The sequence below is a fragment of the Triturus cristatus genome, chromosome 7, assembly GCF_964204655.1.
Source record: "Triturus cristatus chromosome 7, aTriCri1.1, whole genome shotgun sequence".
NCBI lineage: Eukaryota > Metazoa > Chordata > Amphibia > Caudata > Salamandridae > Triturus > Triturus cristatus.
The window spans coordinates 1786280685-1786352773 of NC_140590.1; positions in this window are offsets into that span (position 1 = coordinate 1786280685).

Sequence of the window (72089 nt, forward strand, 5' to 3'; positions counted from 1 at the left end):
CCCTGGTTGTAGGGTCTGTCTGACCATGTATCTCTGACTCTGGGTTGATGGGGAGGTCACCTTGTGTGAATCCAACAGCAATGATATGAGTTTGTTAAAATGTGTACAATTACCATAGTTCATTGATATAATTTTTACCGACATCCTCAGTATTGTGCATACAGTTGTCATAGCGTACATTGATATTGTCTTTAGTGATATTGACATTGTTATGCATTAATAGATTATGGCCTACATTGACATTGTTTCTGCTGGTATTGGCATATGTGTGCATAGATTAGGGCATATATTGAAATGTTTTCTACTGATAGCTCAATTGTTATGCGAGCAAATGTTATGGCGCCCATGGACATTGCATTTATTGGTATTGCTGTCGTCGGACCTGCATATATCATGGTGTGTAATTACATCATTTTCACAGATATTTAACAAGATGTTCAAGTGAAGAAGGGGGAATACAAAGACAGCATTTTCTAAAGGCCTCCAAAAACAACTCATAGGGGAAATTGTCTGATTCTCATTTCCAATCTGGCCACCAGAAGAAAAGCTACCCTAACAAAGGTTAACAGAGCAAAACTCCCATGTGCAATTAGTGAAGTGAGTATGGACACTAAAAGGAGGACCACAAGGGTCAATGGATGAGGAGTCCCAGGGGTGGTGAGTATAGTGCTGGGGTAGCATTTTATCACTGTTACTGAGGGTGTTAGTAAGGTTACTCTAGTGTACCTGGTTGACAAGGCGATGGTTCCTAAAACCCATTTGCCGTCAAATACTCTACAGTATAGGCAATGGGTTACCATCAATGGGCATAGTGTTGAGGGTCTGAGGGATACATTTGCCAGCATGACTGTACTAAGAGTCAGCTGGTTTTCCCAGAGCAGGTGATTTCCAACGCATTCCATCAGGTTGTGGTGGCTGACAACAGAGAGGGTCACTATCCAGTGCCCATTTTTCCATTTGAGTTGGGTGTGGTTTCAGGTATTTGGCAGTTGCATTGAGCCCTGGCATGCCTGTGGACTGTTTGCTTGATAATGACCCTGAGCACACTACCTATAGAAGGAAGTGGAACTGACAGCTCATGTGGAGATTTTGGGGCTACCTGAGTGGATCTGTGCCACGACAAGGCCCAGTGAGTCATAGGATGGGAATCAATAGTGCGGAAGCCTGGAAAAATGGCCCAGTCAGCTGCTAAGAAGAGGAAAGGTAGCGGGCATGGGAAACCAGCCCCTAAATGTCTCCCAGTTGTGATGGATAGGTCAACTGCGGTGGTCACCCCGGAGTCAACTGAGGAGAATATTGCTTCTCTTGGGGACATGCAAGAGCTTGTTGGCTGCTATGCCGAAGGAGGACCCATCAAGGAGAAGTTAAGTAGGGCACAGAGGGCATGAAACCCTTGAGGGCATGAAAGAAAAGGCTGAATCACAAGCACCAGGTGATGCCTCAGGTAGTTATCACATTTACTGGGAGGATATCCTCTTTTATAGTGTGCATGGGACAACAAGGGCCCTGGTGCCCCCAGCCAATGCTACAGGGCCTTTCAACTGAAGCTGGCTCACACAATTCCCCTGCAAGGACACCTGGGCCAAGAAAAGACTTTTGAAAGGTGGGTCCTCCGCTTTCATTAGACGCCAATCAAGATTGCCTTAGATGTGTTCTGTAGGACTTGTTTGAACTGCCAGGAGAAGAGGAAGAAAGGGAAGAGGCTTAAATCCCCCTTAATCCCATACCTGTCATTAGCACATCCTTTGAGGGTGGGCATTGACATGGTTGGACTTATGGATTCCCAGACTTCTTAAGGCAACAGGTTTAGCCTGTTTTTGGTGGATCATGCCACTAGGTACCCTGAGGCAATCACTCTGAGGACCACAACTGCACCTGCAGTGACAAAGGCCCTGGTGGGGAATTTTTACCCTAGTTGGTTTCCTCAAGAAAGGTGTGTCTCACAGAGATACCAACTTCATATCTGCTTATAAGCAGTTAATATGGAAGGAGTGTGGGGTACCCTACACGTTCTCCACTCCCTACCAGCCACAAACAAATGGGCTTGTTGAAAGAGTCAACAAGATTTTGAAGGGCATATCCTCTTGTCAAGCCTGTTTGCATACAGTGAGGTGCCACAGAAGGGAGTGGGCTTCAGCCCCTTCGAACATCTGTATGAACACCCAGACAGAGGACCTCTAAGTTTTGTCAAGAAGGGTGGGAGAAAGCTCCCATGAAGATTCCCCAGGATGTAGTGAGCTACATGCAGGCCTTCAAAAGCCAAATGGCTAAGCTGTAGAAGCAAGATTCAGACAACTTAGAACCCATTCAGGCTGTGATGAAAGAGTGGTATGACCAACATTATACGACTGTGGACTTAAATCCTGGGCAGGGAGTGAGGGTTATGCAACCTGTGGAACCCAGGGCCCTCCAGGATCTTTGGACTGGGAGTAATGAGGTGTTTGAGAGAAAACATGAGGCCACCTACGTGGTGGACCTCAAGACCCCTAGGCAACCCCACAGGGTTGCATGTCAATTGCCTCAAACCCCACTTTGATAGGTCTGAGCTCACCATGCTGTTGTTGACAGATAGAGAAGAGGAATAGGAGAGTGAGCCTCTCCCTGACCTCTTGGACTCTAAGGACAAAGATGGGTCTGTGTAGAGAGTAATCCTTCCTCCCCCAGTCCGACTCCTGAACAGCAGAGGAACTGCCAGTAAATGTTGGGACAGTACCTTTCTCTGTTTTCCATCATCAATGGGACTACCCACCTGGGTATCAATGATGTGGATACAGAAGACACCCTCCCTGTAAAGAATATAACGTTCAGGTTGTCTGATAAGGTGAGTGCCCGCATTAAGTAAGACATTTCCAAGATGCTAGAGTTGGCGGTGATAGAACCCTCCAGTAGCCCGGTCCAGTCCTGTAACACTGCTACCAAAAGCTGCAGCACCGGGCACCACTCCTGAACTCAGGTTCTGTGTGGATTATAGAGGGTGCAATTCAATCACAAAGACAGGTACTCTTCCCACCCAAGGTCTGATGAGCCTATTGACAGGATGGGGCTTCCCAGTACTTCAGTTCCTTTGATATTGCATCAGGGTACAGGCCAATCTCCCTAGGAGAATACCTGACAACCCACACTGCCCACTTCGCAGAGAAGTTAGGGACTCAGCCGGGTGAACCCAACCCTTCTGAATATGAATTCCCACAAGGGATATGGGGTAGAGCCTAGAAGAAGGGTATGACTGTACATCATCTTTGGTGCCCTGGGATATTTGTCGAACCTTGAAAACAAGGAGAGGATCATGAGTTGGTCTGCTAGTGTTAGGTGCCCCATAGTATTGTTAGTGTCCCAACTACCCGTGATCAACTATGTCAGTCATGACACCTGTAGAGTACTGACTGATACCTTTATAATATTGCCTACTGCTCATTCAGATTTGTCTCTGGATGGGATGCTGACTAGACAGTGAGTACATGTACATCTAGCTAATTAAATAGAAATCATGTATTTAATACCCAAGTTTTTTGTTCACATAATTCCCTTCACATTCAAGGTAACATAGCACCAGATGACTCTCATATAATACCATCGTTCACATACTATGTAGTTTAGTCATCACACACATATTCTGATACTTCTCTGGATTATTGGCCAAATTTTAGTCACATACGATATCACATAACCATAATGTTCACAATCACTATACAATGAAAAGTCCAAAATCTTAAAGCTAAAATATGTAATCAGTCTCTCCCAATGGGAGTCAAGAGAGCGTTATACTCGGCATGCATATAACAAATGTTTTATACCATCGCTATTCTAAATTTCAGTCTTGCAGTGTGCACGGCTTGCTTTGGGTAATTTGTGATTGATGTCTTATTTTTCTTTCTTGCAGGTATGATTTTTGGGCTGGAAGGCCGAGCAATGCAGGTTCACGCCGTAAAGAATCATTGGAGATGGCAGCTGCAAGGGCGGATTCAAACAGGTGAGTTCAGGCTTTCAGTGCGCTTCTGTGGCATGCAAGGTGTTGCCTCTGGGAGATTCCGAGGGCAAAACAGGTGCTGGATGCTTGGGTGTGATTAAAATATGCAAACCATGCCCAAGGTGGAAACCAAGAGTTGCTACGGTCCTGCAAGATATCAGCAACTCACATGATAGGCCCCAGAATGATGTTACAGCTTGACAAGCATACAGATGTGGGGGCTGGAGACTGAACTGATCTACGACACATGGTGTCTGGTGGCACCATGTTCCGAAAACAAAAGCACAAATGCTCATACCAGCTGGTGAGAAGGGGACATATGAATGGTAGACACAGTTACCAGTGTATTTTGTATGTATATGCAAATCACAAGCATAAACATATATACAGAGGAGCTGGTGCACGAGTTGGAGGACAGGCTATTCAACAGAACTAAAAACATCTAACTAGCTAGCTTGAAACCATGACAAAATGTGATTTGGACAGAGGCATGCCAACCTGCATTTGACTCCCTTCAGCAGGCTATGTGCACAGCTCCTGTGCTCAAGGTCGCTGACTTCTCCCATGAGTTTATCATTTAAACAGATGCCTCAGAACATGGAAAAGGGGCAGCTTTTTCTCAATTTAATGTAGAGGGCCAAGACCAACACGTAGCCTTCATCTCCAGGAAGTCAGTCCACAGGGACCAAAGGTAAAATGCTATAGAACTATAGAAAGAGAAGCTTTTGCTGTGGTCTGAGCACTGAAGAAGTTGAGACCATATATCTTTAGTACTCACTCCCTGATTCAGTCTGACCACAGGCCCTCAGGTGGCTCATGCAAATGAGGGGTGAGAATCAAAAACTGTTGAGGTGGTCCATTTCCCTACAGGGAATGAACTTCAGGGTGGAACACAGACCAGAGGTAGAGCACGCCAATGCTGATTGACTATTCAGTTTTTTTCTGCCTTAGTGATGAATACTCCCTAGAGGTTGGGTAGATCGCCCCACTTTCAACTGGGGTGACACATATTAGACCTGTCATCCTTTGGGTGGTCTTCCCCAAACCTTTTGCTTTTCACCTCCTCTTTTTGCTGGCTGTTTTTGTTGGCCTTAGAACTCTGAGCACTTTACCACTGTTGACCAGTGCCAAAGCGTGTGTGCTTTTCCCATAAACATGGTAACATTGGTGTATACACAGTTGGCATATTTAGTTTAATTGTAAGTCCCTTGTAAGGAGGTATACCATATACCCAGGGCCTGCAAATTAAATGCTACTAGTGGGTCTGTAGCACTGATTGTACCTCCCACACAAGTAGCCTTTCAAACCTATCTCAGGTCTGCCACTGCAGTGCCAGTGAGTGCAGTTTCACTGCCACTTTAACTTGGCATTTAAAACCTTTTGCAAAGCCTTAAACTCCCTTTTTATTACACATACATCACCCATAAGGTAGGCCGTAGGTTGCCCATAGGGCAGGGTGCAGTGTAAATAAAAGTTAGGACATTTATTTATTTATTTATTTGCGGTATTTATAGAGCGCGACACTCATCCCAAGGGATATCACGGCGCTATGAACCAAGAGAGACTACTGAAGGCATATGCTGGAAGGTTACGTTTTGGGGAAAAGATGTGTTTTCAGTTTTTTCCGGAACTGAAAGTAGTTTATGGTGTGTCTTAGGTGGGTAGGTAGATCATTCCACCTTTTGGCCGCCAGGTAGGAAAAAGCGCGGCCGCCTGTTCTGAATTTATAGATTCGTTTGGGTTTGGCCAGGGCTGAATGGCTCGACCGTAGATTCCTGTTGGGGACATAGAACTCGATTTTCCCTTGAAGAATTGTAGGGCCAGTTTTATATAAAGCTCTATGCGCATGGCTAAGCTGTTTAAAGGCAGACCTCTGACGCATCGGAAGCCAGTGGAGTTTCTTTAGGCATTCCGATGCCGAGTCTTGTTTGCCTTTATTACAGAACAGTTTGGCCGCTTGATTTTGCAAGACCTGTAGACGGGAGAATAGTTGTTCATTCATCCCATCGAATAGTGCGTTGCCATAGTCCAAGCGGCTGACCAATAGTGCCTGTGTGACTGAGCGTCTACATTCCAGGGGTATCCAAGGAAATATCCTTGCGAGGAGTTTTAGTATAGCAAAGCCCTTGCCCCAAAGGGAGCGGACATGATCCTTCATGGACAGGGCATCGTCCATAATGATTCCCATATTTCTGGCGTGTTGTTTGGGAATGGGGGCCATTCCCAGTGAAGGTGGCCACCATGTGGCTTCCCACACACGTTTGGCTCCACCAAACAGGAGGATCTCAGATTTGCCGCCGTTTAGTTTTAAACAATGGTTGTGCATCCATTGGGCCATCTCGGAGAGGTAGTCATGTAGTTTTTTTTGGTTAACTCAGGCCCTTCGTTCATAGTCACCATCAGCTGTCTATCATCAGCATAAGAGCAGATGCCAATGCCCCACTTCCTTCCAATGTCAGCCAGAGATGAAATATAGACATTGAAAAGAGTGGGGCTCAGTAAGGCCCCCTGAGGGACCCCACAGCCGATGGGGTTGGGTTTTGAGTGGAACTGGCCCATATGCACTGCCTGGGTACGGTTGCTTAGGAAGGATTGAATCTAATTCAGTGCTGTAGATTGAACTCCTTTACTCAGGAGTATGTTCAGTAGGCAGTCGTGGGATACCGTGTCAAACGCCGCTGACAGGTCAAGCAGTATCAGTGCCACTGCTCCACCTTGATAGGTGGAGGATCTGATGCTGTCCGACACTGCCAGCAACGTTGCCTTGGTGCTATTGTTAGCTCTAAAACCAGTCTGGGAAGGATCCAGAAGAAAATTGTCTTCTAGATACTTAGTCAGTTGTACGTTGACCAATTTCTCCAAGGCTTTGGAGAGGTAAGGGAGCTGGGAGATGGGTCTATAATTCTCTGGGTTGGAGGGGGGTCACGGAGGCGTGTTTCCATGCCTCAGGGAAGATGGCAGTAACTAGCGATTTATTGAAGAGATGGGTGACAAAGGGCAGAGCGTGGGTGTGATTTTAGAGAACACGAAATGGGGACAGGGGTCCGAGGGGGAACCGGATTTGACTGTGTTTAATGCCGCTAAAACCTCTTCTTCAGAGAATGGTTCAAAACTGGTTAGGCGGGGTACATTGCATGGGTCTGATTGGTCTTTGCATCTTTCTGATGAAATAACAGTCTTACAAAGATTGTCTGGGGTACTGAGAGTATTTTGAGGGGTAAAGGTGGAATATATTTTTTTGATTTTATCAGAAAAGAAGGTGCTAATACGCTCACAAGCCTCTGTTGAGGGGGTGAGGGTTTGTGAGGTGCTCGAAGGTTTACTAAGCTCGTTTACTATTCTGAACAGTTCTTTAGCTGAGTTGCTATTCTCCTGAATGTGCTGGGTAAAATAGACCTTCTTTGCATCTTTAATGGCCGAGATATATTGCTTCCGTTTATAGGTATAATTTAGTCTTGCTTGGCTATCTTTCTTCTGTCTCCATAAGTGTTCATGTTTTTGGCAGTCCCTTTTAAGGTTTTTTAGGTGGGGGGTGTACCATTTCTCTGTTGTAGTTTTTTTCCTAGATTCCCACATAGGTGCTAGTTTGTCTAATGTTTGCCGTATTCTGGCATCTAATAGGACGACGTCGTTACAGACAGGGGAATCGTCCAGTTGTGTAGCGTCCACTTCGCGGAAATATTTCTCAAAGTTTGAATCATTGATTAGCCTCCAGGCTCTATTGGAGATAAGAGGGGCTGTTTTAAGCTTCGGAGGTTTGCCAGGAAATTTGAATGAGAAGGATATCATGGAGTGGTCTGACCAGGATAGGGGAAGGATTTCTCTTATATCGGTGGATTCGATATTGGTAAATAGTAGATCTAGGGTATGGCCAGCTAAGTGCGTGGGACCCACTATCCACTGTCTTAGTTGGAGAATTCCCATATCATATTCCAATTGGGAGGATCCTGGGGCATCCGTTTTCTCATAATGGATGTTAAAATCGCCAACAACTATATAGTTTTTGTTTTTTAGACAGAGAGGTAGCAGTTGATTCAATAGTTTGGCGCCGAGACTGGCTTGATGTCCTGGGGGATTATATATAACTGCACCGGCTATGATGGTGAGACCCTCAAAAAGTACTTTGAATGGTAGGGTCTGATGTTCGATATAGGTAGTTATAGGTTCGGTGAGGCATGTTAGAAAATCCCTGAATATCACAGCAACTCCGCCACCTTTTTTGCCCAGTCTATCTTGTGTGATGATTTTGTAGTTGGGGGGAAGGGCGTTTGCTAGGTCTGGAGCACTGGTTTCAGATAACCAGGTTTCGGTGATGAAAACCAGGTCTGGGGTCTTGGATATTAGTAGATCCCAGATATCAAGGGAATGTTTAGGGAGAGATCTTGCGTTGAGATATAGACAATTCAGCGCAAAATGATTAGTATCGGGGATTATTTGGTAATCTGTTAGAGTTTGACTCATGCTGGACCATCTACACGCAAGGCAGGAGATGGGTCCATAGGATAAGCCTGGGCCAGTTTGGATACATGGATGTGGTTTTGTGTTTGTATTGGCTTTGTTAAAGGCCAATAGCTCGCTGCGCGAGTAGCGAATTGGTGTGGGCAGAGTTTGAGTGGGACCAGTAGGGGGTATAGCCCCTAGTCCCGGCCGGTCGTGGACGGGCGCAGACGGGCTCGCCTTTGGCGCGCTGACGGCGCGCCCACTGCGCTCGTCCGCTGCGCTTCCGGTAAATGCACATTAATAATGAAAGGAAGAAGGGCGTGGCCTTAGAAAGTGGGCGTGGCCCGGGGAACGAGCGCGCGATGGCGGCGAAGATTGTTCCCTGCCTGCAACAGCGCTCAAATCCGCTGTGCAGGGGACTTCAAGGCGGTTGAAGGGAAGTGCCCAGGGGTGAGTGAAACGTGAGTTTAAAACAACAGAATACAGCAGTTTTAAAATTACACACAGAGCATACTCTCCCGGCTTCCGCCTCAGGAGTGGTTCAGCGATTCTGGCGCGCTAGTAGTCAGCGCGGCTTTTTGAAGGTTCGGTGGGCGTGGTCTTAGAAAGTGGGCGTGGCCCGGGGATCGAGCGCGCGATGGCGGCGAAGATTGTTCCCTGCCTGCAACAGCGCTCAAATCCGCTGTGCAGGGGACTTCAAGGCGGTTGAAGGGAAGTGCCCAGGGGTGAGTGAAACGTGAGTTTAAAACAACAGAATACAGTAGTTTTTAAATTACACACAGAGCATACTCTCCCGGCTTCCGCCTCAGGAGTGGTTCAGCGATTCTGGCGCGCTAGTAGTCAGCGCGGCTTTTTGAAGGTTCGGTGGGCGTGGCCTTAGAAAGTGGGCGTGGCCCGGGGATCGAGCGCGCGATGGCGGCGAAGATTGTTCCCTGCCTGCAACAGCGCTCAAATCCGCTGTGCAGGGGACTTCAAGGCGGTTGAATGGAAGTGCCCAGGGGTGAGTGAAACGTGAGTTTAAAACAACAGAATACAGCAGTTTTAAAATTACACACAGAGCATACTCTCCCGGCTTCCGTCTCAGGAGTGGTTCAGCGACTTTAAAGTTTTGCATGTCCTGTTAGTGATAAACACCCAAGATCATTTTTAATACTGTGAGGTCTACTCCTCTCATAGGTTAATATTTGGAATTCCTTAACACACTGTTACGCTGTAATTACTCATTAGAAAGGAGTAGCTGTGTCATGTTTCATATCTTTGGAATGGTAATGATAAATCCTCCTTACTGGTAAGATCTGGGGAAGCTGAAGCACGGCCAGGGAATTCGTCTCAGCTGTAATGTCGGGGGGAGTTGTCCTGTAAACCTCTTGGTAAAAGTCACCAAAAATGTGTGCCATGCCAGTATCGTCATGTTCTGTCTCCCCTCCCTCCTTGCTTATACTCGCAATTTACTCCCATTCCCTTGTATCCCGCAACTGTCCCACCAGTTATGAGCCCACCTTATTTCCCTATACATATGCGCTACGGCGCCATTCTCAATAAAGTGAATTTTGCTCTATTGGTATAGATGGCACAAATTTCCCATTTAGGGCACTTATCTGTTGCTTCAGATTTCATGTGGGATTCTTTTTTAAATTTGCATTCTGTGCTACTCAATGCGGCCTCGAGTTCCATCCTTTCCTTTGCTCTCTGTTTATGCAGTGCAGAGATCAATGAGATACACTTGACTCGCACCACACCTTTGAAGGCATCCCAGTTAGTAAGGTATGTGGTGGTAGTTGGGTCATTGAACTGAAAAAACTCCTTGATCACAACCCTCAACTCATCCCTTAACAGCCTGTCCCGGGTCAAAGAAGCTGAAAAAGGATATCTTGTTGGGCCCTGTACCTTTCCCCCCCATTTAAGACTTACAGTGACCGGGCTATGGTCTGACAGTGTGATAGGGAGAATCTTAGCATCCTGGATTATACCCTGCATCCCCTTTGAAACAAAGACATAGTCCAACCTAAAATAAGTCATCTGGTGAATATGTGAAAAATATGTATAATCTTTTGTTTCTGGGTGGAGGGACCTCCAAGCATCCAAAAGACCCAGATCGTGGAATGTATGCTTCAGTGTTTTAGGGAACCTTCCTCCTGTGGATCTGTGGGGGTGGGTACTGTTCTCTGAGGAGTGCCAAGTACAATTAAAATCCCCCATTAGAATTATCATTCCTTCAGCAAAACCCCCCATTGTATCCATCAGTGTGCTCACAAATGCTGTTTGGACTATGTTGGGGGTGTAAGCTGAGAGAAAGGTGACCATTCCCCCCTAAGATTCCCCATACCATCACCACTCATCCTTCTCTGTCTGTCTTCATCCCTTCCGGTTGGAATTTTATGTTGTTGTGAAACATCAGCGCCACCCCATTGTGTTTTGTGCTGGCTGAGGATCTATATACATAGGAGTAGCTTTTGTGCCGTACCCTCAATTCATCTTGTCTTTTTAGGTGCGTCTCCTCGAGAGCAGCTACATCGAATTGATGGTCCAACAAATACTTCCAGATCTTTTGTTGTTTAAGAGAGGAATTCAGGCCCCTCGCATTCCAGGTCCCAATCGATATAATCTTCCTGGCTCACAGACCTCGGCTGCTTGTTTTCCCCCCTGGTGCGTCTCTACTCCCTGCCCCCCTGGTCTATGCTTTGGGCACTGCATCTCCCCATCTCCTTCATGCCTATTCATAGAGCAAATAATATACTCCTTCCCACTGTTGACCCTGCTTCTCCACCAACTTTCCTGCAAAAACTCACCCCAATGGAAACATAGAAAAAGAAACATAGAAAAAAAACCTGGGTAGAGGGACCACCTGGTACCCCGCTTTAGTGTCTCTCCAGGTTGCAAGCATAGTGGCTGGGGACTCATCCTAAGCACGCTTTCCAGCTGTCTCTATAGCAATTACAACGTAGCTTTAGTCATAGTAGGTAATCAGTAATTTTGGATATCACAGGTAAATCATTTTCCTGACGTGAGGTCAATCTGGCTTCGCCTCGTATTTCTTTTGAGGTTCAGGTCTTGACTGAGTTGGTGGAGATACCCATCCGTCAATGCTCTAGACTCTTCGTCCTTAGTCCCATCTGTAGCGGACCCTTATTCGCCTCCTTTTCTTGGGTTAAGGCTTAGTTTGGCGACCTTTTGAGACCGCTTTCTATTGTGGTGCTTTTGTCCATGAAGGCTTTCTCTTGGTCATAGGCCTGGGGTCCCCCTCCTTCTCAGGGACTGAAAAGCCCAAAATCTCCAGGCCCTCCATGAGTTCTGTGATGTGGCACTGTTTGTTCTGAAACTTGAGGCCAACCTGAATAGATAAGTCCAACAGTAACTTACACGTTCAGCCCTCAGTTTTTCTGCGAGAACCCAAAATGAGTGCCTGCATTGTAGGGTCGCCTGTGCCAGGTCCTGGAACAGTGCGCATGTGACACCCTGGAAGAAGATCAAATCTTTTTGCCTTGACTCCTGGAGGATTGCTTCTTTAACCTTAAACGAGTGGAGCTTGACTAGTATTCCCAAGTGTGTCTTCTCTCTCTGGATGCCTCCAGCCCAACCCTGTGTGCTCTTTCTATTTTTATCTTCATTTGTTTTGGCCCGAGTATCTCTGCAAATGGCCCCTCAACAAAAGCTTCATGGTCAGGTCCCTCCGCTCCCTCCTCCAGGTCTCCGATGCGGATATTGTCCCTCCTTGACCTGTTTTCCTGGTCTTCATTCTTTAATATTGCCAACTGGAGCTGTGTATGCAGAATCTGCATCTTGTCATGGGTATCTGTTTCTCTCTTGTCCAAATCTTGCGATTGAATCTCTGTCTCCATCAGTCTTGTCCCAAAGGAGTCCACATCATTTTGAAATGCCGTAATCTTCACTGAAAGGTCAGTCTTCAGCTGTTCCATAAAGGCCTGGAGCTAACCTTTTAATTCTGTGTGCAGTTCCATCTTGAATTCCTTCAGGGATGCCAACAGGACCTCCTTGTTCAGTGCCATGCTGGAGTCTGCGGCCCCTGCTCAGGCACCTGTGTCTTTTCCGTGGGCATAAACAAATTTGACACTTTGGTTGTGGTCTTTTTAGGTGGCACAGATGCGATCTCCAGGCTCCACGGGATGTTTTCTGACCCCGCTGCTTGCCTGGGTTCCTGGACCTGACATCTATGCCTTGTAGCGCTTCCTCACTGGAGAGCTTATTGTGCACCTCTGGGTTTTTCAGGCATGACAGAGTGGAGGCTCAACGAGACAAGTGTCCCTGGTGGCCGTCATCTTAGGGACAAGCAAAAGTTAAGTATCTGGATTCTCCTCACATCAGGTCCCCATGCTGATTCCTCTATGGTCTTTGGGGACTCCTGCATATGACCTCCCCATCAACTGGTGCCTCTCGGGCTGCTTCAGGTGAGATCTATCCGCTGGGGCGCTTCATCTGCCATCTTAGAGTCAGGCAGCGCGGAGGGGGAACTTCGGTTCCCCAGTTGCAGCCCCCTTCATAATGCTGCGCTTCACTGGTCTTGGGGGGAATCAGGGAGTGCCCCCCTGCCAATTTGCCATGCACACACCCCCTTCGGGTCGTCCCAGTATTCTGCCTCCAGGGGCTGCCACGTGCCCGTGGTGTCCAACTCAACACAATTATAGTGAGAGCCGGTAGGTCCTTCTGCTGTCAGCCTGCTTTTTCTTGTTACGGCCGGTTCTCTTCACCCTCACATGTAGCACCCAGCACCGCTTGTCCATCGGCACTTAGTTGCGGTGGTCGCAGGGGATCAACTCCATTTTGGCAGCTCCTGACGCTCTGACAAATTTAGAATTTTCCTTACTGTCCTGTGGGCAAGCCGATTCTGCCGCGAACCCCCGGCTCACCAAGTCGGACGGTGCCTGCTCCTGTGTTTGTCAGCTACGTTGGAGCTTAATAAGCACTCCCGACAGCAGGGTGGCAGCAGAGCCAGCTCGGATCACATCTGACTAGCCATCTTGCTTAGCCACACCCCCAGAGATCCTGAATACCTTTTTAACAGTTGTCTTTTGCACTGAGCACATGGAGGAGCTGCTATGGCAGATAGTAAACAGCCATGGATGACACAGTGAGGTCCTGCACACACCTAATCATAGATTCATACCAACTGGGTGCCTGGGGAAAGGAGCCTCAAAACCCATGACACCCGAGAAAATCTACAATTTGTGGGATGTAAGTGTCTTACCATGTGGTTTTCATCCCCTTGGCCAATCCCTGTTGCCCCAGCTCCCAGGTCCATTCCTCCGCTTCTGTGTGCAGGCCCCATGCCCGTTGTTTTGGGTTAAAGGTGAAATAGTGGTACAACCAAGGTGTGACTCCAAGAAGAGAAGTGGTGTAACTGTGCACAGTGCGTCAATAGTTGTGGTGGTTGGCAAGAATTTGAGTGGCTCCGTGCACCCAATTGCTGTCACAGCAGCACTTGGAAAGCAGCATAGTAAAGTAATGTGGATGGGTGCTGAAACTCACTTCTTATTACAGGCTTGGCAACAATGGATATAATTCTGTTGTGCAATTTTCATAGTTTTTTATAATGCTCCCACTTAAATGAATAACTGGCTCATGTATTGAAGGCGCCACTTCAATATAGAGGCAATTGTTGTAGACACTGCCTTACTTTATGTCAAATAATAGGGTGACATGATTCCTTATTAGCAGATTTAATTCCAGCAGCGGAACAGCGGAATTAATGAGTAATTCTGATTTCCACCACTAGGGAAAATCCCCATCAGTGCCCTGGTCACCATGGGTGCAGTCACCGACATCGGGTGTATGGTCTAAGGGTACCTTACAGCATGGTCCACCAAAACCATTGCCGGAGGTAGTCTTGGGGTCCAGAGGCCCAACAATATAATTTTCCACTATTTCAAAGGGTGTTCCCATCAATGAGAAGGGTGGTAGGGGAGTCTTGCACTTTACCTCTGAGTTACCACTGGTCTGGCAGGTGAAAAATTATCTACAGAATGTATCTGAATGGATCCTGATCCTGAGCCAATAGAAGTGGTAGTCATGATTGCTCTCACAGTCTCCACCTTTTTTCCATTAATGGTAAGACACTGCCTGTACTTATTACTGTGTTTTGAGGCATGTGAGTGTTATGCCCCATCTGTATGACACCCATGGATACCAGTGTATCCTCTGCACTCCCCTCCACAGCAAACTGGGGCAACCTTTCCCCAGGACTACTCTGGCATTAGCCGGGGGGGGGCAACAGTGGGAGGCTTTTTCCTATGAGGGTAGATGGCACCTCCCCCTTCTTGTGCCCTGATTCACTGCCCAGAGTTAGAAAAAGCCCATGTGCTTCTACCTATGAAATCTACCCCTCTTAAGGCAAGGATTAGATTGGAACTCCTTACTATGAAAAGTATTTTTTGGCCCTTTTGAGTACTTTTGGTTGTCTCTATTCCCGCATCCATCTGCGGGCAAGCAACCTGGTCCATCCTTCTTGAGGTCTACTCTAGTATCTCTTTGACACTCTGGTGCTGATCAAGAGGTCAGCCTCCTTTTCCAAGCTCTCTGGGTTCCGGAAGCTTAGATTCAATAAAGTGCTAGTGAAATAAGAATATTTGCAACATGATATTTTGTCCAAATACCATGGGACTTGGAAAATAATATTGATTACAATCCAACTAGGCAGCTTTTTTCACTTTCTCAGACTTACTCTGTTCCAGGCTGTTGCTGGTGGCCTGCTACACTAGGCGTTTATGAGTTGTGTAATATGAAGTATAATTTACAAGATATCTAACCTGATAAATATGTCTGCAATTGAAGGTGGTAAGAACCCTGTATTCTGAGGGATAGGCTACCCAATGGCTGGGTGTGTGAGGTCATTGATGCAATCTAAGAACCAGATATACTGTCAGAGATAACTAAAAACCTGTTGCTAGAATCAAATCTTTATTTTTACCCAGCACTAGCTATCCATAACCTTCTGTGTCTGTCAGCACTCTTCTTAGGTTTGGCTACATAAATGCTCTAAAGCCAGAGTCATATATGGCAAAACATAATAGAGTTCACATTAGCAGTAGTAAAACAAGTGGAAAAGCTGGCTTTGCAATTGCCCAATATGCCAAGGTCAGGGTTTTGAAATTGAACATTTGTTTGCTAGTTTTAGCTGTTTGGGTCTGGTGGAAAAGACATGCAGTATTATTGAAACAGCTGCAATCAGATATTGCCTTGCCTGAAAAGCAGCAAGGTTAAGCATGGATGTTATCCTTCACACATCACATTACAATAATTTGTTGTATACTTTTTGCATCCGAAGTACAATGTAAACATGTTCTAAGAATTATTTTGCAGAAGCAGGTTAATGGAGAAGAAATGGAAATGTTTCGTAGATTATTTAAGACGGAGAAACCATGGTTGAGGCATGTGTCTGACAGTTGGTGAGTCTTGCTGCTAACTTAATAGTGACATATAAGCTCTTGCTCTTGCTCCCGCCCTTCCTCCTTTATATGGCCCCCCTCACGAGGAAGCGCAGCGGACGAGCGCAGCGGGCGCGCCGAAGGCTCGCCAAAGGCGAGCCCGTCTGCGCCCGTCCGCGCCGGTCCCGCGCCCAGGGCCAGCCCCCCTGTCGCGTCCGCGCCTTACCCCTTACCCAGGCTTGTTTACAATACAGACACGCTTCTAGCACTAAACATCGTATCTCCCGGTAAGGACTGCAACATCTGGGAACCCGGGACCAATCACCCTCCCACACTTTCCCACTGCCCCAAGTGCTCGTCACTTTTGCTCAAACCTCTTTGGCTACCAATTGCGCAACTAAGAGACCAGCCCACCTGCCCAATAACCAACCACCCCCTGGCTAAATGCCTCCTCCTTAATACGAGGTCTCTAGTTAAGCATAGCTCAGAAGTCGCCGAGTACATTTAGGATGCAGGCATAAAAATTGCTTTCATCACGGAAGCCTGGACCGACGCAGCATCAGGTCCAGATATAGTTAAAGCCACCCCACAGGACTTTATCTGCTACACCCAAAACAGGGACAACAGGAGAGGGGGCGGCCTAGCCATTATATATCATAAAGACATCAGAGGCTCCTTTCAACCCGGTCCCTCTGATCTAGATGAATCTCTGCTATTCAATTTTACCCTCTCTAATCACCAGTCTTTTATAGGATGCCTTGTTTATAGGCCCCCGGGCGAGAAAACTAGATTTCTAGCAGCCTTGAGCAAATTACTAGAAGCAGCAGCCTGCTCCCAAAGATTCACTCTTCTGGGTGATTTTAATTTCCATCTGGAAAGCAAAACATCTCCCGACACCCAGGAACTTATCGACCTATTGACTGGGATCGACATGCCACAGTTAGTCATGGATCCTACTCATAGAGCAGGACACACCCTAGATGGGATTTTCTCTAATCAGCTCAATTTGAAAGTCTCCTCGGTCCTACCAGTTTTCTGGTCTGACCATTCAGCAATCCACTTCTCTATTCCTCTCACCACTTATGAAAAACCAGTCAACAAGAGAAACACCCCGAAACAAGCGAGAAAATGGAAAAACATCACTGGGGACTCGCTAGATAACACATTAAACACTACATTACCCCCCCTTCCGAACAATGTGGAGGAAGCAGTTAAGATCTATACTACCTGGCTGGACCGGGCTTGTTTACTCTTAGCCCCCCCTAAAACCATCCACACCACTCGGGCCAAGCCTGCCGCCCCATGGCTCACAGAACAAATAAGGGAACACAAAATAAGGTGCAAAAAACTTGAAAAAATCTGGCGCATGCACTATAGAGAAGCTGACAAAAAAACGCTTAATTCGGAACAAAGGCGTTACAAGGAATCCATCCTTCAAGCGAAAAAAGCCTTTCTCACGAGACAGATAGAAGATGCAACCAATACCCCTAAAGAACTCTTCCTCACGGTCGCTTCCCTAGCAAACCCCAAACCCATTGAAATCCCAGCAAGCCTCTCACTCTGCGAAAGTTTGGCTACCTTCTTTCGTGAAAAGGTGGAAAACATCTTTCTCCCCTTAGATAGTATAGTGATGACTTCTTCACCGAGGGAAGCCCCCGATCCTGCCAGACCTGAACCCACGCTTCTATATTTCCCGCCCATCACGGAAAAAGAAGTGAGAAGTCGCCTACTAAAAATTAAATCAGGCTCCCCTCATGACCCCTGCCCCACAACAATAACTAAACTTGCACCAGACGCAATTGCCAGGGGTCTTACTCCCCTCTTCAATCAGATGCTGGAGAAAGGGGAATATCCCTCTAGCTGGAAGCAAGCCTCCATCTTACCCCTGCTCAAAAAACCCAATCTTGACATCACGGAGATGAACAATTATCGCCCGATTGCCAGACTCCCACTCCCGGCCAAAATAATAGAAGGTTACTTGAACGCACAACTTAGCGCCTTCCTTAAATCTGCGGATGTACTGGATTCTTCCCAACACGGCTTTCGAGAGGGGCACAGCACGGAATCCGCCCTGATCAAATCTATGGAAGATATCAGGCAGGTGATGGATACAGGGGGCAGAGCAGCTCTGATCCTATTAGATCTCTCTGCGGCCTTCGATACGGTCCACCATAAGCTTCTGGTGGACCGGTTGAGGGCCTGTGGAATTCAGGGAAAGGCTTTAAAAATCTTACAAGCCTTCCTGTCTGACAGATCCCAGACAGTGGTGCTGGGCAGCCACGAATCTCACTCCTTTGTGCTTCCTTGCGGAGTTCCCCAGGGGTCTTCGTTAAGCCCAACCCTTTTTAATGTATATGTGTCCACCCTCGCCCCGGTGATTCGATCGTTCGGCTTTCAACTCACGGCTTACGCCGACGACACACAGATTGTGGTGTCCCTCCTTCCCGGTAACACAGAAAACACCGCCGATAGATTCAGAAACTGCATGCTTGAAGTTGGCCGCTGGATGGCACAAAGCTGCCTTAAGCTGAACTCCTCAAAAACCGAGGTTCTGCTCTTTGGTGACAGAGTCAACTTTTGGTCCCCGAGATGGTGGCCAGACAAAATGGGACCTCTCCCAGATCCGGTGGACAAAGTGAAAAATCTCGGTATTCTGGTGGACACCTCCCTGACCTTTAAAGCCCAGGTGAGTGCTCTTTCCTCCTCCCTCCATTTCATACTCAAAACCATCAGGAAAATATTACCTTATCTTGAGAAGAAACACAGGAAAACAATAGTTACGGGTCTAGTGCTCTCACGCCTAGACTACTGCAACAGCCTGATGTTAAACGCCCAGCAGAGCGTATTAAGTAAACTTCAGCTTCTGCAAAATGCAGCTGCTCGCCTAATCACTGACACACCCAAATTTGCCTCGGTATCTCAGGAGCTGGTCAAGCTTCATTGGCTGCCGGTCCGTAAAAGAATCATTTTCAAGGCAGTTTGCATGGTCTTTAAAGCCCTCCACGATTCGGGACCTAGGCACTTGAAATCTCTTTTCTGCTGGCATAAACCAGCAAGAACTCTGAGGTCAGGACAACTGGCTCTGGTCACGGTCCCCAGAATTAAAAGAGCTCGCTGGGGAGGCAGGAGTTTTTCTCTTGGGGCCGCAGAGGCCTGGAATAAACTTCCACTTGCGCTTAGACAAATCCAGAATCTGATGGCCTTTAGAAGAGGTCTAAAAACATGGCTCTTCACTCAGTAAGCACGCTTCAACACACCAGTCTATCTTTCTAGCGCCAGGACACCTCCGGGTATCAGAGCGCTCTATAAATGTGCAAAATAAATAAATAAATAAATAAATGTTTCTGTGAACAGATGGGAATTAACTGCTGGCTGAGAGTGTTGTGCCAAAATATCTTGGGCTGAATATTGTCTGACAAAATATTGTGTCCTAAATATTGTTTAGAAAAATATTGTCACGTTGGAGTTAATGAAAATTTACACTTAAAGGAGCAATACATTTGTAAACGATACTTAGGTCACAATATTCATGTTTAAAGGCATTTTTGTTATTGATATTCTGACATACAACCCCAGAGTCAAAGCTGTCAGTTTCCAAGCATATCTATAATTTAAGAAAAGAATCCTCTTGTCTAAGAACGAAATCAAGAAGGTTCCAGAGGGCATAATCCTGAATGTGAAGCAATTGTTTGTTATTCATTTGAGCCCAGTGAGAGATCAACCATTAGTTTAGGTTGCAGGCAAGGGCTAGAAGATCTGGTAAAACAGCTTAGGATATGGCCAATGGGAGACGTATAGACTGTCACATGGTTTCGTGTTGTGATCTCTCCTTGACTGGCAATCAATGGAGCAACTTGAGGGTAACTATGGCATGTATATAACGCCTTCAGCCAAGTTGAGCGTGTAATAGGCTTAATAATCCCAGCCTTAGAAAGTGCTACTGGCCAACAAAATCTGAGGTCTGAAGATGTAAAGGAAGACATGAAACACAACATCATGTTTCTCCATTAAACTCTTGGTTCAACGTTTATTGACTTGTGTCTGTAGCTGACCGTCACCATGTACCCTTATAATACACACAGCTCTTCCCCATAATTGGACATTATCCTACTCTGCCTGAACATCTAGTCTTCTCAGCATCCTGTTGCTCGAATATGAATTTACATTGGAAAAACAAAAGATAAGGTGTATGGCAAAACAGGAAAAGTTGGTTTAAATAAACACTGCGGTCCGGTGTAAAGCTTACAGAAACAGACTAAATCAAAGTACAATCAATATGAATGATTTGTTTACAGTTTTGGGAGTAATGAAAGTACACCTGACTATCCTTGTTTGGAAAAAGAATGTGGGCCTGATGATTCATAAATGAAAGGTCCCTGATAAAAAATGCAGGTGGGCCTCGACCTTACATGGGCACAATGTGGGCTAGTGGGAAGTGTGTCTGGATGTCTGGCATGAGTGGCACATGATCTAAATATGGCATCTGACTTTATGGTATTTTGGGAATGCGCACACCCCTCCGGCCATGTGTGCTTTATTGGAGACAATTTCCCTCGGTTATTGTGGTGTTGTAGCACTTATCTCGTGGATGGTTTCCTAATCATTTGTTTGTATGACGGCTACTTTCTACCCACCTGTGACCTGTCAATCAGTTACAGTGAGCCTGGGTTGCAGAGTCTGTCTGATCCTATATTTTTGAGTCAGGGTTGAAGGAGAGTGTATGACGGGCAAATTTGACAATAGTGATGCGGTTTCATTTGTATATGCAACAGTACCATCAGAAGCATTAGCATCTCTTTTATTATTATCAACATTACCCCTTCTAGCTGAATTTTCAACTACATTATATTACCCATACTTCCTGACAGTCACATTATTAGGGACATTCTGTTCTTCAGTTTTGAATAATACTTCTTTCCTAGTTATTTGCGGTCTACCTAATTTGAGGACTGCATTTTTACAGCAGGAAATCCCCAATTGTAGAAAACCAAGCCAGGACAATAACAATAAAAGCTGTGAATGGGCAACAGTGACGTGCATAATCCAGTCAGCCACCAGGGGAGCCAGGGAAACCAGTTCAGAAACTATGCATGCTCAGAGGCATCTCCCACCTCATGCATCTCTCTTTGTTAATGGTGTGGAGCTTGGATGGCAAGAGTCAACGTTTTATTATCCAGGTCATTATCTGGGATAAACGTACAGCAGAATGCACCAATCTTGGTACACACCCCTTGTTTAATTGCAGTCATTAGGTCCAACATTTATAGATGTTGCATCACCATACAGCGGATGGCTATCAGTTCTTCCTTGATTGCATTTAGGTCAAGCTCAGTGCTGTTCTTGACCAGTTCCCACCTGTTTATAATTAACCAGCGAACATTTTCTTTTAGGTGACCGAGAAAGAAGGGTAAGGACCCCCCTGGATTGATTAGTGTGTCAGAAAACAGTCTGAATTCATACTGAATTTCCTTGTATGGATCCCAGCCAAAATATTCAGCAGTTCTTTTCTCTTGAGCCTGATACAACAGAGTCTTCTTCTTACTTAGCAGATGTTGGTGCAATTCTGACAGATCTTCTCCAGTAATGTCTGGGGTCGGGGTGTGTATAGTGATGATGGAGCAGAGGCCATGCCATTCATGCATGAGTGAGGGTAAACAAACTTGTCATACTGTCACTAGGTATCCATCAGTGTGGAGGTGCCCCATTGCATGTCCAGAATGTGCAGCATTGTACCACAGTTCTCATTTGTTCCTAGTGGGATGTTTCATTTTCCTCTGTTGAGCTGGGTGTTGTCTGGGAGCCCACAGTGTTCATGTGCAGATACCACATGTTGTGTAAGAGGGTGCTATGTGTAAATATAAGTGGTATGGGAAAAGAGTGTAGACTCTATCAGACTAGGCAGTTCATTGAGTCAAAGGAATGTAGAAGCAGTCATAGCAAACAGAGGGTGCATAGAAGTGCAACAATATATAACTTACAGAACATTGCAGGTCTTGGGATTACTTCTAGGGGAGACGTCAGTAGTCCACTGGTGATTCGGGGTTTCTTACTTTGGAAAAGTTAAAGAAGTTTGCGGTCCTTGAACCGCACACTTGGGTCTTGTTGGAGTTATGGAAATGGTTGCTGTAGAGGTGGTGGGCCACAGTAAAGGTGGTGCTCTTTGGTGGCTCAATTGCAGACCTATTGGATATGCCGTTGTTAATTGGTTTACTTCAGAAAAATTTGCATCTTTAAAGATATCATCATCAATCATTCTTGGGGACTCCTGCCAATGTTTGGTGTCTAACCCAACTGCGTGTCCATTCCACTTTGCACTTTGGTGGGCAGACCCTTTTTGAGGATGTTATAGAAGAATATGACCTCGGGAACCATATCAGTCCATGCCTGTCCTGTCTCTTGTCCCCAAAGTTCCTTCATTATAGATACATACATACATACATGGTCTCCCCAGGCTTCATGCTTTCTGCCATCAATCCTCCAATATATGGGCAGTCAGGGATATTTCCCTCATAGCCGTCCCTACTGGGTGCCTGAATGAATTGAATAATGTCAGCGTGACTGTGGGGGCGTGGGCTCAGGTGAACACTGTGTTAGTCTGTCTGCCGATGACACTGCATAGCAGACTTTTTACATCGCCTATTGCTCAGTTTATTACCTCAATGTTCTTCTCAATAATTTTCCCGCACTATCCAAAAATGGCGGCATTTAAGTCCTGAGCCCTTCTTAGTCCATCTGGGCCCATGACATATAGATGGTCCCTGAAGTGCTCTTCTGCAGTAGGGGGCACATTTTGGATTTTGGTAGTTCCACTGTTTTCTCTCCAACCTAGCCCTCCCATGTTCTTATGCAGTCCTGCAAGCAAGGAAAGTTCCACTTGGGATATCCCTCTCTGTGCTGGATTCAGTGTTCTGCAATGGGCAAGACCGCTGGTTCAAAGGATCCCTACATCGCCCAGGGTCTACCAAACTGGCCCTCTCTTTCGATCCAGTGGGATAGCAGGTGGCAAAATGGTTGCGTGAAGATCTCATCTTCCTCTATGATCACTAACACCCTTTGGGTCAGTTTGTCTCTGTTGCATGTCCGGCGGTAGTAGCAGACGTATTCATCGCTGCTCTCCTCACGTGCATGCAAAGGTGCCATGTTGTTTTCCTATGTCTTAACCTTTTATATGCCAAGGACTTAACAGCTTCATCCTCGGCTGTAGAACTGATGTGTCGAGGACATAACCGCTTCGTCCTCTGCACACCACCCAAAAATCCCTCTGCTGCAAACAGCAGAGGGATAACCTTTTTAGGTTTTTAGCCTCTGGAGCTGGGACAGAACTTCCTCAATCTCACAATGCATTTGATTTTTTCAATGTAATGACGATCGCCTATTGGCTCAGTTCAGCTTCACTGCTTTGGTGCTCACTGGCTATCTCATACCCCCGGGCACTTAGGCAGTTGGGAGAGGATAAAATTTGAAAGGGGAGAATCTCCCCTTTCTCTTGGTACTGTTCTCTAGTGGATCAATGTTTTGTGATCACTGTAGGACGGCGAACCCCAAGCAGGAATCTACCACTAGACACCAGGAGCTTTTGCCCCCCCCCCCCAAAGTTTTTGTGTGAATTCAGTCTTTCTGCCCACCTGGGGCAGATGGAGGATATCCCCTGATATGCTCTCCCGGGGGGGCAGAAATCCTATTAGAAACCAAGGTTATTTTAATGTAAATTTAGTGATTGGGACTATCCTGAATGGGCATTGTAATACCCCCACCCCACCCAAAAATAGGCAGTCTTTCTACCCCATCTGGAAGCAGGTGGGCTAATATACCCCAGTCTGCCCCACTGGGGGACAGAAAGCCTAGTAGAAACCAGGGATTACATTTCTATGTGCATTTATGGATCGGGGCTGCCCAGAATGGGCATGCCAATGCCCCTACCCCCCAAACATTGCACAGTCTTTCCACCCCCTGGGGGATGAAATCTCCTAAAAGGCACCAGAGATATGTTTATGGGCATGTCAGTGAGCACCCCCTAGGCAAGGGTCACTCCCCGTTTTTGTGCACACATTTTGGCAATTTCTGCCCCCATGGACTCTCCGAGTGTCCAGTTTTCAGAAATGTCTGTGTTTGGTAGGGTTCCCTAGATGGCCGCAGAGCCTAGGACCAAAAATGCAGGTGACCCCCTTGCAAAACCAGGTTGTTTTGTGATCGAGAATGTTGATGCCGTCACAATATGTTTTGGGCTTTTTACTGTCATGGCCACTTGGCCCACCCGCACAAATGAGGTAACATTTTTATCAGAAGACCTGGGGGAGCGCTGGGTGATACAAACTTTGTCCAAGCACAGTGATCCCGCAACTTCCCCACACAGAAATGTGAGAAATATGTGATTGTTTTAGCTGAATTTGAGGTATGCAGATGATTCTGGGTAAGAAAACATTGAGGGATCCATGCAAGCCATACCTCCCAGGACTCCCCTAGACGTCTAGTTATGAGACATATCTGTGCTTTGTAGGTTTCCCTACATGGCTGCTGAGCCCGGGTCCACAAACACAGGTTCCACCCTTGAAATCCAGGTTGTTATGTGATAGCTAATTATGATGTCACTACAGTATGTGTTGAACCATTTCTTTTGTGGGAACTAGGAGTACCCATACAAGTAAGGTACCATTTTTGTCAGGAGACTTGGGGGAATGCTGTGTGCGTTGACGTTGTTGGCTGCACACAAATTCCAGAATTTTCCATTACAGAAATGTAAGAAAAATGTGTTTTTTTAGGAAAAAAAATGAGATTATGGGTAACAGAACCTGGTGAGAGCCACACAAGTCACCCCATCACAGATTCCCCTGGGTGTCTAATGTTAAAATAATTACAGATTTTCTAGGTTTCCCTAGTTGTCAGCTGAGCTAGGTCACAAAATCCATAGCTAGGCATGTGATATGTCCATGTTAAGTTTTGAGCCATTTCCTGTTGCTGGAAGTAGGCCTAGTAAGGTACCCCATTTATTGGAAAACTTAGGGGAATGCTGGGTGGAAGTTTGTGGCTCCCCAAAGATTTCAGAAACTTATCTTCACAGAAATGTGAGGAAGATTTGATTTTTTTGACAAAGTTTTAGGTTCCCAAAAGATTCTGTGTAACAGACCCTGGTGAGAGTAACACAAGTCACCCTACACAGGATTTCCCTTGGTGTCTAGCTTTAAACAATGAACAGGTTTGCAAGGTTTCTCTATGTTCTGTCTGAGTTGCCAATCACAATATTTTTGTGAATGATATTCAAAAATAAAATCCCTTCTTTTGTGCCCTCTACGCCATGTTATTTCCTATCTCATCTTCATGACTCGCCTCCTCTTTCTATAACCCTCCATGCCCAGTTAGCTAATTCCATTTACTCATCCTGCACTTCCCTTCCTTTATTTTATTTAGAGAGTTTCATAAAGTGGACTTATTGGTATGATAACAAAGTATGAAGCAATAGCTTAACTTTGCTTGGCCAATCTGTGTAATTTCCCATTCAGTCATCCTCTATGCCATTTACATGTCCTCGCTCATCCCTCCCTTCATCATTCCTAAAAGATCCTACGTTATCCTGCATCAGCTGTAACTCTTGTACTTTTCTGTACATTTCCTCTATTTTGTCCCATTTTGTTTTTCTGTTTCCTTTTCCTCAATGTACTTATTTCTCCTTTTATCCTATATCTCACTTTATTCCTCCTTTACTCTCTGTGCCCTGTTTTATCTCCATCACTCTCTCTCTCTTCTTCATGCTGCATCTTCCTTCAAAGTCCTTCCCTTTCTCTCTAACCTTTTCACTCTCCTTCCCACTGTCTCTCACTGAAGTTTTAGAATTGCTCTATGTGAGTAGTAAGTAGCTCATCGAGTTCTGTTTCCTTTTTGCGTTCTAATATCTGAAATGTAACTGCAAAACATGAGTGCCAAAATTCAAAGGAAAACCCAAAAATGACTTGAACCAGTGACTAGGTATTACTTCGCCTATGAGTTCCTCAAATGTCCCAAACTTCCTTCCTTACAGTTATTGTTCTAGCTCCATTCTCACCCTTATTTCCACTTCCTTCTCTTCTTTCTCATCTTTTTCTGTCCACTTTGTTTCTCTGCCAAGGCATCTGCCTTATGCGTCCATCAGTATCTCTTTCCAATCCTCCCACTCCTTACCTATATTCTCATGCTTCTCTCACTATGATGCTCCTTCTCTATGATGAGCTCTTAGACCTGGACTCCAGGGAAGGAGTGCAGCTGAAAACATTACCATGCAATCGCCACACAATGAAAAAACACACACAGGCACCAACATGGCATAATGGGATCAGGCTGAGTTGGGTTTAGCAATGTTGAAAAGAACAGAAGTTCAATGTAGTTACCTCTCTTCTGTAACATGGATATGTGCAAGCTGCACATATCACATACAGTTTGCACTTGATTTTAAAGTTAAAAATTGTTCTCTTTAAAACGTAAACCAAAATGGCTGTGTCTGATATAATGGGCAACAGAATCATAATTCATGCAAATAAACTGTTTCTTGTGCTGTTCTCCCTGAACTAATGGTAACAATGTTCTGCTTTGTGTTATTTCACCTGTTCCTCTGCCTAATCTGAGCATAAAAGATGGCATTAATTTATCCTCAAGGGCATGCCAGCTGCAGGTCAAGGGCGGCAGACAGGGCGATGCCACTTTTTTGCCTGAATTTGGAAATGAGAAGATACCCACTGCTCTGACAAGAGACACTGGTCTTGTGTCCTCTTCTACCACCTGCCATTTCAGGCTAGTTTGTCAGGCTAAACACCAGGAAGGGAGTATGGAATTAAAAGTAAATGCCACTGATACAATGTTGTTGGCTCTGTGAAAATGAAACATGCATACTGCATCTGTTGACCTGGCACCACTGATGGCACCTGTCACATGCAAGAGGATAGTATTCTTTGCAACATTTACATTATGCTTACTGCCCCTATGTGGTGCATTGAAGCACATTCCTACATGGGTCGCACACTACATCGTGTACAGCATGTGGTTTAAAGTGTGTTATGTTTGTTTTGATCTTGTGTGGGAAGTGTTTTTGTGTGGTGCCTGAGTACTATTGAGTTGGGGTTATCTTGTTATGGGATGCATTGCTTAGCAGTGTGATGTATGAAGAAGTGAGAGAGAGAGGCATCAGTTCTGTTTGATCCATAAAAGTGCACAAAGACAGCCCCCTTCCCCCACCTACTGTTTTAAACTCCATCAGTAGTCAAACACAGGACTCTTGGAAACATTAGGTTATCTTATAGTTGTATTTGTACCTTAGAAACCCATCATGCGCACTCCCACCCATAGATAGGTTAAAGCACTTTTGCAATTTGTATAATGTTTCTAGTCACCAAACAAAACTGGTTTAATAAAGCAAACAATATTTACTTTGAACTACTTATTGTATTAAAAAACAGAAATGTGGAATCAATATCTCCTAAATAAAATAATTAAAAGGGCTGAAAAAAATGTGGGGGCAGATTTACGAGCCCCTTGCACCACTTTTGCGCCGCCGTTGAATCACTTCTGTGATGCAGCGGCTGTGTAAACCATGCGCCACGTCGCACCCTATTTACAATGTGATGCATCTAGGGAGATGCGTCACATTGTAAAGCCCTGCGCCGCGTGAATCCTGCGTCAGGTTTCATGTGAGCGTTCCGGCGCGCGGGGGGGGGGGCGTTCCGGCACAGTAAAGCCTCGGAAAAGTACCTACAAGATTCCACTCAGTCACTTTTCTAATGCCGCTGCGTCAAACCTTGCGCCTGCTTGAAGCAGGCGTAAGGCATGACGCAGCACTTTATGTATGGGCAGGCCACGAGCATTGTTGGAGTTGCATCGCGCTTGAGACAGGACTCCAGCAATGTGCCACCTTTCCGACAGGAGATGCGTCACGGATCTGTTTATCCTTGTGCCACGATGCGCCGCATAGTAAATGCGGCTCATCTGTGGCGGCGCAAGGGTAAATTTGTGTGACGTATCTTACCTGGCGCATCCCTGCTAATTTGCAGGGATGCGCCAGTCGTCATAAATCTGCCCCAGAGTATTTAACATACTTATATTACTAATTCAGACCTAAAGATTTTTGTCTAGGAAACTGCTGCAGGCGACAAAACTAAATGGCCTTCAGAACTGCCTTACATTTATAGCTTTCAAACCAAAAACTGAAACAAAGAAAGTCAGTCATTGTGTGTGTTGGGTTGGAATGTGAATGGTTCTGAACACGCAGCAAAAATCCCCAGTTCTCTGTTGCTAATAGGTACCGGTGGGAAGCACAGGACACGTACTGATGGAAAAGCAATGCACTTTTCAAGATATGTGCATGCTAGGCTGCCGTGGTGCACATGAAAAAATAGATTGTGATACAGAAGCAGTTCTGCATTCCACACTGTACTTGTCAAACTTTTTTAGGCGTAAGGACCCCCTTCTGACAAAAATTTCTAGAAGCTGGTACTCCTCATCATCGACAACCATACAGCCCCCATTTCCCACAGCAAATACTTTTTACAGTGGTAAAATATTATTAAATAGTGTTTAGCAAACCAAAGGTCAGTGAACGTGGGGTGTAGTCAAAGGTGTAGCTAAAAACAAAGGGCCTCGTTTATGAGGAATTGACGTAGGGCAGTGCCAAAAGTCTTCTTGTGGCTCTGCCCTATGCCAATGTGAAAGGGCAGGAATGCACAATATTTATGAAATACGGTGCATTCCTATCCTTTTCCCTTGCGTTGATGCACTAATTTCTACCTAGCACCAACATATGCAGGGTTGCTTCTGTACAGGAATGGGCACCTTTCTTAACAAAAACAATCCCGAGAGATGTTTTCCTCTTTCTATGTGAGCTGCAGAATGCAGTGCAAATGGAAAGAGAAAAAAGAAAACATTTCTCCTCGTTAAGCCTCCACGGGGAGTACGTTTTTGAAGCTGCCCTAGGCTTACATGATTTTGTAAATATGGGGCAGCATCATAATACATGGGTGTTGCATGGGAACCCCACGCAAGGCCTATGGAACACCTCCTTGACACAGGATAAGGCAACGCAGTGGCTTGCGCTGCTATTTCTTACTCCATGTCTATGTGGCCATAGTTGAGACCCCAACAGAGGATCAAAAAAAGTGATGCTGTGGTGCTGCAAGCCTCTCATAAATAAGCACCAACATATTCTGTATGCTTTTTAGGTCTTTCACCATCAGATATCTACATATAAAATAATGGGCAGCGTAAATGAAAAATAAATAAAAAAGTTGTTACTCAGCGGGAAATGCACTGCAGTACATTATGACATTTCTATTCGTTAATGCACTGCAGAGGTCTTTGTTTAACCAGAGAGCCACATAATTAAATCTTGATTGGTGCAGTGGAGAATAGTGATGTCTATTTCCAGTGCAACGAGGTCTCATTATGTGACAGAAAGCTCTGTAAATATGTAAGTCATTATTTTATACTTGCATTACATGCAGTGTGACATAGAGTGCTCCAAAACGTAGAAATAGTTTTACAATAAAATGGTGCTTCCAAAATGTAGATTATAGTAATACTAGAGTGTAAGTAATGCTTTTTTACATAACGGTCCCTTCAACACCTCTTTAGGGGTACTATGGTCTGTGTAAATGCAGTTAAAATTAAAAGCAAGCACTTCCCAGCCCAATTGTTAACTCTTTGCACTTCCACTCAAATTATTGTTTTTTTGTGCAACACAAACCTTGGAGTTATTTGATCAATTAAAGCCAGGACTGCTCATCCTTTACACTTGCAGATTAACTGATTTACATTTCATTCAGGCAGCAGCTTACAACCATCTAAATAAGCTGTCCCGGGACTGCCTTCTTTTTCCAAAAGGAAAGCAAACCTTTTGGATTGCAGGGACAAGTAAAGCTGGGGAATGCACAACCCCCTTTCCAGGACTTCAGGGCCCCCCTGGGGGTCACGCCCCACAGATTGAAGACCTCTTCAATAGAGGCAGCGCTGGACCCAACCCGAAACCCAGGATGACTAGAAATCTTTGTTTTTGGAGACTCAAGTTGCTTAGAGGACAGGAGACAAACTCGCAGCATGGACCTTAGTTGGACTAGCAGTACCGTTACTCTGCTCTGTCCCATGTTTGCTCCCCATCATAAGTGGTCCCTTCTATTTCCAGCACTGTCATTACCTCTGCATTCACTACTGCCTCTTGTTCCTATTCTTCCCAATAGGGTGGGGTCAGTGAGACTCGCTGATCGACCCAATGCTGTAACGAGCTGGGAAAGGTGAACCGCCGCTGATCAACACACACTCTTGGGAATCACAGGCTGCAGCCAAGATGCCGTCAGTCAGCGAGGAGTGGCACTACATTCTAGCTAGGGCTGAAGACACCCCAGCCCTGAAAAACCTGCAACATGACACATGCCTGTCTGCTGTGACTGCCTGACCCTCGCACAGAGCGAGGGTTAGAAAGTATTCTGGAATATTGTTACTAGAGTAGGTAGGAGCCATTTATTTAATTAAACAAATAATGGGGCAAAAAAGGAAGTGGGGGCTCAGCCCCCCTGCTCCTATGAAGAAACTGCCCCTGACTTTCTATAGGAAAACTTTGAAAGATCTACACAAATGACCCCTTGCTGCATTTAGAATTATATCTACCTTTCAGAAATGTATAGCTCCCAGGATCAATTATTGGTTTCCGCCCCATTTCTACCACTAACTGGAAGGTGGTTGAAAGCACAAAAAATAGGAAAAATAGGCTATGTCACAATAAAATGCCAAAACTGTTTAGAAAAGGTTGGTTTTCTGAAAAATATCTGCCTCACCCTAAAAGCTGGGTAGATTGTGATTTTAGCACCACAAACCCTTGTTAGAGCCATTTTCAGTGGAAAAAAACAGACACTTTCTTCTGCAGCACTTTTTCCCAATTTTTCCCTAAAAACACAAAATGTAGCTGTATTATGGCTAATTTCCCGTCCTCTCCGGGGGAGTCCACAAACCCTAGGTACCTTTACAATCCTTGGGATATTGAAAAAAAGGATGCAAATTTGGCATGGATACCTTATGTTGAAAAAAAATTATGAGGGCCTAAGCGCAAACTATCCCAAATAGCTCAAAAAAGGCATTGGGACGGGGGGGGGAATGACTGGCAGTAGAGGGGTTCATTGAGTCTACACAAGACTACCTTGATCTCTTACTGCCTCTTGGTACCCTCTCCTACGCTGATGATCTGGTGAGGCTGGGGTCTCCGGTAGAAGTCTCTTCCTCGGACTCTTCCCCGAGCAGTGCTCTGTAACTACCTCCCCTCTCCTCAGGTGGTAGGCATGCTTCTCTGCTCTTTCATTGCGTTTCCCGGCTTTCTCTCTCCATCCATAATTCACAACTCTCCTCTAACTCCTACCTAGCTTGCTTCCTTTGTTCTGAGCTAGGCGCTGTTCTTCTGGGTAGCAATTTGCCTTCAAACTTGCTGTCTGTTGTCTCTACAGCTGACTGAGCATACCCTACGTCTACCCCCTCATCATCAGATCCCGGAGGACTGGGACTCCTTTCCCCACCCCTACCAGGTGCATCACTATGCAGAACTGCTATGAATCTCCAGGTCACCCAAGTGTGTTCACCCTGACGGGAGTACACATTCTCCACACCGCTGGGGAGCGATGGACGGGATGCAACAGACTGGGTCCCACTTTGGGGAGCTTGCACACTAGACTGGGGTGCTGCATGGATTTCACAGGACCCGCTAGCCTGTTAGCCTCAGCTGTCTAGATCCAGTAGTTTGTTGTTCAGTAGGGGGCCCTCTGGCTTCCTTGATGGGTGGATTGGTATGATATAATGTGCGGAAAGCAGGCATCGTGGAGCATCTTCATTTCTACAAATGGCGGGGAGGCACGGATGCCTTTCTTGCTGGTTCTGGGATAGGATTGTCAGTCTAGGTGTCGCGTACCCGCGGGATTCCTCTCCTCGGAATGACGCTGATGCTATATGGGGTCCCCTCCCATCTGCCCCTAGTCCGGAGGACGTGTTACACACTCGGACGGAGGAGGCAGGTGAGTGGGGGAAGTGAGACAGGAACGGTGGGGACGGAAACCTAAAAGGAAACAAACACACAATGAGTGATAGCCGACTGACTCGAGCTCCCCCTTCTGTGTTTCCCCCTACGTGTGGGTAGCTTACCTGCTGTCTCCTCCCACCTACTGAGGTGCGGGGCAGTGAAGTGACGGGGCGGTGCGTAGGCTAAGTATCTCCAACACTGGAGTCCGGTAAGTTCCGCTTAGCGTGAGCAACCCCCAGGGGAGGTGAGTGCTCGGTGAGTGAGGTGAGTTGGACCAAGAGGTCTCTGGTAATCGCCAAGAGCCTGTCTTCCAGCTCACTGAAATGACGCCCAATTGGCGTGGTGATATGAGTAGGTAGGTGAAGGCGCTACTACTGCCAGGCTCCGAATCCTTGTGCCGAGGAGCGCAATACCTACTGACTGTGAATGCCCGGAAATCCTTGGGCAGGTCTGCGGACAAGAATTACCACATTGGCTGATTCGCCCGGAATCCTTGGGCGCTGGTGGTCTCTTGGCGCTACGCCTCTTCTCTCGGAGGAGCCGGGAGGTGTGGAGAGCCAAGGCGGAAGTACCCGTTCCAGTACTCCGCGGGTGACGAAGGGCACCGTTGGGAGGTGCCTCCACTCCGGTCTCTCGGGGGAGACGGGAGCCAAGAACAGGAAACCTTTCCCCGGTCAGTTCCGAGGGACGTAGGCGGACGCCGGGAAAGGCGGGAGATGCAAGAAGGGTCGAGGCGTCGTATCCCAGTAGTCGGGCACAAGGACGAGTTCACGGAGAACCCGTACTGCTGTAGCTCTTCAGGATACGTCCGGGAATAATCGGCCTGGACGTGAGGGAGAAGACGTGTATTTGTACTTCCCGGGGCACACCCACCACGTGACTCGTGGACTGCCGGGGCGCCTGGGACATGTAGTTCTTCCTGGTTTCTGGCGGGCTCGCCACTCGTGCAGGTACCCAGCCGGATCGTGACAGCAGGCCTCTAAGATGGCCCACAATTATAACAGGGCTTCTTTTCTGGTCTTTCTTTGCCCTATGTATTTGGCCCTAATGTGTGTTCTCTTATGTTCGATTATGTTAGTGTAAATGATGATTTTGTGAGAAAAAAAAAAAAGTAGTCCGCTCCTAGCACACCGTACCCGATGACAAGGGGAAGCTCTGCACTGTACACATGACTAAGTGAGCCTGATAGTCTGTCAATATTGGCTCCGGGACATAGAGAACTACAATATATGTGGAAAAGAGGAACAACTCAACAGCCACTGTCCCTCCTTGGCCAAATACAAGCTACCCCTAATCCCCAAGATCCAGATTTTCCCTAACGTCCAAATTAACCCTAAATCACACCCAGGGTTCATGTGTACCATCTGTGTCACATCCAGCATTCCAAGTGAACAACACCTCTCACTTCTTTCTGATACTGACAGTGTTGAGAGACTGGCAGCACTGAAAAATGTCTTTTAGACTAAAATATAAAATCGAGGTGCTGGCCCTATATCACACCCAGGGTCCATTCATACCATCTGTGTCATGCCCAGCGGTCCCATCAGTGAGGCCTCAACCCTGTATTACACTTAGGAACAAGTGTCCCATCTGTGTAATGCCCAGTGGTCCAAGCGACAACCACTCATTTCTGTCAGTGTCAGGGTGCTTAGGTTACATTTTTGTGTTTCTTACTAGTTTGTCATATGCCAAATGATGGAGACTAAGGAGCAGATGTGGTCTCTTACCCTCTGTCTGCAGCTTCGGAACGGACCTACACTCCATGGATTCAACAGAAATTTCAATCAATTGCGGCATCTTCTCAGCTTTTTTGCTGTGCACATGTGGCGGGGTCCCTTTCCTTCATCTGCAGTCAAGCTCGAGGCACCATTCTCTCCTATTTGACTTGCCAAAATGTTGCTTGAATATGGATGTGTTTGGCAAAACAGGAACAGTTACTTTAATTAAACACTGCGTTCAAGAGTGCAGCTTACAGAAATTGGCCTGTGGGCTGTCTCAAAGTACAATCAATCTGAGAGTTTCTTTTTTGGGTGCAATAAAATCACATCTGGCGATCCTTGTTTGGAAAAAGAATGGATGTCCTGTCTGTGGAGTTGTAAATAAATGTCCCTGATAACAAGTGCAAGTGGATCTTGACCTTGCATGGACACAATTTGGGCGAGTGGATAGTGTGTCCAGATGTCCGGCATGAGGGGGACAAGATTACTGCATGTACAGTATGTGCTGGTCCTGATTGGCTGCATGTTCCTAACTTCAAGTGGCATCTGATTTTATGGTGTTTTAGGAATGCACACATCCCTCCGCCATGTGTTCCTTATTGGGGCCAATTATCCTGGACTATTGTGGCATCGCTGTGCTTCTCTGGGGGATGGACCTGACTTTCCAGTTTGTGTATATGTCTGCCGACTACTTGCCACCCCATGTGTGACCTGTCAATCTGTTTCCACTGGTCTGGGTTGCAAAGCCTGTCTGAGCACATGTTTTCGAGTCGGGTGGATGGAGAGATCATGATGGGCACATTTTTCAATAACGATGTGATTTTTTTTTGTATATGTGAGCGTACCACCATAAGAATTAGCATAGTTTTCATCAATATCCACAAGTCATGTCTCCCAGTGTTCCCCAGAGGCAAGTGTTTGATGCTCCACTGATGCACATTACCCAGGGCTCCTAACAGGCCACTAAATGATTGCACCCCTCTCCAAGGTTCATCACTAGTGCCCTCAAACTCAATTTACCCTTTGATCTCCTTTCAGCTCATATTGAACATAATAATACTACGCCCCACTGAAGTGCATCAATCAAAATTATTGGCATCATTGGATTAGGTATAACTGTTAATCTATGTGCGTTGATGTCTGTAGGTTTGATGGTCTATATGCATGTGTGCATACTTTATCTGTACATAAGTGTCTTATATGTTGTGTGTCTGTTTGCATGCACTAGATAAATGTCACCATTCTTGTTGAATGATGTTACTTCAGGTGTCCTAGCTCCTTTTGGGCAGAGATAGATCTATGTATTTATCCATGCATGGATGCATTTGTCTATGCATCTATGCATTCATTCATTCACCTATGCATTTTTTTACCAATAGATGCATTGAATGTCATCTTATGTCACCTTATCCTTGCCTGACTAACACTGCATATCTTGGCTAATTTTCAGTTGTAGCTCACTTGTATCAATAAAGCAGTGATTTTGTATCGACCGTTTTGAGGCCCGCTTTGCATGTCAGCGATATTTATCGCTAATGACATGCAAAGTGGGCGTACCCAAACTGGTAGCGACTGAAAGCATTCGCTAACACAGCTATCGCCTATTAGCAATACCCACAGTGCAATAAAATAACGTGCGCTAGCCGCGATTAGCGCCAGGATTTTACACCTGGTAAAAACCTGACTTAGCCATATTAGTCAATGGGAGGTGGATTCTACGGCTAAGTCCCCACCTGCATATTAGTAAGATTTTCCTTAGCGATAGGATTTTTATCACTGGAAATCTCACTTTAAAGATGGGATTCGCCGCTATCGCTGGATTTTCTATCGCCGTTGAGATAAACGTTGGCAATACTGCGTTATCTCCACAATAGAATCCAGCGATAGGAGGCGATAAAAAAATGCACTAAGCGCGGTTTGCGATAATTATCGCAAGTTGTTGCTAATATGGCCCTTGAAATCTTAAAAGGACTGTAACTTATGACTTGCAGCTCACACACAGATCTTGACAAAAAGGAACACACACAGTTATTGTAATGGAATTGTAGCTTTGTTTTGGAGCCTGCACCTGTGATAAGTCACCTTGACTATGTTATTATGTTTAGTAGCTGTAAACATCTTCAGCATGTGCTTTAGCCTCATGAACTTTCTTTGCAAAGGTTTGCTTTGATTTGGATCTATGCGACAAGTGTGGAATGAAGGTTATCTTTATAACTGCTTATCACAGGAATAACTAGACTACCAAAAAGGTATTTGTCTGTTAGACCGGACAGCCTTAGGGCGGTCTTCCCCAAACATTTTGCTTGCTTCTAATTTTGCTTAATTCTTTATGTTGGCCTGCTAAAGTGCGTGGTTTGATTGACTTATCCACAATTGGCATATTTAATGTATCTATAAGTCCTTAGTAGAGTTCACTACATATCCTCCTGGCCTGCAAATTAAATGCTACTAGTGGCCCGGGAACACTGATTTTGCCACCCACACAAGTAGCACTGTAAACACGCCTCAAGCCTGCCACCACAGAACCTGTGTGTACAGTTTATGAGTTTACACTGCCATGTTGACTTGCCATTTAAAACCCCTTGCCAAACCTTAAACCTTAAACTCCCCTTTTATTACATATACGTCACCCCTAAGGAAGGCGCTAGGTAGCCCATAGTGCAAGGTGCTGTGTAACCAAAAGGTAGGATATGTACTTTTAAGTTTTGAATGTCCTTGCAGTGAAACACACCCAAATTAGCTTCTTACCATTTAGACGCTTACCCGTCTCATAAGTTAACATTGGGAATTGCTTACTACATGTATAAGCTGCAATTCCTGATTGAGAACGAGAAGATCTATCATGTTTCATATCGCTGCAATGGTAGTGATACATCCTTTTTACTGGTAAAGTTAAATTTATGACTACCATTTTAAAAATGGTACTTTTTGAATGATCAAATTTTTCTACTCTTAGCCGTGTGTGCCTGCAGCTGGTCTCCAATACATGTGTGGGGTGGATGACAGCTGACTTTTGTGCATTCCCTCTAAAAAGCTACACACAAAGTGAACTTAGGTGTGACTGAGTGACCAATCGCATCCTGATGGGTCATCCTTGGCAGGATGGGAAGGAGGAGCTGACAGTTACATGTGAATAAGTTGTCTTTTCTCCACACACAGGGCTGCATATCCCCGTGGAGTGAGTCTGGAGCCAGAGCTAGAAGGGAGGGCCTCTGAGAACTTCAAAGCCCCTCTTTGAAGTCACCTACACTTCAAAGGCACAACTGGGTATAAGTACTGGGTCTCTGACTGCACCAAATCAGATGCAACTGGACCTGTGAAAGGACTGCTGTGCTGCCAAAAGGACTGCCACTCAGCTGGACTGCTGCTCTGCAAGAACTACGTTTCTACTGTGCTGTCCTGCTGCTTGCTTTCCTCTGTCCTGCTGAGGAAGGACTGGACCCCTCTAACTTGAACCCAGAGTGATCTCCAAGGGCATGCTGGCTTGCCCTTTGTTTTAAGACTCAGAGATATCAAAGTCTTCTCTCCTGCTCCTGTGCTGGTCCATTGTAAGTACACACAGGTGGTTGTTACTCCAGCGGAACCAATGCATCCCGCGTGCTGGTGCTGTGGGAACAGACACGTCGAAACCACCACATCACCACCACTACAGAGAGATGATTGATGCATCCCCTTGACTACGTGGTAAAACCGGGCATGTTATCCTCAGAACCAATAGACCTCCGAAACGGTGCTTCGTCTTCTGAGCTGGTGCATTGCCATTGTTGTGCGGAGATAATCGATGCATCACCTTGACTGCAGGATCGACACTGGCGCAGCGCCCAACTGCACCCCGCATTTTGCTGTTTGCGCCCAGGATCAAAATACTTTTGTTCAGGGGGCCTTGCGTGTCTCCTGTATCTGGCCCTAACTCCATTGCGTTAGACCAGAACTCCTGATTGTGCCATGGTGCAGTGCGACCAGATAACCCTTTAGGCTCTTATTGCTTCTAGGCACTTATTTCAATTTTAATCTTCATTTCTTGACAACTATTTATTGTATTTTTGCTGTTTTGATCTTGCTTTATTTATAAACTCTTAATCTAGAGTCTTTTTGTGGTGTTTTAACTGTGTTCCTCTTTGAAGTGTTGCACAAATACTTTACACATTGCCTCTTAAGTTGAGCCTGCCTGCTCTGTGCCAAGCTTAGAGAGGGTGAGTACAGGTTAATTTATTATGTGTATCTGACCTACCCTGGCTAGGATTATAGTTCCTGCTTGGACAGGTTGCATACCACTGAAAACTAGAAACCACATTTCTAGCATTCTTATAGTAAAAAGTCAAAAAACACACATTTTGCACTTTAATACCACGTCCCAAATTCAACAATCATGTTGTTGCTGTTAGCATGGACCATGCTCCCAAAAACGCAAACCCCTGTCTATGACCTGGAAGCTCATATTGGGCAAGCCACACAGCTGAAACTCCCCTGCTTACAAAGATTCACTTGAGGGTGGGCTAGTCAGCAGTGCAGCCTTCAGTCTTGGCACACTCCAAGCTCCGGCATTGCTTGTGAGGTTAGCACTCGGACTGATCAACCATTCGTTTTTGAACTGATGACTGAACAATATTTCTTTCTTACAGACCACAGCAAAACAAATACTTTACTCAGTCCTTACAGCACTTCATAAGCCCACCATATGCTTTGTTGCTGTTAGTCCTGGGGGCGAAAGGCAGAATTGCTAGGTATGATAGCCCAGATTTACAAAGCTTTTGCATTGTGTTTGTTATTCTTTCTTTAACACACACCTGCATAAAATCCTTTTTTTGTATTTACAATCAATGCAACTGGCTACTTGCATTGCTTTTTTTTTTTAAAAAAAAGAGAGAATTGTAAGGCAGGCATTGCTTTACTTTGTGTTTTGAAGACATTCCATGGGTTGTGCATGGGCATTCCGGTGCATCCACCCATTGATTATAGATACTGTGGGCAAAAGTCCAAGACACCAAATTAGCTGAAGATAATGACATGTCTGCAACACCTTTAGTGCGCTCGGTCACGTAGTGCATTCTTTAATAATATTGAAATCAGTACGGGTACTGAGCTTAAGGCATTTTCACAGTCAATGCCCTGTGCACAATCATGAATAAGGATGCTGGCTTGCCTCCCTTGTGCCTTCTTTAGACAGATGAACTGCTCTCAGGGCCTATGTAAAGGTCATAGATCCACCTATGATTTTGTGGGCAAGAGAATCCTACTCAGGTCATATGAATATATTCATAATACCCAAAGATTATGTTTTTTCTATATCGCAAACCTGGCTAAAAGTTAATGAGAACCCATGTGGGCTAGTCATAATCCATGTCTCTTAAAGGACACTGAGAGGGGGCAGTGAACAGGACCTGCCCGCTGCCCATGCTCCATGTATTGATTCCACAGGACACAGAAACACGTATAATGTGGGCAGTATTACTCAGAACATGGCATGATTGTAGTCAACATGTAGACCCAGATCTATCAAGGATTTGTGTTCCTCTTATGCTATGCTAGGTGACATAAGGGTGACACAAAACCTAGAACAAGACTTACCAAGCCGCGTAAGACCACCTTGCGTGGCCCTGCATGGCTTTGTAAATCCGGAGTAATACAAGGCAGAGCAAGTCATTGCCTTGCATTAGTCTGCACTGGGAAGGTGTTCCATGGGACGGGCATGGGTGGTCCCATGCATCAACCCATGGATTTTGGCACAATCCCAGATTTACCAAGTCAATTAAACCTGGCAATGCATCAAAATGCTACCCCTTCCCTGACGAGGCGCAGCAAGGAGGAATGTCAATATTTCTCCTCATTCTGCAGCACACTTAGAAACAGGAAAGGATGCCCCTTCCTGTAAAAAAACAACCCTGCCTACAAATGCAGGCACCCATGCTCCACGGACAAAGGGTGCCTGCACTGGTGCAAGGAGGAGGATAGGAAAGCACCATATAATGTTAAATATGGCACATTCCTGCCCTCATCCTTTAACGCAGTGCAGCACAGCAAGGTGCCATGCAGCATTTCATGAAGGTATGATAAATCTGGCCCCCAGTGCATAATGTGAGCAAGGAGCACATAAGATGACCCATCTTCCAAAGACTGTCTGAATCTCAATCCTATATTAACGTAGCAAGAAATAACATAAAAATACCTTGGGAAAAACATTAGTTGAAGTGGTTTTACTTTTACAAGTCAATTCTTCTCTATTTCACCGACCTTCACTAGTTATGGCTATCTAGTCAATCATAACTACTTCAATTAATTGCCCATCACTTCACTGATGCCAAAGCAGATCAGCACTACTATAGGAAAGCAGACGGTTATGGTATGGAGGAGATATGTTGCAGTCTATATGAGTGCCAGGACATAACTATTCAAATGCGTTAAACAGGTTCCTGTGAGGAATCCATGGCTCACCATTGGTAGTTGGGAACAGGCAGCAAGCAACTACACTATTAATATAACCTGATATATAAGAAATAATTAATTTGTAGACCCAAAATAAATTTTTGTTTGTACTTAAAAGGTGAATGTAATGACTGAAATAACACCCACATAAAAACAGATGTACAGATGAGGAATTAGGAGAATAAAACATCTCCCATAGAAAAATATTGGAGTCAAAGCCAATGTAAGCCAATGAAGAGTGGTTATTTATCCAGGACCTTGGCATTCTCTGAGACCGACTGGTGGGATTCATGTTCTGATACAAGGTGATGATAAGCAAGACTGGGGCCCAGCTGACCAGTGATGGAGTACTTTCTAGGAACTGTTAGTGGTTGAATAGCTTATCATTAGAGTTGGGCCTAGATTTTGTACGTTTACAGTCAATCACTTGAAGTAAAGGCGCGCAAATTGCAGGTTAGATCAACTTTTATTTTATGCACAAAAGACGTTCTTTGCCGAAACCAGACAGAAGCACCATGCCAAAAGACTTCAGATGTAAGCTACACTCATAACCCTCACTCTTAAAATCAAACAACACAACCACAACATTTGTCAATAATCCTTTCCCTAATTACATCCGAATGTTATTAGTAAAACCGGAAGAGTCTTCCTGGGGAAGGCTATTGGGTGAAATGGTTAAGATGGAGGGTGGAGGTGGAGGAGAAGGCTTCTTGTATAAACTTGGGGCACAATTTTTTCTTAAAAGGGTGTGTTTGAAAGTTCTCAGGGCCACCCTAGCCTTATGGTATAAGTAAAGATGTAGATGGGGGATCGGGTATTATTCAGATTTCACCCCGATCTGGGACTCTCCGGGGACCCCGCTTTTTCTGAAGGATAGACTTGCAACTCCGATTAAAAGGGCCGGTATTACTATTTGGTCAGAGCTTATATCTCCAGATGGACCCCATCCCTGGGAGGTGTTAAGAGTAAAGGTTGGGAGTAGTTTTTCCAGATTCAAATAGTTACAACTAACCTCTTGGTTCTTAGCAGATAAGGGGGGCATAAGAGGCAATTGGGAAATGGAGCAGTCCCTGCAAATAGTACATCTCAATAGAAAAGAAGTCTCTATTTGGTATAGGAAGTTCTTGGAAGTTGAAGATCTTGGATTATCCTCCGCAGCTTGCAGTCCGGAACCAGTCCCACTTTGAGCCCAATATCAAAGATCTTTATGAACCCTCTCTGAAGCTTCTTTATAAATTTGTCAAACCGGCCAATTTAAAGAAGAACCATTTCTTTGTCATTAACAGACTCTAGTAAACGCCAGCAAAAATTGCTAAGTTTGCACCACTATCCTCCCCCAAATGCCCAAGATGTAATCTTCTGAATGCCAACGATATACACATTTTTTACGAATGTCCTGATTTAAGAGCTTACTGGAAGGGTGTGGGGGAGGTTTTATGCGGCATTTTTAAAGTCAAAATTGAGGTTAATGCACCTCTAGTACTTTTGGGTAACGACGGTGTGTCAGGAGAGTTCCTTCAGCAGATTCATAAAGGCTTGTTATTATACCTGATATTGTTAGCCTGGAGAGAGATCTGTATGAAGTGGAAAGAGTCACGGCCCCCAAAGTGCGAGGACTGGCTTAAAGCTGCGTTCGCTATGGCCCGCCTGGATCAAGGAGGAGCAAGTGAGAGGGGTGTGAACATTTGGCAAGCCCTAGTGTCCTGGGGGTCGGATTTGAGATTGGTGTAATTAACCCTGGTTTCGCCTAGTCCTATGATTACACCAAGCTACCGACAAAGGGGCTGGTCTGGTTCAACCTAAGTGAATGCAGCAGCCGTAGGGCACACAGTTTGTTAAGACGGCTTGTCATAAGAATTGCAGACGCTTATTGGTGAGATGAGGACAAAAAAAAGAAAATCCTTTCTCTCACTCCTCTTATCTCAGCTCCACAACCAATTGCAGTCATTATGGCAGGATAGGAGCACCACTCTGGTTTACTAGCCTAAAAATCAAAGCGTTCAATTTTGAGTTTTCCAGACAGGATCTTCCACGATATGATGGCTATCTCGTCCACCATGTTACTAGTGCCATAGGATGTAATGCACTTGTAAGAAGGTGAGCGCTATATCCGTTTTGTCTGCCAAAGTGTAAATCAGGCCAAAACTATGCAATCCAGAAAGCATTGGGTGCAACTAGGTTGAATACAGATGCATACAATCACCATTGTGTGCATGTGCACACTCAGATCAGACTCACAGAACCAGGGTTGGTTGATTTTTAGGTGAGTACCTTGCTTTAAAGCAGAGTTATTGCATTTACAGATTTTAGGTAGTTTCTGAGTGTGCCTTCCAGAAAAAGGTTTGATGACACAAACGTGCAAGCTTGTCAGTTGCTGCATTCCTCTTGCAGGTAGTTTTCAACATCTCAGTGTTGGAAACAAAAGCAAATGTGGTTCTTCTGAGGATGTGAGGCAGAATGGTACATGTGGTGAAAAATGAAAATTATTTTATCTAATTGAATGATTTATATATGGATCATGTATGTAAGTAATCACGTAGAGGAGCCAAGGCATGAATTAAAGGGCTGACTGTCAGGAGCTTATTTACAAGCCCCTTGTGCTGTTGGTATGTCACTTTTTCGCATATTAAAGGTGACACACTGGCAGCGTGAGAGGTATGTAAATAAGCCCCTTAGTTTCCTGTGAATAGTTCCATGTGATGACCATAGACAAATGGTCGGTTTAGGGGTGGATATTTCTTATAAAATGTAAGGGGCATGTGTACAAGCCCATATCACCACTGGAACATCACTTTTTCCAACGTACATGTGGCTTCGCCTTATTTGCAAGGCAGCGTTAAACTACGTAACATGGCTTAATGCTGACTTGTAAATAAGGCACCCTTTCACTCTATACGTAGTGTGAAAGGGGTGGGCAGTGGGTGTTGCTGTGGGCGTTCCACTGCAACACCCATTGATTTTCAAGCTGCCCCATATTTACAAGGGTGGCGTAAATAGGAGGCAGCACCAAAATGAAGACCAGGGAAAACCTGGTCTTAACTTTACGAAACGAGGAGAAATGCTTTATTTCTCCAGGTTTTTGCTTTTTCCATGTGTGCAAAGCAAAACTCTGCCACTTCTTTGTACATATGCCCCTAAACCTCTCTGGTGCTCGAGTAGGTTGTGTTCTAGAGACTTTCATAAGGCACTGACAATGGAAAGTGGGCCAGATGAGATATCTGGTGGGCCAGAAGGCAAGATTCACCTGCAATGTTGTCCGTGTAAAACCTTCAGGATTGCCCTTTGGGAACTCCAGATAAAGACTGACATATTTTTCTCAGTTTGGGGGAACATTATTTTGAGTCAGGACCAGACCATGCAAAAATAACTAGTTGGACTGGGGCACCTGAGTCATTTCATGATTTAAACTCAATCGTTTCTGTAGTTTTTAATATTTAAACCCCGATTTACCATTGTTTTGCACAGGCACTCATGTTTTGCTAATCAGAAGTTCATGATGCAATGTGCCGCTAACAGTAGTAATAAAAAACAGGGCATATTTACTAGAAAATGTCTGAGCGCAAAGCTGTGCCAAATTAGGCAACACCATGCGCTGTCATTTTTTAAATGCAGGGATGCACTATTTTTACTTCAATACAGCGCACCCCTGCAATTTCCATATTGCTGGCTCTAAATGTACCTGCCTAGTGCCAACCCATAGTGCAAGTGTGCCTGGGTTGCATAGATTGATTGTTTATGTGCAGGAAGGTGTCCATTCCTGCACATAGACATTCCATAATAGGTATTTGTTACTTCTATGGGTGCCTTATTTCATGGCGTTGTTTTTGGCATTGCCCCAGATTTACACCTCCTTGTAAATCTGGGGCAGCTTCAAACAGCAATGGGTGTTGTAGTGGAATGCCCACAACAACACCCATTGCACGTCCCTTTGCCGTAGAGGAGTGTGTTGGAAAGGGGCATATTTCCAAGGTGGCTGAACACCGCTTTGTAAATATGGAGAAGATAAAAGTGATGTTCTGATGGTGTTATCCCCTTGTTTGCAGGTAAAGGAAATGTGGTCCTGGAAATCAATGCAAGCAGGAATGTTATGTTATGTTACGTTGTGTTATGTTATGATAAGTTATGTTATGATATGTTACAGTATTTTATACTATGCTATGTTATGTTATATTATTTTATGCTATGTTGTGTTTGCTATGTTATGTTATTTTATTCTATGCTGTGTTACGTTATGCTATGTCATGTCATTTGTATTCAATGCTATGCTACGCCATGTTATGTCATGCAGATTTGTAGGGCTCACAATCACCCGAGAGGGTATCCTGGTGCTAAATAATGAGGGGCATATTTACAAAGCCCTTTTGCCACCATAAGTCACTTCCAGTGACGCTGTGATGGCGATAGGGGCCTCGCCTCATTTACAGGGCAGCGTTAAGCCAATTAATGTGGCTTAGCGCTGCCAAGTAAATAAGGCACCTTTTCACACTGTATTTAGCGTGAAAGGGGAGGGTAATGGGTGTTGTGGTGGGCGTTCCACCTATTGATTTTGAGTCTGCCTCCCATGTACAAGGGCAGGATAAATAGGAGGCTGCACCAACATTAAGACCAAGGAAAACCTGGTCTCAAACAGGCGGAAGAAAAAAAGAAATGCTTTATTTCTCCTCGTTTTTGCTGTTTCCATGTGTGCTGCCTTGTGCAGCAGACATAGAAACAGCAAATTGTCTATGATTGTTTATGTGCAGGAAGGTCAACCTTCCTGCACCTAAAGAATCATTTTTAAAATATGCTGTTTTGCAACTTCTATGGTGCAAGAGTGCCTGCGTTGGCGCTAGGCAGATAAAGTTATCGCCAGCGGAGGGGGAAACGCAGAGCTGGACTATATATTCTTGTGAATTTGGTGCAGCCCTGCGTTTCGAAAGTGACTGTGTCGCTAGCGTTCCCCGGCTTAACTACAGGCTCCACCACTTTCCTTGTAAATATGCCCCTAAGTGCCAAATGTCTTTGCATTGTGAGGCCCAATCTCCCAATAATGTGTGGAAAGAGGATGTAACAGGGGCAGGAAGAGCAGAGTCCCCGTGAGGGTCCACGTAAAACTCAACGGAGTAGTCGAGGCTGAGCAGTCGAATACAGCAAGACAGGCCCCGTGTCACAGGTAAGTTCTGCTAAATTGCACACAGTTCACTCAGCAGTTGACTGAACGTACAAATATAAAGCAAAGTACCTCTCGCCATGGAGCAATGCTGATTCTCAGCAGGCAAAAGCTGCTTCTTTACTGAGCAAGTGTTGCAAATGACATGATAAGCATGCACCTCTTTGTAAATAAACACGGCGCTTCTTCATAGTTCAGCATTTGTGCAATGCAGCACTGCAGGATTAACACAACAGGACGCCCCATGAACTGTAGTAAATCTCCTCTAAGTTCCCTAGCCTGGAAAGGGCCCGCTGTTGCTAAATTCGAAAACCCCCTAAACAAACAAGGCAACAATAAGACCCTTTCAAAAGCCGGGTTAAGCAACTGAGGGAAAAAAGACACCGACCACGTACAGAGGAACACTTTGGCGGTAGAACCTTACCTGGCCCTGCAGCATGGATCACATTGAGCCAATCTTTGCAGGTGCAAGAGTGCCATGTTATGGTCAGGAAGGACCTGCCCTGCTAAGCCTTTTATACCAAGGGGAAAGACGTGCTCAAAAGCAAATACGCTATGTTGGTTGCAAATGTAGCCTCAGATTTTCTACGCTTTTGAGCCGCCCCAATGCAAAATCCACACAAAGCCCAATTTTCATGGTTTTGTGTGGCTTTGAAACAAATAAAAAGTTAGGCAACGCAGTGCATAGCTCTGCGTTGCATTACTGTGAATCAGATAAGCTTTAAATGGGTGGAGCGTGGGCGCCCCACTGCTTCCATCCATGTAGTTTGACACAAACCCCTGGGGGCATATTATCAAGCCAGGCGATAAAATTATCGCCGCTTTAGCGGCAGAAAACTGCCACTAAAGCGGCGATAATGGGCTTGATAATATGCCCTGGAGAATTCCCATAGAAGCCCATGTTAGATGTGAAGGACATCTAACATGGGCTTCGATTGGAATTCCATAGAGCATATTATCAAGCCCATTATCACCGTTTCAGCGGCAGTTTTCTGCCGCTAAAGCGGCGATAATTTTATCGCCTGTCTTGATAATATGCCCCATAGTTACAAAGAGTTGCTAACATGGACTTGTGCCAAAATGGTGCACCTACTTAAGACAGACATATTGAGGAGAAATATCTTTATTTCTGCTTGTAACTTCCGCTTTGCACTCTTTTCTGCACACAAGTTATCCTCACCTTAACTCAGCCACCCTTGTGCCACACGTGCACCATCATTAGGGGAGACCTTAACTGATCCATATTTGTGAAAATATATTACAATTCCACTCTCTCCCTTTCACGTGGCGTAGTGCCGCAACTTCACTTGCTGAGCTGCTTTATGTAGAATTTTAGTAAATATGCTGCCCATTAAAGAATACTGACTAGGACCAGGTTGTGCTGCTGGTGACTGTTTGAGGCAAAATACTAACTACTACCTGGATCTTGACAGCAGTTGTGTGCAAGGTAAGACTAGTTAAGGAAAACGATTTAAGTGGCTAAAACATACACAACCGACATCAGTTTAGAAAAAGAGAAGTGAGCTTTGTTGTAGGTCACGCCATATAATGACAACAGTACATGCACTTGAGAACAGAATCTGAATAAGTGAAGCAACTTCTAAACTGTCTAAACTTTGTATTTGAACTGAACTCTGTTTTATCTATAGCGAAGTCATTTTGAAGTTATACAGAAATGCAATGTGATATACAACTAAATTTAATGGAAAGATAATTACCCGATTATGTCTGGATCCTTGTTTGATGCTCTATTTAGATAGTGAACATTTCTACTTGACTGTTTAATTGCAATACTGTATCCGCAATTACAATTCAATTGCTACGAACGTTAACTTTTATTAAAATAAATTTGTTTGATATTTGTAATGAACACTAGAGGGCAGCAAAGTATTGAGAGAAACGAGGGATTATCTCACTCAAGCTTGTCCACTACAAGAAACCTTATAGCTGCCCGGCTTCTCCCTCGCAATGAGTCGCTTAGGTGGTTGTCGTGTAGCCAAAATATGAGTGTAAAAGTCATTAATTAATAGCTTTAACGCGGTTTCATATTTTTCATGTACTGAGTCACTCTTGCAGATCACTAATGAGCGGTTTGTTATTCGCTAAGTAAGGACGTAAGGACGTACAACGTACGTAGGAAGCACATTCTTTTTTATCGCAAAACTACCTGATTCACTCTTTACAGAAAGATTATTTGCACTCTTAAGGAAAACAAGCCAAGCTGCAAAATTACACAGAATCTTTTTCACTTTGCTTTTTTGTGACGCTTCTCTTTTCACATCTGGACATTTATCTGCAAACCTACCTTCTAATGCGCTTTTCTTTACACAGTAACAATGGGTAAGAAATGAAAACTAGCTGGCCCATATTTAGTATGGCTATCCTCGCCTATGCGCCACACTTGGAGGCGCAAGGGTGACGCAAAACCTTGAATGATATTAACCAAGCCATGCGAAGGCACCGACTGGCCAGGCCCTGCGTGGCTTGGTGAATGTAAGTAACGTAAGGCTGCATTGCATTGCTCTGCCCCAGGGAGGCATGGGGGGTGAGTGGGCGTTCCATCAGCCATCCACCCCTGGATTGTGGTGCAGTCCCATATTTAACATTAGTGGTAGACATGGAAATGCATCTACTTGCTATGCCTTTTCCCAGACTCAACAGTGGGAGATATGTTTATTTCTCCTCATTTATTCCTCTTTCTGTGCTGATTGCATTCTGCAGCACGCATAGAAAGAGGAAGGCGCCTCTGAGGATTGTTTTTGGGCGGAAAGGTGTGCCTTCCTGCACAAAGACAAACCTACGTACAACATGGTGCAAGGGTGCCTGCATTGCCACTAGGCAGCCAAAAGTGCAGCATTGACATGAAAGGACAGGGTAGCTCAGTAGAATATTACATACGGTGTATTCCTGGCCCTTCCCTTTCATGCAGCTCAGGTTAGCACGGGGTCTTGCTGCGCTGCATTACAAGTTTTGATAAATATGGCTCACTAGCTGTTTTTCCTGCTAATGATATTTTATACAGAACCGTTGTTAAACACAGGGTGTATGTGGGACATAATTGCAAAAGTGGCAGATTTCGGTTGGAAGTAGAAAAGTAAAGAAATCTTTACAAACTTTGCATAGTTTTCCACAGACATTTCCACAGGTTGCAAACCAAAACTTTTCAGGATAATTGCGCCAACTCAAGTTTCATTGTTTACATTTCCTTAGCTTTCAAGGATCTGCTTCTCATTTGTATGTCCCTATCTTCTTTAAACAATCCTTTGCTTCATTCTATTTCTATTCTACGTGTTGTTCTTCCAAACCACCTCAATAGGACATTCCCTGGCCCTCGAGTTATTACCCTAAGCTGAAATGCTTACTGTCCATTACCTATATTCTTTTAACGAAACTGAGCTTGAGAGAGTAGATTTGGCAACACTGTCCTGGTGTGAAGTAAAGTAACACAAATGGGGGAAATCTGTTGATAAAATGTTTGCCTTTCAGAGCAAAACGTTTTTGGGCTGGAAAGTTGTCTAAAATAAATTCAAAGTAGCCTTCCACTGCTTTGCATCAATCGTGAGTCCCAAGGGTGGTAACTTTCATGTGCTGCGTTGCTCAACCTTTTAATAAAACTTATCCAAGTTTTCTACCTGGAAGTTCAAACTCACATGTAAATGACCTGCATGACAATGTGGCCTCCATGTTTGGAAGAGTCAGGTGGACATCAAAAGCAGGTATATGCCTGAAGAAATGTTAGGGCATATTTACAAGGAAGTGCAGTGCTGTGGCCATTTGTTCCAGCGCCGAGCTCCACCAGTTCCAAAATGCAGGGATACTCCATATTTACAACTATACGGCACGCCACAGTGTTTTCCAGAGCACTTGTGCCAAAAAAAGCTGCCTGGCGCCAACAAAGAAATCCTTGTGTCCCTTCCTTCACATAAACAATCATTAAGGGTGTTTTGCTCTTTCTATGTGTGCTACAAAATGCAGCACACATAGAGAAAGCAAAAACAAGGAGAAATAACTATGGGGCATATCAGCAACAACCGGCGATAATTATCGCTAAGCGCACTTAGCGCTAGGATAATTATCGCCGTCTAGCGTGGATTTTTATCGCTGAGATAGCGTGCTATTAGCAACGCTTATCTCAAAAGCGATAAAAATCCTCACGCTAACTGCCTAACGTGATGTTATCGCTGGTAACCCAGCGATAACATCACGCAATGTGGCGTTAGCTTGATGATAGGGACTCACAAACTTAGCCATGATATCCACCTTCCATAGGATATCATGGCTAAGTCAGTCCTGAAGCAGGCGTAAGGAAAGTAGCGATAACAGGGGTTATCGCTACTTTTCCTGCCGCTATGCTTCATAGCATGGGGCTTGATGATAGGAGAAATGTCGCTTAGCGACATTTCTCCTGTCATGTCAGGTCAGGAATGCCCACTTTGCATCTCATTAGAGATGCAAAGCTGGGCGTTAGGAATCCCCACGCTAACGCAAGTTTTCACGCGTTAGCGTGAGCTTGCTAATTAGGCGATAAAATTATCGCCGCTTTTCGCCCGAAAACGACCGAAAAAGCAGCGATAATCATATCACCTCACCTTGCTGATATGCCCCTATATTTCTCCTTGTTGCGCCATTCTAACGCTTGCTATTGCATGATGTTCATTTTCAGCGCTTCCTCATATTACAGATCCTTGTAAATCTGGAGCAGCATCAAAAATCAAAGAGTGTTGGGGTGGAACGCCCGCAGCAACACCCACTGCTAGCCCCTTAGACACAGATACCTGTGTGGAAAGGTATCATATTTACAACGCATCGTTAAGTCACAAAAAATGGCTTAACACTCCTTTGCAAATGTGATGCATGGCATTGGACCACTGGAACGTCAGTAGAAGTGATGTTCCGGTGGCACAATCCCCTTGTAAAAATGCCCCGTTGTCTGTAGGAAATTTCTTGCCTTTTCCTGGACCCTGTTTTTGCAAGCACTTATTACTCTGTTCAATGTTTCCCCTGCTAAACAGAAACAAAATGTGTGTGCTCCCCCTTTATATCATAAAATTTACCTGCCCTTAATTGACTTATTTAATTTGCCTAAGTCCCTAGAATATGGTTAAGAAAATGTACTCAGGGCCTGGAAGCTAAATGGCACCTCGGGACTGCAGCACTTATTGTGCCTAACACAGAGTGGGCAGTGAAAACATGGCTTCATTTCTACCCTGACCAGCCTGATAGGAGCTGCTTGAACTTTGCATTATTGACCTGCCAAAATGATCCTTTCCACAGGTAGGCAAACCTGATTTCAACTGCATGGAAAAAGTATCCATCTGGCAGTTCCACAGCATCAGATTTAATTTCAGCTTAGTCCCTCTCAAGTGTCCCTGCATCTCTTAAAACAAAAAAAGAGAACTTCTCTTTCTGTGTTGGGATATAGAAAATTTTCAGTGAGAAATCTCCAAACCTTCAGAGCACCAGCGCACCAACCTTCTTCGGTTGTCTGGGCTTTGGGTTATAATAATAATCCACATTTGTAAAGTGCAAACAATCACCCATAAGGGTCTCTAGGCGCTGGGTGCCATCAGGAAGATTAAGCAAGTTATTGCCTAGAGTCACACGTTGCAAGGCTAATCTGCCACCGGTGCCGGGGATCAAACCATGATCCCCAGATTCCAGAGTCAGTCGCCCTGGCTGCAGCGCCACACCTCTTCCCTATCCCTTAGGTTCCATATTGGTGGTAACATTTTCAGCAGGGCCCCACACGGGCAATGGCAAAGCACCATTCTACACTGATACTTAGGAGAAACTTCAATGATTTCTTCCAAAAAGTGACAAAATCCCTTTCTGAAGTGGCTTCCAGATGGTCGTCGAGACCAAACTACTTGATGTATCTAAAGCGGGCTCCATTGCAATTGCGATCAAACCATGCCCAGGCATTGGGCTACTGTTTCCATACATTCCCACTGGCTGTTTGTGCTTTTTGGGACTACTTTTACTTAAAACTTTTTTTTTAAATCACATCTCCAGTTACGCTTATTGGATGTTTGTCATTTTGGAGGCAGTTTGTTACATTTTACTCTTAGGGTCTTATTTACAAGTGCATCAGCATCTGCATCAGACATCTTGCAAGTGATACATATGTGCCTTCCTCAAAGCAGAGGGCCATAAACTGAGGGAAAATGACTGTGGGGACACTTATGTTGATGAAGGACAATTTTGCGAGGAAGAAATACAAAGGAGGGATGAGATCAGACTGAATTGGCACCATGATTAAAAGGTTTTCTGTGAGAATTGTCCTATATTAAGAAAAGTCTTGCAATTGTGGCTACTGATGCAATGTGTTGGGATGCAAACCACATAAATCTCTCCATTACACTACCAGCAAATGTATCAATTGCATCAATGCAGGGTTCTTCTCCCTCTAGAACTACAGATAGGCTTCAATGCCAATGTCCTGGGATAGTTTTCCTCCTTTATTTCTAACCATCATCAAGTGACAATTCTGCAGAGTTTCATTTCAGGAACATCTTCTCTGACCTGGAGAATATGTCATGACTTCATCGCCCCTGGACATAGAGCTCCTGAGCGAAATCTTCGAAGACATAGATGCACAGATTCGCCATCTGTTAAAATGACATATGCCAGGTAGACAGGTCTTGTAGAAAAGGGTTATAGGTTTATTCTTGAGGTTACAGCTTCAGTTACAGGTGGTAGGAAGATGGCAAGATCCATGGAATGCCCCACCAGGAGCAGCCTCCTTGCTGCTCAGCCCATACACTCCTAACTGACTCTTCCACTTCAAGCACCAACACTCCAGCATTCTAATGACCTCCCCACTGGCTCAGCAGCAAGGCAGAGAAGAACAATGGAGAGGATGCATTAACCCAACAAGTAGATTACAACACCATCCTAGTTATACTTAAAAATATCAACTCTCATGGACATCCTCTTCTCTTGTCAGAAAGCTCCACTCATGAATGTCAGCAAACATCTTAAGTTCTAATTTACTAACTACAGTCTTTTTCTTATTTATGCATGCATTCAAGCATGTGTTTATATCTTACTTTTTGATGTGATTTGGACATACATTCCTGATTGACTCAATAAAAAGGCTCAACCAACAGAAAACCAAATTCTTTCTCATCTCATGCAAATTCAACCCCTCTCTTTTGAATATTCTGGGAAAGGAACACTTCCAGTCACCACTTCTGCCTTCTCTAAAATCATTTTTACCTTAATCATTTATTTCACTCTCATACATTACTACCCACTAAGTAATGACACCTGCAAATTTCTTCTCCCATTCACTCAAGACAAGTATCCCATCTTGGTGACATAAATACTGACATGGGATGCGAACCATCTATGTCAAAATGGATAACATCATTGGTGACATTACACAAACGATCCAGAATGGATTCATCAGTGACATCACAGATACATCACATAGAAGAAGATCAATCACATCTCGTCAAATATCACACATTCTGTCATAAAGTAAGACAATTTCAAGTGTGAAATCATACAAGGTGATTAGGGATTGTTATAATTATAACTGGAAAATATTCTTAATGTTTTCTCTTTTTGGGTTTGCCATTTCAAAATGTACAGAATTTCAACTACGTTGTTTCAAGGAAGTTAATCCTATATTAGAAAGTGTATTGTATTTTGCATTGAAACTATATTCTTAGGCCCATAGTCAGAGCATGATGCAAATTCTTCACCTGCTAAATACCTATTGTGTTGAGTTTGCTATTAACAAGGTGCACAATTTCTGTCAGTTTCTGAGTCTGGCACCTTGAAATAAAAATTAACAACCCATTGCATGGTTACAAATAGCACATGTATAATATGTGCCTACTGTATATGCACCTGGTCTAACCTGTGGAAAATATCCCAGGCAAAAAAGCTTGGGTTGCTGAAACTGCAAACTTTTTCTGGTGCTAGTTTAGGACCCGATTACGATCTCGCTACGAAAGCCCTACGTATGACTCAGATCCAGCGGACTTTCTGAGCGAAACTTGCTCCAGGAGTCTAAACTAGCGAATACAATGCAGCTGTATGAATACGGACTCAGTTTACTCGGACTTCTATTGAACTCTATGGGAGCCTGTGTACTGAAATAAAATGAAATGAAATTAGTATTAATAACGTGCGCTAATACCCGGAGGTGTCTAGTTGCGGCGGCTTAGCCTGAAATGTGAGCCTGCGTGGAGGAGACAAGAATAAGAACAACTAACTGTTAAACAGCAGGGTTTTTAGGGATTTACGGAATGCCAAGAGGTTGTTTTCTGTTTTCAGTCCTATTGGGAGTGAGTTCCACAACCTCACTGTCCCTGCCACAAAGCTTCTCCTCCCGCCATGAGGCCATTTTGACTTTCGGGACCACAAGATTTGCGGAAGTTGCAGAGAAAAGCTCCCTACCAGGGCAATACCCCTGAAATTTGTTCGCCAGAAAATCCGGGCCACGTCCATGGAGTAACTAAAAGGCAATACAGAGGACCTTAAATTCGATCCTTCTTTTTACCGGTTCCCAGTGCAAGCAGGGTAAGGCATGTGCTACTGATTGCTGTTCCGGAATATCGAGCAGCAGATGGGCTGCTGCATTTCAGAGGACCTGTATTTTATAGAGGAAGCCTGTGCGTATGTTGAGGAACAGCATGCAGTAGTCCAGTCTGGACAGTATGAGCGCTGTCACCACCGCTTTCTGGAGCTCTAGTGGAATAAAAGGAAGGATCTTTTTGATGGTTTTAATCATAAAGAAACAGGAGGAGGTGATTGCATTAATTTGCCCCTCAAAGGATAGTTTAGACTCAAAAAGAACTCTGAGGTTTTTCACCTTATTGACAGGAGTGGGAGTTTCGCCCATTTCCTGTGGCCACCAGTTTGGTCGCCAGAAAGAGGTATCATTTCCAAAAAGGAGCACCTCGGTTTTCCCTGTGTTCAATTTGAGGCAGTTTTGAGCACTCCACTGTCCGACCTTGCACAGGCACTCTTGAAATCTTAAAGCTGTGTCTGTGTGGTCTCCAGAAAAGGACGCCCCAATATGTTTGTCATCGGCATACGACACTGTTTTAAAACCAATGGGCAAACAGAGGGGGGTAACAAATAAATTGGAAAGTGTTGGGCCCAATGAGGAGCCGTTTGGTACCCCACAGGGCAGGGTGAACCAGGATGAGCTGTTCCCATCAAGCTCCACCCATTGGTCTCTGTCACTGAGAAAGGATTTTAGAAGGGCCAGAGCCTTGCCCCTGATCCCCATGGAAAAGAGGTGACTGACAAGCAGTTGTGGTCAACCATGTCAAAAGCCGCCGAGAGGTCCAATAAGATCAGCGCTGATTTCCCGCCTTTATCCAGAACCTCTCTGATTTCTTCAGACACATTTATTAGGGCCAACTCAGTGCCATGTTGACTTCTAAAGCCATAATAGCTTTTTGTCCTCCAAGAACTTGGTAAGTTCAGTGTCCGTGGCCTTCTCAACAATCTTAGTGGGCAGTTCGCATCTTGACAATCCATGTTAGGTTTTTTCAACAATGGAAGAATGGATGCCTTATTCCAAGCAATTGGGAAGTATCTAGCAGAAAACATTTGATTGAAGATCCCAGTAAGGAAACAGGCCGTAGGCTCTGGGGCCAGATGGAGAATTTTCAGGTGCCCAGGGTCCCAGGGCAATTCTGATCTGATCTGACTAAGCATAGTCATCACCTGCGTTACCGAGATGTTACTAAAGTTATAAAGGCAAGGGATTGTATCAGCTGAGGGACCTTCCTCACAAGAGAATTCAGTCTTGAAAGTAGATGGACCGTAGGATAACATTCCTCCTGCCCTTTGAGCTGAGGCAACAGAGTCTGCAGCTGCCTTTAATTTTGCTTGAAAGAAGGATGCTAACTGATTACAGAAATCATGGTTTACTCCAGTATTTCTTCTGGGCAGAAAGTTTACTCAGTTTCTGTACAGTTGAAAAGAGTTCAACTTCTTTGGAGGAGTTGAGAGAAGATCCTATTTTGGTAGAGAAAAATTGTTTCTTATTAGGTAAAGATTTTACTTTATAATCTTCAAGGGCTTTTTTTATATGTGAGCTTGTTGTCTATTTCATAATGTGAGCGCCATCCCTTTCCAGCCTTTGACATAATTGCTTCTGTTGTCTAAGGCTTTCGTCAAACCATGGTTTGGAGGGAGACATCTTTTTAATGGTTGCAGATTTAAAGGGTGCTATAGAGTCAAGATTTCTGGTAATCCAATTATGGTACATTTTTGTGGCCTCATCCAAGTCTGCAGGCAGACCTGGTCTAGAGAGGTTCAAATGTTGCATAAGGCATTCCGGAGAAATTTTATGCCAAGGGTGTTTGACCACTTTGATGGGAGAGGGAGATCCCACCTCTGCTCCTACTTCAGGACAAATACTAAACAACACAGCAACATGATCACACCAGGTTAGAGGAACAGTGGAGGAGAGTTTGAAAAAAGGATTGTCCGAGAAGATACCATCTAATGCATGGCCTGCTTTATGGGTAGGGCTGTCCACTAGCTGGACCAAGTCCACACTGCCCATAAGGTTGGTGAGGGCTGCTGAGTCTCTGGATGCAGTGTTTCTAAGATGAAGGTTAGAGTCCCCTAAGATGGTGAAATCTGAAAAGAGGACCTTAAAGTCCAGTAGGTGACTACTATTGTGAAGAAAGGTGGCACTGGAACTAGGGGGTCTGTTAAGAAGTACTCCATTAAATGAGTACTGGCTGTTCAGAGTGATTTTAAAGACCAGTGCTTCACAATTAGAGATGGTTAGAAGGGGCTCAAAGGAAATTTTTAGGTGTCCCTGTGAGATAATAGCTAAGCCGCCTCCCTTTTTTAGGAGGTGGTCTAGTCTAGAAATAGGAAACCCCGGGGGTAGCCATAATCAGGCCCAACATCTGCCCAGGTTTCTGTAACGAATGCTAGGTCCAGTTTCCAGGCATCTATGAATTTGGCAAATGCTACTGCATTTTTTACAAGTGACCTTGCATTGATGAGTGCTGGTTTGAAGCATCTAACAACTGTCTTTGATTGTGTTGAGTCCGGGGTTGTGGAGTATAGAAAGGACTGGGCACCAGGGGTTGCACAGAGTGGTGTAGCCTTGATTTTGTGATTCGTCCAGGTGAGATGACAGAGAAGACAGGGCCTTAGAGACCGGAGATGCAGAGGATTTAATAATTGCCCAGGACAATATAGATTTGCAACTCGTAACTGTAGCACATTATCACGCAAATAAAACTTTGGATCCAAGGTAAAATTGGCAGAGTGGCTCCCGCTGAGCGCAGTCTGAGCGCGGACGGGCGCGGATGGGCTTGCCTTTGGCGCGTGCCTGCTGTGACCATCACCCCGAGGTGTGACCAGAAGTGGTTAGGCCTAAGCTTCCCTCACTTCCTCTCCCCTGCTCTCTCCACAACAATTGGGTCAACCTATGGTGGACCAGAGAGCAGGAGGAAGAGAACTCAGTACTACAGAGGTGAGCCCTTAAGTAATAATGGCTATTCCCAAGTATGTCCGGTTATTAAAAACAGATTGCACCACAAAATGAGCTAGAAAGCAGTTTTAAAAGTTAATAAAAAGATAAGACCAGCTTTAAATTAAACAGGAGGTAAATCAGCTAAAATCTCATAAAAGTGCTTTGTGCCTTCTAAAACCACCCCCGTATGGACTCACACAGGGAAACTGCTGAGTGTCAGTGGTGGCATTCAAATTAGGTACTGTGAGGCTGTGAACCACTAGACCATCACCCTGAGGACTCACACAGGGAAACCTACAGAGGCGTACACAGGCTCCTATAGCAGAAAAGGTGTGGGTGGGGAAAAGCGTACACCCTGTGGTGGCCACCCCATGGTGCCCACCACACTGTGCATGCCTGGATGTGGGGACCCCTGGGCACACCCCTGTGACAGATTTGGAGGGCCCATGGTGAAGGGCAGCCTGCAACCCCCCCCCCCGAAGTATGATTCCTACAGCTGTTTCATCTCTCTGAGACCGAGGCGAAGCAACTGTTCGAATCGTGCATTGTACTCCCTCTGTCAGAATTTGGCTCAATTGCGCGGCACGATTCGGCTACGAACGAGTCGTACGGACAGCTTTGGGTCAGGAAACGATTCGATCGATGTGTACTCGATCTTCGAATCGCTCTTTGTCATTCGCACCTGTGTACGATTCGGTCAGAAAAAAAGGGCTATGAATCGGATCTGGGAAAGCCAAATCCGATTCAGAGGCCTTCTAAACGGCATCGTAATCAGGCCCTTAGTTGAGATTGGGAGTTTGTTTCTGAACTTGATTTTGCATCCATCTCAGAAGAACCAGGTGTAGAGATGGACCCATGGTGAGAAATAAAGTAACGGAAAAAAAGGAAAGGGAAAGCTTAAGAATAAAGATAAAAAATGTGAAAATAAACTTAAAGGATGACTGGGCTGGACAGATGCTTGATGTTCATTATTGAGTTTACAAATCGCCTCAGTTAATGTTTGTGGCTTAAATGATCAGGCTAAAAGACAGCGGGTCACAGTAATTTTGAGAACAATGCATTTGGATCTTTTGTACCTACAAGAGACCCATATAGAGGGCACAAGAGGTAGTTTAATGGAACAGCTAGGTTTCCCTCTTATTGCGAACACTAGACAGGGGACTAAGACTAGAGGGGTCGCCCTACTTTCCCAACGGGGCGATATAACAGTCAAGAGGAAGCTAGAAGATAAATGGGGTAGATGGGCTCTGGTGGAGTGTACGATATTGGGTGAGACGCTTACCATCTGCTTAGTGTATGGCTCGACCGAGGATTTCTTTGAATTTTTAGATCGGAAACTAGCCTCCTGGCCTGCATCAGTCATTATATGTGGAGATTTTAATATAAACGGGTTGGGGGGGCTCTGTGCGTAGACTGGGGATTGGTATGCGGGGCGGAAGAAAAATACTTTTCAAGCAATCTCTAACTTAGCCCGGAATAACTCGCTGGCGGATGCGTGGGTACGATTGAATCCCGATGATCCGGACAGTACATAATTTTCAGCTCCGCATAAGTTGGTGGTCAGACTCGATTACTTTTTTGAATCTAACTCATAAGTATCCAGGTGTCAGATTGAGAAGCTTCCCCGCATCATCTCTGACATAATCCTTTAGTGCTAATGGCTGATATAGCAAGGGGGAAAGACCAGAGCGGGCATGGACCTTTGAGAGAGGGCTGCTGGAAGATCCAGGATATGTACGACACATGAAGGAATGGATGGAGGGCTTCTGGGATATCAATAGAGGAAGCACCAGCTCATGGGTAGTCTGGGATGCATTTAAAGCTGGGATACATTGGGAGACGTTGAGCTATAGCTTGCATAGACAGAAATGTGAGACACAGTTAGAGAAAAAGTTATGTCAGGTAATAATGGATATAGAGGAGGAGCTGAAAGCTGCAATTGCAATGGGTACATCGCTTGATGAAATCTTGCTTAGACTGGCCTTAGCCACATCTGAAGCTCAGGAGGTTATAGCCACCAAGGCAGCAGCAACTTTACTTGCAAGAAAGGAGCAATGTTATGAGCTCAGTGAACGGGTCGGGCATACACTAGCGGTGCGTTTGAGACAGAAAACTGCAACTGGAGAGATTAGGGAGATATCGGATGGAAATGGGAATATAGTCGACGATCCAGTAGGGATCCGAGAGATATTTAGGCAGTTCTATGGCAAATTATATAATGAAGAGCAGGCGAAGGATCATCTTGAAATTCAAAGGTATCTTAATGAAACTCTTATAGAGTCTATCACTGATGAAGACAGGGAGGCACTGGAAACCCCACTGACTGCGGAGGAGATCTTTGCTGCTTAAGGCAGCCTCCCCTCTGGCAAGGCAGCCGGACCCAATTAGATTCCTTTAGAATTTTATAAAGCCTTCTTGGAGATAATCAGATCTGATTTAGTCCAAACAGATCCAGAGTCATGGGAAGGGGCAGATATAGTAATCTTTCTGAAAAAAGGGAAACCATCCAGAGAACCTGGTTCTTACAGGCCGATAACATAAATGAACTGTGATGCTAAAAAAAAAAATCAAAAACCCTGGTGACCAGGCTAAGTAAAATCATCGGTCAGAGGGTCAACCTCACTCAGCATGACTTTATTCCAGGGAGAGGAACATCGCAGCATGTCCGCAGGGTTATAACTCTCTTTGACACTGCTGAAGTCTCAGGGGACCCTATGGCGGTCATGCTAATGGATGCAAAAAAGGCATATGCCTTGGTCTCCTGGGACTATCTCTTGGCAGCTGTGAAGCAGTTTGGTATTGGGGGGGGCTATGTCAGAGCAATTCAAGCCTTATATAAAGATCCGACAGCCCATCTTAGAGTGAATGGAGGATACACAGCATCTTTAACAATCAAGCTTTGTACACGGCAGGGCTGCCCATGTTCACCATTGCTCTTTGTGATATACATTAATCCCCTAATCCGGAAGCTGGAGGCAAACTGAGGCATTGTCCCTATAAGTTATCATGGCCTAGAATATAAAATCTTGGCATATGCAGACGACATCGCATTGGTCAATCCAAGCCCAGAATATGCCCTAGCTGTAATTGAGACAGAAGCTCAAACTTTTGGTCTTGAATCAGGGTATGCCCTAAATAGGTCTAAGACTCAGATTGTCAAGAATATGGGGGCTGTGTGTGATGATACACGGCTGTCTATCTGGGTATAAATATATCAGCAGATTTGGGAAAGGCTGTAGATAGAAATATCGAGCCAATAATTACTAAAGCTAAAAAGGATTTTGATAGACTGCACAATTTACATTTGTCGCTAGTTGGGTGGCGTAATATGGTGGAAATGGGCTTTCTGCCAAATATTTTGGACGAGTCGAACCCCCACCCGTGTATGTACACCCGTGTATGTACGAGTCGTACCCCCAGCCGTGTATGTACACCCGTGTATGTACGAGTCGGACCCCCACCTGTGTATGTACACCCGTGTATGTACGAGTCGTACCCCCACCCGTGTATGTACACCCGTGTATGTACGAGTTGTACGAGTCGTACCCCCACCCGTGTATGTACACCCGTGTATGTACGAGTTGAACCCCCACCCGTGTAGGTGGGGGTACGACTCGTACATACACGGGTGTACATACACAGGTGGGGGTTCGACTCGTACATACACGGGTGGGGGTTCGACTCGTACATACATGGGTGTACATACACGGGTGGGGGTACGACTCGTACATACATGGGTGTACATACACGGGTGGGGGTTTGACTCGTACATACACGGGTGTACATAAACAGGTGGGGGTACGACTCGTACATACACGGGTGTACATACACAGGTGGGGGTTTGACTCGTACATACACGGGTGGGGGTTCGACTCGTACATACACTGGTGTACATACATGGGTGGGGGTTCGACTCGTACATACACGGGTGGGGGTACGGCATGTACATACACGGGTGTACATACACAGGTGGGGGTTCGACTCGTACATACACGGGTGGGGGTACGGCATGTACATACACGGGTGTACATACACAGGTGGGGGTTCGACTCGTACATACACGGGTGTGCATACACGGGTGGGGGTACGACTCATACATACACGGGTGTACATACACAGGTGGGGGTTCGACTCGTACATACACGGGTGGGGGTTCGACTCGTACATACACGGGTGTACATACACGGGTGGGGGTACGACTCGTACATACACAGGTGTACATACACGGGTGGGGGTTCGACTCGTACATACACGGGTGTACATACACATGTGGGGGTTGGACTCGTACATACACGGGTGGGGCTTCGACTCGTACGTACACGGGTGTACATACACGGGTGGGGGTTCGACTCGTACATACACGGGTGGGGGTACGGCATGTACATACACGGGTGTACATACACAGGTGGGGGTTCGACTCGTACATACACGGGTGGGGGTACGGCATGTACATACACGGGTGTACATACACAGGTGGGGGTTCGACTCATACATACACGGGTGTACATACACGGGTGGGGGTACGACTCATACATACATGGGTGTACATACACGGGTGGGGGTTCGACTCGTACATACACGGGTGTACATACACAGGTGGGGGTACGACTCGTACATACACGGGTGTACATACACAGGTGGGGGTACTACATACATGGGTGTACATACACGGGTGGGGGTACGACTCGTACATACACGGGTGTACATACACGGGTGGGGGTTCGACTCGTACATACACGGGTGTACATACACGGGTGGGGGTACGACTCGTACATACACGGGTGTACATACACGGGTGGGGGTTCGACTCGTACATACACGGGTGGGAGTTCGACTCGTACATACACGGGTGTACATACACGGGTGGGGGTACGACTCATACATACACGGGTGTACATACACGGGTGGGGGTTCGACTCGTACATACACGGGTGGGGGTACGGCACGTACATCCGCGGGGTCTGGGGGGGTTCGGCGCGTATGCGGGCACATGTCTCCATGGTTGCTATTGCACTTCGGTCCGTACGGTGTATTTTCCATACGGTTGTAAAATTGGAAGGACGGGACAGATCTTACTTGGGCGGTCGGACTTAATTTTTCCGATTCGTAGGGTAAATCGTCCGAGGATGTGTCAGACACATTTTCTGACCCGAGGACGTGTGGGGATATTTTCCCAATGCGATTCGTATGGACTTTTTCCCATATGAATCGTACTTGGCAGTTTGTACACTACTTGTACGATTCGTACGGTAAAAATCCCGGATACGATTCGTATGGGGAAATTTTTTCCAGGATCCGAATCGGCACCTATGTATCTTTTTAGGGCTGTTCCACTTGAATTTGAGAAAAAATGGTTTTCTACACTGGAGCACATTTTTAATATGTTTATTTGGGCACATGGGAAAACTAGGAGGGCACTGCGATTTATGTCTTTGCCAAGGGAAAGGGGAGGATGGGCTCTTCCAGATTTTAGAATGTATCACTGGGCGGCAGCCTTTCAGTATATGGGCGGGCTAATTGACGGAGATACGACTGATCCCTGGGTTAAGTCTGGATCAATCGAAATGTATTTAATTTTAGTGGGAGAAGATGCTGAGAACAGTTTTTTTAAATTCAGTGAGCCCAGTTATTATAAAAGAACTAGGTTTAAGACCCTGGTGGCTGCATATAAGATCTGGACAGCATTTCGTAAAAAAATGGTCTTGGTAGACTAAATGGGTATACTCAACTCTTTAGTAACTCCACTTTTCCTGGAGAAATCTTCTCAGATTCCATAGTAGCGGAATGGGAAATGTGTGGGATCCAGAGACTGGGTGACTTAATGGGGCCACATGGAATCCAGCAGTTTATAGACATAAAGAATAGCTGTGGTATTAATAAAAGATTTTTGTTTAAGTATCTTCAAATTTGTAGGTTAATAGATGGGAAAAAGGGGGGACCCTGTGGATTTAGTAAAAATAAAATGTTGGATGTTATTAGAGAAGGGGAAGACTGCACTATTCGGAGGATATATGCTGAGCTCTCTTTTTTCAAATATGACGATCTTGAAAAATACGAGAAGAAATGAGTAGATAAACTTGGCGTAGATCAGGATAGCTTTAGAGCTTTGTTAGAATTAGGCCAAACCATTTTATGCTCTGCAGGGCTCAACAGTACAAAACAATATTTTCCTTGAACTATACTCCTGCTAGGATTGTGCAATGGGGGGCAAACGGGAACTAGATGCCCTCGGTGTGACAGTATGGATGCTGAAATAATACATATGTTTGCATCATACCCTCAATTGCAAACTTTGAGGAAAGCGATTAAACTATTTATGGATAGAACATTAGAAATAAAGTTTGTCTTACTCCTTCTATAACTCTGCTGGGGATAAATAGTGATGATAGGCAAGATCCATTTAAAAGATTTCTCTTTGTGACCATGTCAGTACTGCCTATTTGTATGGCCACAGCCTGGCTGGATAAAGCAGATCCAACAATGGCTTGCTAGGTTGCTGTCTACATACAATCTCGAGAAGGGGATCTATGAGAGAAAGGGGAAAAGGGGAGATTGCTTGGCAAACGTATCTGGTGGGCCATTTAAAGATGGAAGGAAAATTAGCAGTATTGACCGTTTCAACGGATAGCTTGGGTCTGTCCTCTGTTCTGTTTTGTTTTGTTTCCTTTCTTTTTTTTCCCTTTTTTTTCTTTTGAATAGGTATCGGAATAAGGATGATTAATGATGCATTGATAATGTTCTGTGTTGTAGATTTTATATTATCTTCTTTTTTGTTTTATGTCTCTCTCCATTGTTTCTTGCACTGTTAAGTTTGTATATGTCGCAGATTATATCTGTATGTTTTTTGGATAAGCTGCTATGCTAAAAATAAAACAATATTGAAAAAAAAAGGAACTCCCCTGCATACCAACCCACATTACAGTACCATGACATAGGATACCACATACCTTCCCCGTTTAATACATTACACAAGAAGAAACAAGGTGGCAGGATAACAGCAACCCACCAATAATAAGGTATAACAAAGCAAACAACAATAAAAAACATGACACTCTTAAAAGAAATGAGAATGCTCAAATAATATGGCAAAAGATTAATGCATAATCACAAAATATTTAAAATTAGCAGGCATGGTAACCACTCTTCCCGACTTAGTGGCTTTGTTATTGTTTGCTATTATGCGTACACCCATCTCCTCTGAGCCACCCACAGGATGTAAGTGCCAAGATAACCCAGGGACTTCAGCAAGTGAAAGGGAAGCTGTACCGGAATCAATTTGGGAAAAATCATCCTACTCATCCCACAACCAACTTTTAGATGGAACTCTCCCCTTGTTAATCCAAGACAAGATACTGTTGCGTTTGGAAAGTTTGCTAACGCGTCAAATCCTTCCATCACTTAGCTTAGCAGAACACCTCTACAACCTTGTAAGGAGATGAAAACCTGCTCTCACCCTTGCGTACCTTACTACAGAGTTTCACACAAACCAAATCTCCTTCTTTAAGGACAAGTTCCTTGACTTTGTTCCTCTCATCATAATATGTTTATAAACACATTGAGCCTTTTCAAAGTTACACCTAACCACCACAGGCGACCATTTATTTTGGTACTTCTGGGACATCCACACAGCATTATCCTTGGTGTAGGCTTATCTTCCCTTCAAAATTTTAAAGGGACTGTACCCCATCACCATTAAGGTAATTCTGAAGGTCCAAACGATCTTGTCCAATTTCACCTCCCAATTCCTACACGCATTAATGGTCCATAGGATGCTAACAATGATCATCCTATTAAAACGTTCAACAGCACCATTGCAAGCTGGGTGATAAACTGGAGTTTTTTTTCTCTTTCATGCCATTCCTAGACAAAAAAAATGCAAAATAGCATGGTAGTGAATTGAGGACCATTGTCACTTAGAAGCAACTTAGGAATCCCTTCTCTGAAAAACATTTTACAAAAACGTCACTACACCTGTAGAGTCAAAACTTCCAACACTTCTAGTTCCAGCCATTTAGAAAACAGATCAAACAGAACTAAAACTCATTTGGAAACTCTATCCTTATGAAAGATGGTACCCAAAACATAAATCAACAAATTGAAGTTACACCCAGGTTCTGAGGGTAACTTCACAACACCTAAAGGAGGTCTAAGCATTTTACGGGACTTATCAGCAGAGGTGCATTGAACACAATTTCTCAAAAACTTTCCATTGCCGAGTCAACACCCCGCCACTAATAAAGTGATTAAACTATCTGCTTAGATTTAACAATACCTAAATGCCCCTCATGAGGTAGCTCCAATATCTTCATGAGTGAGTTGGAAAAACTTTATTGCCTCTCAAAACAAACTCCAAGTCAGAAATGAATAATTCATCTCTCAACTCCCAAAATTCTTTACTGTCCTCAGAGATGTCACACTTATTAGGCCATCCTCCCAAAATATACTCTTTAATAACCAACAAACTTTTGTCCTCAGCCTACTCTGACAGCCAATCTTCGAAAGGAATGGCTTAACCAAGTCCAGACAGACACACACCACACTGTAGCCTTCCCAATCACCACCACTCAAAAGGGAGTCACTATTCTGAACTGGTGATCTACTTAGGTAATCTGCTACCTTGTTCTTTTTTCCAGGCAAGTATACCACATTATATCTAAAATCTAACAGATTGAGAGACATTCTATTTATGTTCGGTGTAGCTTTTCCAGTACCATCAGAAGTTACATCCTTAACTAAGGGCTTATGGTCAGTACGAATGGTGAACGAGGTCCCCCACAAATAGTGCCTGAACTTCGTCATAACCCACACACATGTCAACATTTCTCTCTCGATAACGGAGTATCTCACTTCAGATAGTTTCAAGGGCCAAGAAGCGAAAGATACTGTATTTTCTGTACCATCATTGGAAACCTGGGATAATACTGCTCCCAGCCCTTTACCACTAACATCTGTGGTCAGAATGATGCAGGAATTGGTATCAAACCCTTGCAAGGGAATTGCATTGCATATATCATTCTTGATACAAGCATATTCCTCCGGAACATTATCATCCCAAACGAAGTCTTGACGAATCTTTAAAAGTTATCTCATGACAAATGTTTTCTCCCCAAAATCCTTTACAAGCTTGGAGTAAAATTCTGCTAACCCCAGGAATGATCTGACCTCATCCTTTGTAGTGGTAGCTGGAGCCTTTCCAATGGCTTTAATTATTTCGAGTTTGGGAAACACGCCTTTATCACTTACTTCATGCCCTAAATAAGTGACTGTGTGTGTCTGCAAAACGTACACTTCTCCAGCTCGGCTGTGATACCACTATATTTTAATTTAGCAAGATAGAATTCAAAGTAGTATCATGTTTTTTCTTACTCTTTCCCATGATAAGCATATCATCCTGGAAGTAAGTCACATTGGGAATATCCTTAAGAAGGCGATCCATCAAGCTTTGGAAAACAGCCGCAGCTGATGCCAACCCGAAAGGTATACAAATGAATCTGAAGCATTCCATGGGAGCAATAAAGGTGGTTACGTTTTTCCTATCTGAGTGCAACTCTACCTGGTAGTAATCAGCAGATAAATCCCTGGTCGAAAACCACTTCAGACTCTTGGTCAGGCTCAGGAGCTCATTGATCTTAGGCAAGGAAAACTTGTGTACTACTTTGCTTTTGTTGGGTGCTGGGACAGAATATTGATTCAAAAATATCAACTTGAACAAATACCGAGTTGCAAATATCGTGGGTCAGAAATATCGACATACAGTAAGTAATATCGATGTTAAGAATATCGAAGTGTTTAATGTCGTTTGCACCAATATAGTTGTTTAAAATATTGTTTGTTTATTAATGTTATGTATTTTAGTATTTATTTTATATGTATGTGTTGTATGTTTTTGTATAAGAATTGTTTGTATGTTTAATAAATGTGTTAAATTTTTAGAAGTTTTTTATTTTTTTATTTGAATTTCGTGTTTTTACTTCTGTAGGGGGTTGTGGGTTTATAGGGGAATAGTGTGGGAAGTAATTTAATTATATCACATGTATTGATTATTTTGTATTTATTAATATTTGTTTAATTGAGATGTTATAGTGTTAAATGTATAAATTAATGTATAATTAATTAATTATTAATTGTTTTTTAATTAATGTAAATCAATTAATTGGTATTTAAATATTGTAATTGTTGTAATTAATTTTCGGTGTATGTTGTGGTGTTTATAGGTGTTAAGGATGGGAAGTATTTTTTTTAATTGATGAATAAATAATTGGGTGTTAATTAGTTTTAATTAATTAATTTGAAATTAATTTTGGTAATTGTGTAATTTATTTTATCTGTGTGTTGTGGTGTTTATAGGTGTTAAGGGTAGGAAATATTGTATTTTTAATTGATGCATTAATAATTGGATGTTAATTAATTTTAATTAATTAATTGGTAATTAAGTATGTTAATTGTGTAATTAATTTTAGGTGTTTGTTTCATGTTTATAGGAGTAAAGGGTAGGAAGTAAATTGTATTCAATTAATTAATATATAGTTGTTAATTAATGTTAGTTATTTGATATGTATTTTGGGTAATCATTTCAGTTTTTGTCTGTTTTGTCTTCTTTTAAAGGAGTAAAGGTTGGGTATTAAATACATTTTAACTACTGTTTTATTAGTTGTTAATAGTAATAGTTTTTAATTTATCAATACGTTTACATTTTGTTTTATTATTTTAGAGTTTAATGCATGTGTGTGTTGTGGATATCATAGTGTTAAGGTGTATGTAGTCAATTAATGTTTATTCGTTTTTTTAAATTAATAATATTTTATAAATTGATTATTAATTATTTTAATGTTGGGAAAAATGTCATTAGAAATGTTGAAGTGTTTTTTTATTGGTGTGGTGTTATAGGGTAGGAAATACAATAAATACATGTATGTATTAATTCATTTATTTGTTTGTAAGTATTTTTTAGTTTAAAAGAATTATATTTTATATATATATATATATTTTTATTTGCCACAAGGTACAAAATATATACATCCCAAATACAAATCCATCAGAGCTTTAGTTGTTTACATAAAAAAAATCCTTATAAGTTGGGTGCAACTTAAAGAAAAACATTCTAATAACACTAGTCGATTTACTGTGGGAAGTAGTATAGAAAATACAGAGGAAGAGAGAGAGCATGACAAAAACAATCACAATAATGGGAAGCCACCTTTCCACTCTTTATATTGTAAGAGTTTTATAAAAACATATCTAGATCCACCCTACCTCACATCTTCTATTAAGCCATTGGATCATAGGTACCCAGATCTTATATCCTTTCTCCTTAGCTTGTCTCACCTTGTTCTTTTATAAAGCCATTTCCTGAGTATATATATTTTCAGAAGCCGATGAAACCATGCTGTATACCCAGGGGATTCAGAATCCTTCGAAGCAGTGGCTATCAGTAGTCTGGCTTCTGCCACTGAAATAAATACAAAATCTTTTTGAGACGATGACAGCCCAGCTCGATTGTCATATCCAAATAACATTAATGATGAGCTTAAAGTAATCTTCTTATTGATTGTTTGTGACCACAATGTTTCCATGCCAATTTTTAAATGTGCCACTTTACTGCATATGCAAAACATATGTATGATATAAGCTGGGCTGACTTGACACCTTGGACAATTATCATTTTCACGCTTCCCCCAACTGAAAAGCTTTGCAGGGGTGTAATACAAGTTGAACAGGGTCTTATAATGCTGAAACTTGGGATTTTCAGAGAGAAAGTAGTTTTTATCTAATTCCAAAGATATATCCATGTCTATCTCCTCATCCTCCAGTTGTTCGGCCCATTTTGTCTCTACTTTTTCCAGGTCATCGGGAAGAGTTTCCATCAGACTACTATAATAATCCCCTATCCGTGCATCCCCCGATAAGCCATATCCAGCACTGGTATTGCCCCGAGTTTAAAAGACCCTTTGGCCAGGGTTTTCAGGCGGCCCAGATATGGATGTATTTGAACTGAGACTTAGGGGGTCATTTGGATAGCGGGCGGATCGCGACCGCCCGTACGGTGGTGGCGATCCGCCTGTTAAAAACCACCGCACACTTAGGATTTCCCCCCCGCCACATTACCATGCAATCAGGTCGCAGAGTCGACTGGGCGGAAAAGCAGCTAACATGGTGGCGGTGTCTGGGAGACACCGCCATCCATATTAGCATAAATGTGGGGTTGTGCCTTTGCCGCCACGGAAAGGCAGGCGGTTTTGCCATTGGGGGCCCATAGCGGGCCCCCAGGGATTCTGGGGGGTGGGGGGTGCACATGGGGGGTACCTATGGTACCCCCTGCAGTTCCATGCACAACATGGCAGGCACCGCGCGGTGCCTGCCATGTTGTGCATGGAAGTGCACAACATGCCTTCCTGGCATTGCAGCGGGCGGTGCTGAGAGCACCGCCCGCTGCAATGTCAGGAATGCAGGATGTGCCCGCCAATGTGGTGGGCGCATTCTAATATCTGCAACGGGACTCCCGCACCAATGGCGGGCTGTCCCAATCCACGAAAGGATGCCATCCTAATGAGCCCCTTAGTATCTATCCCCATTTGCTGGACTAGTTCTGGGAATGGTAAAATCTCAAATTTGGTATTATACAGACTAGCAACCATTTGTATGCCTGCCCGTTCCCACCCTCTAGCCATACCGTCATATATCGCTGTTGGAAAGGATGAAGAGCCCCATAGGGGTGTATACCCCTTGTATTTTGGGATTTACAATGCTCTGCTGATTTTAGTCCACACCTTTCAGGTCGCTTCTAGACATTTTAACTGTGTCTTTTTATTGTAACTGGGTTCAAGTTGTTTTAGGAACAAACCTGTAGCTTCCTTACCTATGGCTAAGTGGTAGATAGAAGATAATTCATCTTCTTTCCTGGGCCTACCTGTTGTTAGCAAGGCACCCATCTGCTGCAGGGTTGCTGCCCAATAGTAAAATAACAGATTAGGGGCAGCCCAGCCTCCTTGATCCTGCGAAAGTGTTAACAGTCCAAGGGCGCGTCTAGTTTTCTGATAATGCCATAGAAAGTTAGAAAACAGTGAATCCATAATCTGGACTGCAGTAGCTTTCAGTTCCAGGGGGATAAAGCGAAGTAGGTATAACATTTTCGGGAATACTTTAATTTTCAATACGTTGATTCTACCGACTATTGTTAAGTGCAGTTGTCCATCCGCCTTAGCTCTATACCTATATCATCTAACACTGGATCAGGGTTATTTGACCATAAGGCATCCAGATCAGATTCTATCCTAATCCACAGGTATACTGCTGATTCAATCTGCCGCGGATCTTGAAAATTATAATGCCTTGTACATATTATTTGTGTTTTGCCCTTATTTAGCAGATATCTTGACCTATTCCCAAACTCACCCGCCATCCTCTCAATTTCTTTAATTGCTATCGCTGGCTTGGACGTAGTGATAGCGATATTGTCCGCATAGGCCAATACCTTGGTTTCATAGCCATTAGTTATTATTAGTTTGGGGTTCGAGAGCAATTGAATAATAAAAGGGTCTAAATAGATAGCAAAGAGAATTGGGGAGCAAGGACATCCCTGCTTTGTTCCCCTAGCTACCTCTATTGCCCCTGATACGCTTCCCATCACCTATAGTATTGCGATAGGTCTATAGTACATCACCCGGTTGGCTGTAATTAAATGTGGGCTGAACCCCCACTCTGTAAGCGAATCCCATAGATATTGCCAAGCCACAAGATCAAAAGCCTACTCGGCGTCTAGGAGGACCACAGCCATTCCATCCCCATTTGCCTCTGCTATATCCAATAGTTTGAGTACCCTTCTTATGTGATCGGTAGTTCCTCGTCCTGCTGTAAATCCATGCTGCCATGGTGAGACTAGTTTGGCTATGACCCTCTGCAGCCGATTAGCTAAAGCCTTTCAATAGATCTTGGCATCGGAATTTATCAAGGAGATGGGGCAGTATGAACCAGGCAGTTCTGATGGTTTCCCCTTCTTGGGGAAGATTATTATATCAGTTTCCTGCCAGGACATGGGTGGGATTCTTCGATATTACACATCCAAAAAGAGATCGTGCAATAATGGGGCCAGAGCTTGTTGAAGCAACTTGTAAAACTCAATTGGGATTTTATCCGGCCCAGAAGCCTTCTCAGAAAATAAGGAATTTACAGCAGTTAATATTTCTTCCAACATGAATTCTGCTTCCAATTCTAAATGCATACCTTCATCGATCTTAGTCCCAGTAGCCAATTGCGCCTAATCAGTGGAATCTGCTTGATATACTTTCTCATATAACCGTTCAAAAACCCCCATAATCTTTACAGAGTTGGTTTCATACTGCCCTTCACTGTTCTGTATTTTAGTTATGCTATTACTAGCTGGTCTTGGTCTGGTTGGAAGGGCTAATAATATTGACCCTTCGAACCAGAATTAGATTTTATAAATGTATTTATTATTTTTTATTGTATATTATTTGTAGGTTTAATAATATTTTAAATTTTTACCTATTAGGGTGCCGATTCCGATCCTGTTAAACCCGGGTACAAATGGTCGTAAGGAGCGTTTTCTCCGTCCGACTCGTACCAGGGAAAAACACCTTACAAACTCGCAAGTACGTTTCGCACAGAAACAACAATGGAAGTGAACGTGGACGCGTACCCGTCACCACCACAATGGTGGTACGGGACGTACCCATGCACCTCAGAGCGTGGGTACGGTCCGTACCACCATTGCAGTGGTGATGTAGGGGTACGCATGTTCGGCCCGTACCCACACCCCCAGAGCATGGGTACGGGCCGTACCACCCGTACCCCTACAGCCCTATTACATGATGGATACAAGGCGTACACACGCCACGGATGTAGGTGTACGGCTTGGTGCAGCACATCAGCTGTAAATTGGGGGTGGTGTATGCCCAGGACAGCGGTGTACCACAGCAAGGGCGCAAGTGGGTGGGTGGGTGGGTGCAGTGGAATACCAACAGTGGACAGGGACATGGGGGTGGGTGCAGAGGACTCCCAGCAGTGGACAGAGACATGGAGGTGGGTGCAGAGGACTCCCAGCAGTGGACAGCGACATGGGGGTGGGTGCAGAGGAATCCCAGCAGTGGACAGAGACATGGGGGTGGGTGCAGATGAATCTCAGCAGTGGACAGGGACATGTGAGGGGTGGGTGCCCATCACTCCCAGCAGTGGACAGAGACATGGGGGTGGGTGCAGAGGACTCCCAGCAGTGGACAGAGACATGGGGGTGGGTGCAGAGGAATACCAGCAGTGGACACAGACATGGGGGTGGGTGCAGAGGACTCCCAGCAGTGGACAGAGACATGGGGGTGGGTGCATTCACAACTCCAGCAGTGGACAGAGACATGGGGGTGGGTGCAGAGGACTCCCAGCAGTGGACGGAGACATGGGGGTGGGTGCAGAGGACTCCCAGCAGTGGATAGAGACATGGGGGTGGGTGCAGAAGAATACCAGCAGTGGACAGGGACATGTGAGGGGTGGGTGCCCATCACTCCCGGCAGTGGACAGAGACATGGG